We start from the raw sequence: 72,089 nt of genomic DNA, 5'->3' as shown, positions 1-72,089 counted from the left end.
CGCCTACTAATGTTCAACTCCGTAGCCTTGTAATTTGGAACCCAATCCAGAAGGCAAGGGAACTTCTGGATCAAGTATTAGGAGAAATTTGCCTTCGTGGAGGACATTTTGATGGAACAAACTCGCATTTGCATTACATGGAGAGGAAGGCCACGAGAAGCTCCCGCGTTTAGCCTGGCGGCAAAGGGACTCTAACCCATGATCCCTCTACCACTGAGGATATTTCACGTCAGCGCTGTGGTCGGTGCAAGCCGGATGGATGCGGATTCGTATCGACCAGCGATCGCTAGGGTGCGAACCCGGTTTACCTCATTGGAAGGAGAACGCTCTATCCCTTGAGCCATCGCGGCTCTCTAATCATCGCGGCATTCCTCTAATTAAACATTTTTAAAATAGTTTTTTTTTATAAGTTACAACATTCACATTTGCCTTAATAAAATTTATTTGCAAAGTTCCACCGAAAGATGGTCGATCATTTAGGGTTCCGTTGCCGGAAAAAATTGGGAACCGCTGTATTAGGTCACAAAACAAAAAAGAATTATCGACATGCATTGTTTTTTAAATGAAAGGTATTTTTTAGTATTGCATCTAATAATTTTGAATCACATCTAGTAAACTAATATACATCTAATATAATTTATGTATATGAGTTCATAACAAATAGTTCCTGCGGCCCCATGTCGTGGTCCGAGTTGGAATGCAGGGTATTATTTAGTCAACCTAGTAATGGGGGCAGTTGCGGAAGAATATAAAGAAATGACAATCAGAGAATATTTTGATGATTTTTTAAAGACCAATTGTTTTCCAACAGTACAATGATACTAAGTGTCAATATGCGAGTGGATGCTTAAATTGAGGTGTCGAACTGAATGAGATATTCATTTTATTGTCATTAGATAAACGTGACCCCATCTTTAATTTTTTCTATATGGCATCCTAATGACTGTTGTTAGTACCAGCAAATACGAAACGGCCTTGTAATAAAATCAACACATTTAATATTCAGTAAAATATCGCGCTATTCCTGATTTACATTAATTTATATTTTTAATAAGGTTTGTTTAATACTGATTGGATTTTGTGATAAAATTGTTCATGAAAATATCACAATGAAAATAAATAAGGGAATGAACGATTTCTTTTATCCAAAAATATTTCCTTCTTTGTTTTATTCTATTGCCAAAACTAAAATGCTTCGCTCCAACTATTAACCCTTTGACGCAGAATTTTTATTAAACATATTTTTCATACTTTTTTTCATTATTTTGTATTATTTCAGGTCGAAATAAGCGAAAAATATCATATTTAGCATTTTAACAATTTATAGTTATGAAATAACAGCCTGAAAAACCGGTGTCTTTTTCTGTGTTAAGGGTAATATCTTCCAAATAATAATTTTTCAAATTTGCACTTAATTGTAGTTATTCAGATCTAAGAGAAATATTTATTCATCATTGAAATTTAATTTTCAAAATCAGTTATTGATGAACTTTTGTACATGAATAAAAAGAAAAATTTTCAGACTACCTCCTTCGGATTTTATATTTTTGTACAAATATAATTCAGATAATCTAAAAGTTTTTTAGTAACCATTAGACTGTTCTTGTAACTAAATAATACCAAAATTCCTTTTTACCTGTAAATAGAGTATTAGAAAAAATATGCATAAAAGGGGCATGTATATTATCCGGAATGGCATGCATATTATCCGGTTTTATGAATATTATTCGGTGTTCCATCTGCGTTAATATACCACTTTTATTTCTTACTTCTATTACATACCGCTTTTCACTTGAAATTGATTACAAATAAATAAAGAAATTTTTGCCACCAATTTAATTTTTCATAATACATTAAATTTTTTAAATTTTTATCCACCTAATCGAGCGGTCTCACTGCTTCAACGGGGTGAAAGCAACGGGCTGGATTCCCGCTGTAACCACAGATATGTCTTTCTCCTAGATATGCTCTTCCTCTAAATCTATATATTCATTAATTTGATTAGGGCTTTATAAGCTGTTCTTTGTATTGCGCACAAAAGTCTGCATATGAATAATTACCGATTCATCAGGGGGGGGGGGGGGGGGGTTGGCTGTGCAAACCACGGCACGCGTGACACAATGTGGCACAGCGGAATTTTTAGAGTGACACGCTAAGGCTTATTTAAAAATTATGCAAATTGAAAAAAATAATATCGTTATCTGAAAGAACATTTATTATTCTGTATAAAGTAATTGTTACCCATCTGAAATTCAACTCAAAATTATTGACCTACAACACCATACTAAGCTGAAAAGCAAGTCTAAGGAATTTATTTCAACTGCAAGTGATCCAAATTTTAGAAAATTTAAGAAATTTACACCAATAAGCAGTTTTCTAGTTTTAAACGATTTGGTCATTTAGATATTGTAGGTTTGGATCAAGATATGTTTGGGAACTAATGTTTTCCACTGTGATTCGAATTAAACCACAATATAATTTAAGATAAACTGGTATGTACCCTAAACAGCTATGTTTTGCGTTGTTTTTGTTTGAACTTACGGTAATAAAAATACAAATTTAAAAGGATCATTAATTAAGTATTCCCCATTTAAGAAAATTTTAAAATTAAAAATTTTATACATAATCTAATATTTTATATCCGTCGTTGAACAGCCGACCCAATTTTTGGGTTTACTACTTTTAATGTTCAACTCCGTAGCCTTGTAAATTTGAACCAATCCAGAAGACAAGGAAACTCCTGGATCAGTACCCCCAGAGGTATTGATTTGTTATGGAAACATGGAGGGCTTTGCGACTCGACAGATTTAACGTGCATCAGTCACCATTTACTACACGTGAAGTCTTCAGCAGACGGGTATCGAGCCCACGAACTCTTGAACATGGGCCCATCGCCCTACCGACCAGGTTATCCCGGCCCATACATAACCTAATAAATGTGAACGTTTAAAAACAAAAAAAAGTTTTAAACAATAAGCTTGCAATTTTGTTTATCATTTTATTTTTAATTTTATTGACGCTAACGAGTTAATAATTTATTAGAGTATTGAAATTTATAAAATCATTTTAGACAAGTGATCGGCTTTAGACTATTCACTTTAATTTTTAATTGTAAAAAATAAAACAATGTGAAAGTTTTAAATTAGTAACAAACTTAAAAACAAAATGCAATTATAAAAATAAATTCACACATATGATTTACTACTAAGTGTCAATGGGAAGGAGATATACCTATTTTTAATTACATTTTCAAATCTTGACAAAAAAAGTCGACACTGCAAATCTAAAAAAATATTCTTTAATATTTTTTTAGATTTAATCAACACACTTTGATTTTATGGAGGCTAAAGACAAAAATGTGGTATTATACGATCTTTATCTATTTTAAATGCATTGTGTAAAAATATTTGGTAATTTTAAAATTATTATAATAATTTAACGGAATTACAAAATTGCTAAAATTTATGATACACTTGTTGCAAGTCTTGCTGCAGTCGCGAAGCCACAGTTTAGGAAACTCTGTTCAAGGTCAACAATAATTTATATTTCATTTTATAAGTGATGTTGAACAGCTGACCCAATTTGAGTTTACGATTATCAATGTTCAAATCCTAATGTTCAAATCCTATTTTTAACCTAAACCAAAAGAAGACAGAAATCTTAATCCTAGTAATTGGATCAAGCATTGGAATAAACTTGCCTTCTAGGAGGTTTTTAATGGTAATGACCCACATTTACGTTGCATGGAGATGAAAACTACGAAAATCTCCCACAGTTAATCCGATGACAAGAGGATTCTGGCACATGATCCGTCTACAATTGAGATATTTTACGTCAGCACTGTGTTCTGTGTGAATCGGGAGCAGGAATTTATTCATCAGGTTAGGATTCGAACCTGGGTGACCAAAATGAGGGCTAATGCTCTATCCTCTGATCCACCGTGGCACGACAATAGCTTAGAGTTGCTAACTTTAGAACAGCTTAGATCGCTTTTTTTTTATCTAAATGGGCTAGCACCTTCAAAATTCCAGGACTGATTTTTAAGCCCCACTCAAGTTCGAACCTAATGCGATTAAACTCTTGTCTTAACACTCACTGTTCTGATAAGCCTTTTAGTACCAACGTTATATTTTGATCGGAATATGGAATCTACTCCATGTACCAGAAATCATTTGATCTAAAATAAACATTAAATGTATCTAAACATACAATGAATATACAGTGTACCATTCAAGAATAATACTTGATATTTATGAAAATGAGCGGAAAACAAAATATAAAAAGGTCGAATATATTTTTAAAATTTTTTTCTTTGGTTAGGAACATTGAAAATTGTATTGGGATTTTACGCTGATTGTTTCTCAATTTATCACGAGTTACACACCGGGGTGGAGTGAACTTCGAAGATGAACGGAGAAAAACATTAGAATAAGTTAAAGTAGAACTTAAGACGATTTATTTAAATGAAAAATTAAGTGGCGTGCACGCTTCAAGCTGCTATTTCCTCATAGAAACGCCCTTCCTTCGAAGTGATTTTTAAATTTCCATATCATTAAGTGAAGCGTTCTAAATGCTGAATATTGAACTATGCTACACCCTAGTAATGTTAAATAATTTAACTTCCTTTTTTGAATGAAAAATATTTTAAACTTGATTCATAGAAGAAAAAAAACTTTTGTATTCGGGATAAATTTAATTTTGGAATCCTTGTTTATTTTTTATTAAACCAAATATGATTAATTTTTCATAGGAGAAAAGTGGCTTTTTTAAAAAAAAAGTGGTTCATGTTTATGTTAAATGAATATTTAGTACAATATTAGTCTTTGAAATCTCAGGTTCGTGATATACAGCGTGTCGGTTAAGTCATGGTGCACTTTTATCCAATGACCAGCTAAAAATACACCACGACTTTACATAATATGTTAATGTCAATACATGCAATAGGAAGGCCGGGATAGCGTGTTTGGTAGGGCACTGGGCATATGTCCAAGAGTTCGTGGGTTCAATCCCCGTAGGCCGCAGACTCCCCGTGAAGTAAATGGTGACTAATGCACGTTAAATCTGTCGAATCGCAAAGTCCTCCATGTTCCCGTAACAAATCAATACCTTTGGGGTACTGACCCAGGAGTTTCCTTGCCTTCTGGATTGGGTTCAAAATTACAAGGCAACGGAGTTGAACTTTAGTAGTTGTGAACCCAAAATTGGGTAGGCTGTTCAACGACAGTTATAATAATAATAATTATAATACATGCAATAGAGCCGAGGGGGGCTCAGGGTGGTCACCTTCCAATAAGATGAACGGGTTCGAATCCCAGCGATGGCTGGTCGATACGAATTCCGCACTCGGTTCGCACCGACCACAGTGCTGACCTAAAAATATCCTCAGTGGTAAACGGATCATGGGTTAGACTTCCCTCCCACTGTTAGACTTCTTCAGGCTAACAGTGGAGGGTTTTCCTCTCCATGTAAAGCAAATGCGGGTTAATTCCCTCAAAAAGCCCTCCACAATGGCAAATTTCTCCCAATACTTGATCCAGGACCTCCCACTTCCTCTGGATTTTTTTCAAAATTACAAGGTTACGCAGTTGTACATTCTCGTAAACTGAAAATTGGGTCGGCTGTTCATTGACGGTTATAAAATTCATCGTTTATATAGCATATAAGCTTCTTAATACCACAGTTGGGTTCTGTGTACTTCAAGACAAGCATTGCTTTGAAAATAAATAAATAAATGATAATATTTCGTCTTTTTGCACTATCTAGTATTAATGAGTTAGAGTGGGTTAGAGTTCCCTTGCCTCCAGGCCAACCGTGGGAGGTTTTCGTGGTTTTCCTCTCCATGTAACGCGACTGCGATGATATGGATTGCTGAATTAACAGAGGACAGTACCGTCTAAAAATCGGTAAAAGTGCTTGACAATCTTCTTCAAGCCTAGTTGAACACCTCTAGCTGTCATGGAGAAACTTGTAGAAAGTATGCCTCAACGGTTTCAATTGCTCCCCGTGATATGAAGAAGACATGCAAATTTTCACCAATATGTCGAAGGAGTTATTGGTCGATGCAGGGTGTTTGCCGGTCGCGAAAATTTTTGTGATCTCTATTCCAAATTCGATGATTTTCAAAGATTTTTGAACCAACAAATTTTTTAAGATGCACTTTTTTCAAGGAATATGATATTGAGGAATATTAATTAGTTTTTTTAGGAGAAATCGCAATTTACAGATCCACTGAAAGAAATTTTTGTTTGAGACGGTAGGCAGTGTATTTTGATGGGAAAATATGCTTCGTTTGTCCAAAAAAAAAGTGATAAAAAAGAATTTTGCTAGCAGTTTTAACATTAGGAAAAAATAGGTTGTCCATAAAAAGGGAAAAATTAGACAGGTTAGCTTCTCCAATTATTTTAGTTAGATTATTAATTATTCACGATTTGGTGAAAGATATTTCCTTATGGCAGTATTAGAGCAGCATTTTTGTAAACTAACAATATTTTAAAACTTTTTTTTTAAACTTTATTTTTATTAGTTTTACAACATTTTTTGCTGTAAATATTTTTACCAAGAAAGCTTTACCGCTTATTTGGCATATAACAAAATAAATACCTTAAATAAAAGCCGTCAATTTTTAATAAAAATTAGTTATTTTTCAAAATAATGGCAGTTTAAGACAAATTTTGCGAATAATAGGTACTTCAGATAGTTAAATTAATTTTGAAGACACGAAAAAAGAATTATTACATCCATTATTCTGAGATTACTCATTTAAAATGAATGCATAAATTACCCTTCTCCAAAAAATAGTGAAGACTTGAGTTGTATGCACCTTTGTTTGAGTGAAATATTTGTTTTGCGTTAAAGTATTATTTAGTGAATGGCAACATACCAATTCGTAGACTGTTAGAAGTCGAATCCAATTATTTATTTTTTAATTTTGTATGAGCTATAAGCTAGAATTTGTATCGTTTTATTTTAAAGAGAAAACGATATGGATTTCAAGTTTCTGTGACGATATAATGGAACAACTTGTATAAATAGAATATTATGTTTTCTCTTATAAAGAGATAGAATTTTTATTTTAATTAAGTAGAAAACCACAGAATATTAACATTTCTGATACAGCCTCGCAACAGAGATATATATTTACACATCACTTCGACTATAAAGTTTTGTTGGATATTTAATTTTACTTGCGATTACGTCTTAGAATTTTTTGAATAAAGAAGTAAAAAATCATTTTATTAGAAATGGTATTTCTGACGAAGATCATATTATACTTTCTGGTAAGTAAATATATTTTGTTATTCTTATTTTTAAAATATTATTATGTTATATACACTTTTTATTTAAATTGGCTGTGCATTCAGCGTTTTTAAATAAAATAATAGTAATTTAAATTCTTTTTCAAGAGGAATTTATAAAATCTGAAGGTACTAAATCTGGAATATTAAAAAATTTGATCCCTTGTTAGAATTTTTGCTAGAGCATGTGGTAATATATTTAGATCTGTAATGTTTTTTAGAATTATTTTAGAACTAATATTAGGTTTTAACATTTTTATTTTGATATATTGGATTTATCAGTGTTTTAATGTCTTTGGATGTATTAACGTATTTTGGCAAAATGTTTTTGGCCAATTGATTTCATATTATACAATATTATTTTTTTATTATTTTTTAATAAAAACTATTTTTGAAATACAGGGCTTAAAAAAAAGTATAAAGCCACTGAAGAAGGTGATAAAACGCAAGAAGATAGGACTTACATGGTTTTATTTAAGCCGTGGATAATGACATAATAAAATCAAAAGCAAAATTAAATTAATAGCAAAATACATTACACATCACTTTATGCGTCATAATAAGACTTCAACATAAAGTAAGTTGGAAAAAGTATGAAGTCGGTATAATTATTACACCAGTAATCAATGTGAGATCCTTTGTTTTCGATTACATTTATCAATCTCACATTCATGGAAGCAGATAGAGTTCGTAAGTTATTGGTATCAATATTGTTCCAAGACATCTTGATTTCATCAATCAATCCCACCTTGCTCTTGAATTTTCGACCAGATCTGTAAACATCTCCGACTAATATGCCCCAAAGGCTTTCTACCGGATTCAGATCTGGGCTACGAGATGACCACTCAAGGGTTTTAACCTTATTTGCTTTCATCCTGGATTTAATTGAACATGACGTATAGATTAATACATTGTCCGGTTGGAAGGTCCAGTCTCTGCATGTCATAAGAGGAGCAACAGGCAATAAATTTTCTCCCAATATATCCTGATACATAATTTAATTTATTTTAGTTTGTATAAATACAACTGGAGTTGTACCGCCTGCTACAAAAAGTGGCCTAAACCATAACGGACCTACCACCAATTGACGTTTGGAAAATAAGCGTGGTTCAGCCCGTAATTCGTACCAAAAATATCGACATCTGGTCCATCCAAATTAAACCTCTTTTCATCCACATCACATCAATTCGTAACTTTCTTAAATTGTTCTTTGCAAATGCTAAATAAGTATCTTTGTGTAATATTGTAAGCGGAGATTTTCTTTTAATATTTTTAGTTAGTGTTAAGATTGTAATTTAAATAGTTTCTAACCGTGCGGCTGCTGCATGGTAACTGCAATTCATTATTAATTTGTGCAGATGACATCTTATCACGACAAGCAAGTTTCCAGATTCCTCTTTCCTGCCTTGGTGAATTTCTTTTCTTGCCTTTCAATACGCTGCTTACTGCTATAGCTTTCAGGAAATTCTCAATTGGACCTTTATATTTTTCTTGTAATTTGAGAACTGTTCAAGTCCTTTCCTTTAAAAGCTAAAATAAAGCGTTAAATGAGTTCCCTTTGGAATTGTTTTGCGCGTGCAAACTACCAAAATTTGCTTTTATGCAACTAGGATTTGCTTTTTGTACTAGAGTAATCCGCTTTCTCGCACTTTTTATGCCTCACAATGACGTAATTAGTTTCGCCTTTATGCTTTTTTTCAAAGTTGTTTTTCAATGATTATCTCATATTTTTCCGCCATTTAAATAATATGCAGAATAAAAATAAAATTGTCATGCAAAGCAATTAGGCTTTACATTTGCTAGTAAAAAATAAATTTGCATATGCAGCCATAACAGTAATGCTTCATATTTGGCGACTTTTTACTCGGCTTTATACTTTTCTTCAGTACTGTACATTGTTAATACAGTCTATACTATTTATATTACTATCTATTATTAAAGTTGACTGTCTCTAATTTATGAGAAGTTTACATTTGCAAGATTCATCCCTTCAAATCTGTATTGTAAGATGCTTTTATTTGCATTTCATTGCAAATTTATTATTTAAAAAAAAGGAGGGTAATGTAATATTTAAAAAATTAAATCGTATGTTTGTTTGTTTTTAATATTATTACATGTTCTCTTCAATGTATTTCTTATTTTAATTTTCCTTTCAAAGCAAAATTTCAAAAGAACAGCTTTTAAAACAATATTTTTTTTCATAACAGTTAAATTATTAATTTTTTACAATTCATTTTTAAATAAAAGCATATATGCTGAATAAAGATAACTCGACGATTCAATCCATGTTAATTCCGCAACATTGTTTTTTCCTTTCTTTTCTCCGTTTCATTTTGGTAAATTTTAGCTTTCATCTAATCATAAACTTTTACCCTAAACTCTCTACACTACGATTAAATATAGATACTCCATTAAACAGTATAAAACAAAATTAGTTAGAAAAAAAAAGTTCAAATATAGAAGAAGAGGAACAAAAAAAAAAAACATGCTGTCATTTAAACGTTATGCTTCAGTCTAAATTCATTCCACAAGCTAACGCCTATGAAAATGAAAAGACGTGAATTGTGTTAATCCTTCAAAAACGTTCCACAGATTTCAGCCATTCGAATCGCCATTACTTATGCAACTATGTAACGAATGCGTCAGTCGCTGACATCCGCTCTTCAATTGATTCCTATCATCGGATCTGGTGCACGCGCTCCCAGATGACTTTTTCCTCCTGTGCAGAGTAATTGTTCCACCCATCTCATTCATTCTATTTTGCTGGTCATTATTATTCCATCAGTTCTTAATCAGAGACTTTTTTTAGGTTTCGTTTCGGAGGGAAAACAGGAAACACGTTCCGTTTTAATTTAAGGCCTTTTCGAGGAGTCCTTCAACTTTATTACCTGTGCTTCGAAATATTCCAGATAAGATTAATATGTTGGGGTTTTTGTTTGTTTCGTTGGTTTTAATTAAGTAACCTTTTTTTCGGTGTCAATTCGGGAAAAAAGAGTTTCACATAAGGGAAGAATAAAGAAAGATAATTCGTTTTGCTGGGTTCTCAAGATTGAAAGTACTTTCTCTGAGTTCAATTACTTTTGAAATAATGATGCTTTCGGTTTAGAAAAGTTCTTCATCTTATTTTTAATTTCGTTTTAAAATATTTTGAGAAGATTAATGAGTTAGCTATAGTTTGTTTGGTTGGATTTAAATTAAAAAATATCAATTTGGTGTCAGTTGGATTTTTCTAAATAGGAAAAATAAGGATAGTTTGTTATTTAAAGTTCTCAAACAGTTTTATCATTAATACAAAACAGTTCCCCATCTAGAAAAAGTGAAATGGGTGGAATAGTTTATAAAAAGTGTTTTAATTTTTTCTTTCGTTTTACTATATGAAAAAAAAGTTTCAAAAAATATCCCAAGAAGTTATATATGTTTAAAAAAAAATTAAAAGCTCTATTGCGTGATTATTAAGTCTTTTACGTTTGTCTAAACTGCGTATATACAGCTCCTGTTAAAACATTATAAATCAAATTTATTAGTTCAAAAATTAAATAGTTGAGTATAACTAGTACTTTATTCACGAAAAATTTCCCTTAAATAGGGAGAAGATAGATAGCATATTTAGATTTATAATCTGCGTTGAACAGCCGACCCAATTTTGAGTTAACTTCTATTAAAATTCAACTTCGTTGCCTCGTAATTTTGAACTCAATTCAGAAGCCAAGGAAACTCCTGGAACAAGCATTGGAGCAAACTAGCCTTCGTAGAGAATTTTTTAATGGAACTAACTCGTATATGCATTACACGGTGAGGAAAATCACGAAAATCTCCCACGGTTAGCCTGACGAGAAGAGGATTCTAAACTATGATCCGTCTACCACTGAGGATTTTTTAAGTCAGCGCTGTGATCCGTGTGAGCAGGGAGCAGAATTCAAAGCTACCAACCAATGCTGGGATTCGGAACTGGATTACATCATTGGGAGACGAGTACTCTATCGCTGAGCCACAGCAGCTTTAGATAGCATATATTAAACACGAAAAAATAAAAATTAATAACTTTTTCTTCCAAGAAACACTTGGTGTCATTTATTCAAAGTTTTTGCTAGAAACTTCTGTACTAAATTTTATTTAACAGCTAATGATTGATAAATTATTCATTATTTTGTGATAATATTAATTGAACTAACAAAGCACTTTATCTTGTCTTTTTACTCGTTTGCTAATTAAAACTTCCTTAACAAGTTCATCAGTTTAAGATCTTGTTCGAGATTCAATCTTTTTCTAAATAGTACAACAATCAATTTCGAAAACAATCGATATCGAATATTTCTTGAAACAATGAGATTCTCACGATATTTTCGGCATTCTCCTATCGAGGTTCGGAAGCAAAAAAAAGTGACTTAATTAGCTTCGGATTCACAATACGAAAAAGTGGTAAAGAGCGCGACACCGAATGAAAGGGTACAAGACCCCGGAAACTTCACAGAACATAATTCTTTGTTCGCTCCATCATCCAAGATGTTCGATTAATTGAATAATTATAAGCTGCTCGAATCACGCGTGAAGTATTTCGGGACCTGGAGTTAGAGAATAAAATGCTACTTAATTGCCTCATATTCAAACCTTAACAAGCATGTTTGTTGCCATTTGGGCCAGCTGTAAAGATAAAAGATTGGTGAAAAAAAACTAAATAAATAATTGGTACTATCAGTAAGGTATTTGTATCTTTCTTTCATTTAGCGATTTTTATTGAACTCTATCTTAAAGAGACCTTTTTTATCTTAGTTTCCCGCTTTGTAATGGATCATAAACGCAGACCATTAACTGTTAATTTTTATTGATAGGTAGTTCTAACAATTTCAAAGAATTAATGTCGTGTTCGAAAGAAGAGATATTTTTAGCGGATCGTTAAAAAAGATTAAGTCATGGATTATCTGATGTAAGACAAAAAAGAACACCAGTGGCTGTTTTTATGAACCATGACCTAAATAATTATGTAGATAATTTGAACGAATTATATTCACGTAAGAATATAAACAGTGAGATTCTTTGAGAATGTTCTTACTTAAATTCATTTGTTTGTTCAATGCCAAGTGTCAGGAACTTTACGAAGCATTCATAAAATGTCCACAATGAGGTCAGACTGAGACTAAAACTGGAGCAGATGTTTACCTTCATTGAAATTAATAAAATGCCAAAGGTTTAGGTGAAGTTTATCTGCATCCGCGCAGATGTTTTTTGAAATTTAAGAAAAAAGTCAGATAGGTTAACCAGGCAAAACTTTCTTAAGCATAACAACGAAATAACTCATCAAAGAAGTAAATTCGACCTGAAACTGAATGACATTAAATTTTTTCTAATGTTTTTCTCTAAGTATTTTTATTGATGTTCTATTTAAGATGGTTGGATTAATGTTTTTATTTCCCTAACATAAATACTAATTCTGGCACGTACTAAAAATAAACAACTCTTGAAAATAATGAAATAAAGTAAAATTTTTAAAAATAATGTTTTTCAAATGGATTTAACAAGTAGAATTAATTTCTAATAATAAGTCCACTTGGAAAACTTGGTTTTTAAAATTTTATTACTTATTTTTGCGTACATTGCTGTTAGTTTATTTATATCGGAAAGTGATTGGAATTTCGATCGGCAAAAAAGAAGTTTGATTTTGTATGTAACATTTAGGAAACAATTGTAATTTGTATTGCAATCAGGCACAGAATTTTTTAAAAAGCAAAGTTGGAGCACTCTAGCCAGTCGTAAAATCATGAAATTTCGAATGACGATAAACTGCGTTTAAAGATGAATTCTCTGCTCGTAGCTGTCAGGAAACGATTTAAACTGATATTATCATCCAGCGCATAGCATTTGAAATTTGAGAAAAAGGCAATGAAATTTTAATTGGCAATAACATCGCAATTCTGTTTGCAGTGGTCAAAAATGAATTGCAATTTGTACTGCCATCAAACACAGTGGTTTAGTTCAAAATTTGATTGCTGTAACTATGTTAAGGAATTAAGAGTTTAGTTAAAGAGTTAGCAATCACTATTGGAGTCTTCATTTACTTTCAATTATTATATTTTATTATATTTATGTTGGACTATTATGGCGGCAGTGGATAGCTTTTCATTCCACGTTATTGTTATATTTCGTTAACACTTCAGACAGTCGCAGACGATTTCTCCTCACTTCGCTTCACTTCCTTTCGGCTTCTTTTGAGTAGTTATCTTTTGGTTTTTGTTTTGACCGGCAACTTCTTTTTCGAATGACTGGGAATAGAGGGTAATCCGTCAACTTTTCTCGACACGCTTTATGACGCCCTCCCCCTTCTTTAGTTTTCTTTCGTTCTTGCTGTGAATGATCTCGACATTTCATCTTTTTCACCTTGAAAAAAGAAAAAAACACTTTTATACACAACTTATAAAAAAGTCAGAGATTTGCATTTTTTTTTAACACATAAGAAATATTAGAGAATGCCGGCCAATGACACTTTATGTATGACATTTGAATAAAAGTTTTCATATAAGTATAAGGCTTAGTCAGAATGTATAATTCTAATTAAATAAAATTTCTTTAATGGACACGTCATGCGTTCAAGAATATCTCGATGCTTCTTTTTTTTGTCTGAATTGCATTGTCGTATCAATTCATTTAAATATCTAATTGTTCAAATTTGTGGTAGGGATAGGTCATTGAAGGCATAATTCGTCTGGGGTACTTCCTCCATTAAATATTTCGCCTACGGATATTAGTCGACTATAGAGCAGGCTATATAACTATATATGGCAGGAGGTGCCAAAGCGGTACAAAATCAGTGGGCAATTACAAAACTCAATTCAGTTTCGACAATGTGGGAAGTCAATGTTATTGGCTTATGTTACATAAAAAGCATAGCAGCTCATATAAATTATCTATATTAAGAACTCGCCTCACCCGCCTGGTATGGCAAGAAGAAATAGCACAATTCAAAGAGGGGAGCTTCTCTCGCCGACGATCGCAGTCACAGCCTGTCTTAAACATTCGCCTAACACCCCAACTTGAAATAGTTAAACCTCGTAACTATTTCAATTTGTCCACAGTAAAGTCACGTTTCAAGTGTCAACCTCGTCCACAGTCGCAGACACTAGATGAATGGTAAGGAAAGTTCTTTCCATAGACAGACTATACTTAACCATGTTTAGGAAAAGTCGCCCCACAGACAAGTTCATTGTTGTGCACGCGTGAGGAAAAGTATGGTGTCAACGGAAAAAAATCAAAGCATTTTGTGAAATTCGTTGAATAGTCGATTTCTGGACAAAAATTTTCATGAACTTAGAGAAATAAATCCATTGTAAAAAAATTTTCCAGCTTGATGCAAAATTCTAACTTAATTTTTATAATTCTAATAGAATCGTCGTAAAAACAAAGTCTGGTCAATTTGTCAAATTATCATTAGTTAAAACAAGACCTTGTTAGCCGGAGATGAGCGGGAAGTATCCAAATTATATCCGACTTGAATTTTTGACTTGTTGAAAACATGTTTTCTGAATTAAATATATTTTGCGTGTTTCAAAAATATTCTATAGAGCAATAATTATTTTAAGACTCATATAAAAATAGTTAGCTAATGCTTTTCGGAATTGACTTCATGTCGTATAAAGTACAACTGTGTTTGAAGAGCAAGAAAAAAAAAAGGCAAGAAAGTATCAATAATAATAATAAACCATAATACAGAAACTACTTGATTCTCCCCCCCCCCCCCAAAAAAAAAACACTCGTCAAAACGAAGAAAAAATAGCTAATTTAGAATCAAAACAGATTCTAAACGGTCCAGACAACGAAAACTGCTATTTTCAGATTTCTCTCGCAATACCTAAGCAACCAATTCCAGCGAGTCATAAAACGTTTATTTGTGCTTTTATAAACTTATCAATGCCATAAAAATTGTCTTTACAGCTTATTGTTGAAATTAAGGAGAGAAAAAATTAAGAAAGCGAGTTAAAAAAAAGTAATAGTTAACAGTTTAGAATCAACTTTGTTTAATCCTTGGACGGAGATGAGTGTCTCTTTTATATACAGGGTGTCTCAGTTAAACGTTTCAGAACTCCTAAGAGGGGTAGGGTGGCATCCAGGAAGGCATTATCGACCCCGCATTGCTATATGATTTCGAGTCGTCAGGATGCACCCTACCCCTCTTAGGAGTTCTGAAACTTTTAACTGAGACGCCCTGTATATATATTTTTCTGATGCTTTAATTACAGGCAAACATATGTTTACATATTTTTTAGTTATAAAAGACACTCTAATAGTTACTAAAAAATATTTTCCATATTATCGGAATTATATTTGTACTAAAATATAAAATTCATAAAAAGTAGCTTGAAGAAAATATTTTTTTTATACATATTCAAAAATTTATAAAAAAAATTGATTTCGTAAATTAAAGAAATTTTAATGATGAATAACTGTTTATCTCAATAACTGCAAATTAGTGTAAATTTGAAAAATTGTTTGGAAGTGAGCCGTGTTTGGAAGATTTTACCATTAAGGCATAAAAATACACCAGTGTTCCATGATGTTTTTCATACGAATAAATTTTTAAAATGCTTACTATAACATTTTTCATTTGTTTTGACCTAAATTTAAACAAAATAAAGAAACAAAAGTATGAAAAATAGGTTTAATAAAAATTCTGCGTCAAAGGGTTAATAGAAGTATTCGGATGAAAGAATTAAATTTCAGATTATTTTTAATTGATTTAGTCTTCCTAAGGAGTTCAATAGATTTTTCTTTATCAAAAAAGAAAAATATATATTAATTAAATTCGTCAGAATTATCTGTTTAAAAATGACACTTGGAGAAAAATATTAGGCTTAACAAACGATATTAGTGTTATTGATTAAACAGAAAACATTGAAATAAACATTAATCATTTAAATTTTCATAATATTAAATTTATTAAATGTATTTATAAATTTAAAACTTTAGTAGTCTATTTTGTTCAGAAATCAATATTTAAGACTTTTGTCTGAAATTAAGCTTCATATCTCAAAATCTCATTTATATAATGAGACATAATGAGAAATGATACAAATACACTATAACATAAATCCAAACAAAATTTCAAATATGCAAATCCTATTTAAGGCGATTTTAGTTATTTCTGATTTTAACTGAGATTTTGTGGGAGATTATCTTTCTCAAATCATTAATATTTTACTATTTTTAGAATTGTAGGTTGAGGTTAATAATCTAGTTAGAATAATAAACTGAAATGCAATTTAAATATGATAGGTTCCTAACAACAATCGATAGTGCGTAATGGGGAATTCGGTTAAAACTACAACCGAAGATAGACTTCGTTTACATAAATACAACCAGTTTTACAATCATTGTCATTTGCTTAGTTTTTACTTGGTGAATAATACGTGAAACATTTATTTCTCATCTTCCACTTTATACGTTTCAACAAAAAAAAAAATGATTGAAATAAAAAAAAAAAGTTATTGCTAAATTTAATTTTAAATAATTTTAGGGCAAATTATGTAAATCATTACTGCCTACAGTGACATATGATGTGACATAGAAGTTGACATGGGAATTTTTTTCTTTGACTTCTTTAAGCAGCAATGAATTAATGTTCACATCAACAGCTTAAACAAGATCTGGTGCAGTTCAGTAGTTAGAGCATCGGTCTTTGGTTTAGAGGGGCTGGGGTTCGATCCTCATGACCCTCTAAGACCCGCTTAGTATACATAAAATCTTTGGATTGAAAATCCTGTTTTTGCGGTTGAGAAGTACCATGTGTGCATAAGGATCTGAAGAAAATTTTCTTCTCCATTAAATCTATGTTTAAATTGTGCAAGTGGCCTAGAGTATGAGAGGTGCTGCTTTCTATTGGGGGGTTCTGACAAGTCTCGCTTTTACCCTAGTGGTGCTTTTTTGTCAAACGTGTGTCCTTGACTTGATTTGCATGGCCAGTGGTTAGCGATCTTGGCTTGTCCAAGTGTCGTTCGAAACAACAAAAACACAGTTTAAATACTACTGAAAGTTTAAATATGTGTATTAAGAGAGGTACAAAGTTATCTTAAATAAAAGTCAAAATGCCACAAATTATGTAAAGAGTATTAACTCATACATAAATATTTTCGACTGAAGTTTTGTACATTTTATCTTCTTTAATGAAACTAAAGTAGATTTTAAATTTCATCTGTGGAAAATCTCATTTTATAATTTTTTAACCTTATAATAATTACTACAACCTTATCATTTTTTAATGAACACTTATACAATTGTTTTGAGCATATTTTGGTTCTAAAGCATCTCCTTCAACATATTCTTTTTTTTTTTAAACGAAAAATAAAATGTTAAAAAAAATTTAATCTTTAGACAACTTCAATTAGTACCTATATATTTTGGAATTTTTATGAGAACTAAAGGTGCTACTTTAAATTTTGTTTAAAAACTTAAAAAGTAATTAGAATAAAACTTAAAAGTTCTTATTTTAGTTGCGTAGTTTTTATCCCATTAGGTTTTGGATTTAGAGCAAAAGTCTTCTCATTGTCCAATCAGGGGTCGCAAGTTGTGTACCCGTAATATAGCGTATGAAGACCACAGAATTTATTAAAATTACGTAAGTAGGAATATAGCTAGAAGGGAAGTAGGCAGAAGAAACCTTGGAAGCATGTAGAACTTACAAATAAATCCTTTGCATTCTTTGTAAACGATACTTTTCATAAAAAGCGGTATTAAAATACCAATTTCAAGATGAACGAATTGGTCTTTACTTTTTAAGCAATTTTGCAGAAATGGAAATGTAATCCATTACTGTTTGGCTTATTAAAAATGGAGCTCAACACGAAAAAAAGTTGGGTGATTCTCTGATCATGCAATTTGCAGTATTGCAAGACCACGTGATTGAACGCTGTGAGACCCTTTCCTTTGATTTTTATTATTTATTTCTATTTTAAGCCTTTCAGTACTGCATAAACGAAATTCAACCACATTTTTTTTTTGCAAAATAAAATGATAATTGAAAATTTAAACAAAAGAATGCATATGTGTCAGCAAAATTACAGAGACCATTTACTCGATATGCTGTTCTACCTATAATATTATCGAATCGTCTATTAAAAATAACAACTAACAATTAAAAATTCAAATTTTTAAAATAAAAAACCCGTGCTTTTTAAAAAAAATGACTTCCAGCTCAAGTTTAGAGACAGGCATTCTATTACACACCTTTTATCACCTTTCTTAAAAAAGATATTAATTTAGGGACACCTTTCTATCTTTGATAATGTTTAGGAAGTAAACATTAAGAAATGTTTGCTTTGCAAAGTTAGCTAGCGATAATCAAAGAAAGTTTTGGAAAAACTATGAAATAAACATTAAAACCTTTTTCCTATTCAAATCATTGAAGTTTAATAGCATTTTTGCAGTCTGCAATCTAACAAATAAAAGAAATAATAATAATAATAACTAACAGCCGTTAACATTCATTTAACCTTTAATTCGCATTCCACAGCGACCAACAATCCAACCATTTATTTTATTATCATAGACATCAAACATTACTAGTCTTTCATAAAAGTAATTACCGAATCAACACTTTCATATTATACCTCTGTTAACCGATGATTTTTAACTAATCAAAAACCAGTTTGCAGCATCGTTAAGTATGAATCCAAGATGCTTGTTTACGCCTATCAGTTTCGAACCATTCGTCATTCATCCGTTATTTCACACATCATTATTCGCTTTTATCATTTCACTTGCCTATTATTAACATCTCCTAACGATGTCCAAATCCCGAAATTGCCTCCACACGCTTCAGAAAAACAACACACGAAAACCCTTTTTCTGAAATGAAAAACAATGATTCAATTCTGAACAAGAGAGAGAGCTTCTTGTGTCTAATCCAAGTGACCTTGTTTCTTACGCGATTCAACCGCATGGCGTGCTTCATATGCAACTTCTTTGCAAGGATCCCAAATTATAGATATTAAGAAAAGGAAGTTGTATTGAAAATCTCCTCCCATGTTCGGAACCCAGAGTACCGTACGACGGAAACCGTATCGAATCTCCGTAAGCCATCAACGTCCTATGACCTTGAAAGATCTGCCAGGTTGTTCCTCGCAGAATCAAACGACAGTGTAGGTGTCAATTATATATTACGTAAGAGGTATATCAAAGAAGACACCCCACATGGTCGATGCTCATTGTGTTAAAGACAAATCCTCCAGTTAAACCAAGGTTGAGACGAGAAATTTTTACTACGGAAAAAAGTTCGAAGTTTAGGCTTCGATGAGCAAGTTTTTGCTGACATAACACACTGTTCCTTAGAAATTGAGAAGCAGTTTTAAGTGCAAGAACTATCGTTTCACGAGGAGAACTGAGGATTAAAATTCTGATAGTTACTTAGTGTATAATTTTTTTAATTAGCTATTGTTTTAATTTTTACAAATTCATAGTCATTTGAATGCAATTATGGAATTTTTTAATTAATATTTTATGGTTTATGGTGAGATGATGATGGATTCCTAGATAATTTTGTAGCCTCTTAATAATTGTTGAGAGAATTAAAATTTCTTTTAAATAAATTCAGGATGTAAAAGATTAAAAATTATTTCCAGCTAACAGTTATAAATTTTCGTTAGAATAGAATAGTTCGTTTGACAAAAGCATACTAACTTGCAACCATATTTATAACAATGACCTAATTTCACGAGAATTGAAAAATATCTATTAAACATTGTTTTGAAGTATCAAAATTAAGAATAATAATAGATAAATAACTTTTAAATTTAATTATAAATTATCGATCGGCTTTTTCAAATCATTTCATGATTTTCTTATACTTCTCATTTTTTTAGGAACTGGAATGTAAAAAAATGCTTAATTCTGAGAAAAGGATAATTTGAAATTATTCAGTGAGTTTAGTTTTTCTACTTTTTAAACATTTAATTAAGTCTTCTTTGTGATTAGCATTTCGTTTCTGTTTTATAGTGTCGTTACGAAATTGAATTGAAAACTAATGTAACGTTTTTCGTCCGTTTTTCATCCATCTCTTTGGGATAATTCCTTATTTAAAGCCAACCTTTTATATCTACCTGTAAATTTAAAGTTAGGTTAAGTCTAGGTAAGATGCCCATAGAGGTGAGATTTAAATATCGCTGATATTTTTCAATTAATTGCAGATGCTGTTTCGCAGGAAGCAGTTTAATTTTTTAATCAATTTGAACAAAGCATTTTTATTATTTTTCATGACCACAAAAAGTATGTAAATTTTAATGTTTGCTTTATTAAGGGGTCAAATATTTTTGTGAATTAAGTAATTTCGTGTTGTTTTTCAATGCGTAATTTTTTTAAAACTAGCTGGACCTTTAAAACACATATAAAGTCCAATCTTTGTTCTTAAGTAAAAGTCCCGCAGTGGACTGATCGAAAAAACACCGAAGTCACTGGTTGCGGTCAGTAAACGGATGGGTGACCACTTGCTCGACTTAACGCGCAGGTCGTCGGACTATCAAAATAGGGGAGCCATCCCCTCTGCTGAGGATCACATTTGCGATGGCATCATGTTTTCAGATCATTCGCTTGTGCAGCTGTAGTGCGACGTAAATAAAGTACTTACCTACCTACCTACCTTAGGGGGGAAAAAAAGCAGGGGAATATTATAATGAAGTGACGCTATAAATTCAGCGTCCATCTCATCAATTTTAGAATACATGGCCACATAAAATCGCGGGGAGATGACCACTTTTCATTAATATCAAGGATCCGTCGTAAAAAAAAAAATCCGAAAAAAAAAAAAACTAAGATGTATTTTAGTAAATTAATCTTCACCAGCGCTTTCTTAGTGGTCCTTTTGTGCTTTTCATTTGGTTTTTATTTGTTTCGTAATTTTAAGATGAAATCTAATAAAAAGAAATTCTTGGCTTTTTTAGTACAATATTAAAATCACTTTTTAAATTTTTGAGGACCATACGAACTTTGTATATTACATTCTGATTAACATACTATTCGATAAAACCATATAACCTTCTCGATAGAGCCATATACGTTATTCTACACACTCAGAATTTCATGAATATCAGTGTATTAGCTCTGGAGAAGAATACAATACCACAATTAAAAATAACGACTGAAAAAGATGTGTAAGATGCAAACAATGTATCAATGAAAATTGTACAAATTTTGAAAACCTTTGCCAAGAATGGGGCAAAGTTTTTTCGAAAGTGACTAATAATATCTGCACTTAAAATGTTGCTCTTTTTACTCATTTTCTCCAAAATATTAATTACTTACAGCTTATTGGCTAACTGTATTATGTTTTTCATGGTTAACTGTATGAAATGTGTCACTTTCCAAATTTAAACTTAATTTTTCCTTTACTGTATTAGATGGTTATCTCATCTCGACATTAAGGAAAGATGGAAATTTGTTGGTTTAATTTCAAACAAGTTTTTTCATATTTTGTTCTCAATATTCTATTATTATTTGCTCAAAATATGTTGAGTATATGTATAAAAATTTGAAATATTCATAAACATTTCTTGTATTTCTATTCTGAGTACTTCTATTTCGATTGAAAAAAAAAATATGGTAATCTATTCTAGACTACTATAATTTTAACACTATAGTTTCCTAGACACTATAATTTTCTTTATCTGGAAATTATAACGGGTAAAACTATTAATGAGAAATCCATTCTAAATTGTTGAGTTGTTGCCATAAGCGATTCAAATGTAGGCATTTATTCTTTATAATTGAAATATGTTGGATAATAGTAATCGTATTCTTTCTGTAATCATTAAAAATAAAGCATTTCTTCAAGGTGGCCATTACATCAAAACTTTATAATGACTTAACAATTGAAGATCATAAGTTCTCAGAATCAAGTTTTCCCTAGCGAGAAGTAATCTTTATCTTCTCAATAGACCAAATAAATAAATGAAAACTAACTGAACTCACCCAAATAAAGAGATACATTCTCAATTCGAATCACGATATTGGTTCTTTTTTCGGTTCTAATTACAAACTGGAGTTTAAACAGACATCTTTTCATGGAAAAAAACAACGAGCAAATGTTGCCCACCCAATTCTTTTCATGACTCTTTCCATTATATTACTCAGAACAAAGATTCTGAAAGCGCCATTTTCTTTGAAGTTCTTTTGTGTTCTAAAGGGGATGGTAGCCATTTCAACGATTGTCGACGATCACAGGGCGTATGTCTTTGTCTAAATAGAACACCATGGAATGGTCGATCGTGCTTAGGAGTATCCCTAAAGAAGCTGATGAGGTTCTGGTTTAACTAAATTATGACTGGAATTCCGAACAAGGGATGGACGTGAATTATCTTTCTCCAGGAAGAAGCAACAAAAGCATTGAGTATGTGCGTAATTGCGTATGAAATGCCATTATATACATCCCTTTGATTGGAGTTGGTGGAAAAATTAGATCTTGAAGTTGTTGTCTGCCGCAAGCTAGTAGCGCTCCGAACAATTTTTTTTTTTAAAATTTGTTTACTATTTTATTGTTTATTTTTTAAACAAACTTTCATTTGCTTTATTTTTTTCTGTCACCATTATCATATTGGAATCTGTATAATTTAAAACGAGAACATCCAAAAGAAATCTTCATATATTCTCCTCTTGAAGAAAACTTAATCTTCTTGCCTAAAAAAAGGAAGAAAAAAAACTTGAACATTTCCTCCGAAAAGATAATATGAAATACTATTATAAATTTCTTTGGTTGGGGTTGATGAAAAATTTAGGTCTTGAGGTTAATTTTTATTTGATCTTGAGGTTAATTTAGATCTCTGTCTCAAGCTTACAGCTGCTAGAAAAAAAATCTTTTTTCTTTTTTTTATATTTTAAAATTTGTTTACTATTTTTATAAGTTATTTTTTTAAACAAACTTGTATTTCTCTATTTTACCTAATATCTTTTTTTTTCTGTTACGATGCATCGTATTGAAATCTGCATAATTTAAAAGGATAACAACCAAAAGAAATTTTCATATATTATTCCGTTTTAGAAAACTTAATCCTTCTGTCAGAAAAACAAATTGAAAGTTTCTTTAGAGTAGAAGAAAGAAAATAAAAACACTTCCATTAATAAAATTATTCAAAATAATTAGTGCGTTTTAGTTTATTCACCTAAATTGGGATACTTGATCCAAACCAGAAGATTAATGGTTGAGTGATATAAATAACATCCTTAGAATGTGATTCCCCTCGAGCTTTCTTTTAAGAAAGCGATAGCCCCGAACTATATTTATGTATACATTGAAGCCTTTGTTAAGTTGTCCACTTGCGGTCTTACGGTGCGTTGTTTTACTCGTCAGTTTAGACACTATTCAATATATATATATATGTTCATTCAGAAAAATTACAATGTAAGTTTATAGTAAACCAATTATTGAACAGTATAATAATATTTACAGGGGTCAGAACGATATTAACATTTACTTAGGTGTAATAAAATAGAAAGTAATAGAGAAAATATATACAACCATTGTCAAAAATCTGCCAACGACAAAGGAAAGGTTATATAAATCAACTTTGAAATATCGAGAGTATATTTTATTTTATTATTAATGTGGTAGCAAAATATTTGCATTCATACTTGATTCTTGTTTTTCAAATTTGATTTAATATACTTTTAACTAACACTATATTTAAATAATTTAAACATACGTTAAGAGAACCAGCTAGTTACGTTGTTATACTTCAAGTGATGGCAAACGATGAATTAAGTAGTTGCCTACAATATCACTTGAATAGTTATTTTACTACCACTAGGAAAAATATTTTCTGAAGCGTGTAAAAGTTGGCTGGTATGGGTATGTTTCCTTTTATTCCTTATAGAATTATTAATCTAAAATAACAATTAAATATTATTATATAATGCAATATCTGCAATATCGTTTTTAGAAACCGCGATGGCTCAGGGGATAAAGCGTTCGCCTTCCAATGAGGCGAACCGGGGTTCGATCTCGGCAATGGCTGGTCGATACGAATTCCGCATCCGGCTTGCACCGACCACAGTGCTGGCGTGAAACATCCTCAGTGGTAGATGGATTATGGGTTAGAGTCCCCTTGCCACCAGGCTAACTGTGGGAGGTTCTCGTGGTCTTCTTCTCTATGTGAAGCAAATGCGGGTCAGTTTCATCAAAAAGTCCACCACGAAGGAAAATTTTTCCCAATACTTGATCCAGGAGTTCCCTTGTCTTTTGGATTGGGTATAAAATTACAAGGCTATGGAACATTAGTAGTTGTAACCCCCCCCCCAAAAAAAAAAATATTGTGTCGGCTGTTCAACGACGGTTATAAAATAAAATATCTTTTATAGGGTGCTTTTTTTTAATAAAAATGGTTTAAATAAAATAAATATATAATGAATAAATATTGAATAATATTAAATAAATGATAAATATATAAATATTAGGTAAATAAATATTAAATATATAAATAATAGATAAATAAATATTCAATATATAAATGATGGATAAATAAATACATAAAGAATAAATATTAAATAAAAATAGTTTGTGAAGAAATAATTGCAAAAAACTATAAAAAGTTGTAAATGTTTTACCCTTTCCACTCCAGTGACTCTCGAATCTTCACTTTTAAATTTTCTCGTCACTTTTAAATTATTTACCTAAATGTTGATATTTTTGCACATTAATGTCGATTGACTTTTTTATTAATGGTTTTCAGGTATTATATGGTAAGAGTGCGAAAAGAGATTCATCTTGCAAACTTTTAGTGATTACGTCCGTTTTTAACGTTGTTGAAAGAGCGCAGAGAGCAAAGGGTTAATTGTCAAAAAATAAATGAAACCAGTACCAAAAAAGAGTAGTTATACTTCATTTAAGAAGCAAATTCTTTGCCTACATTTAAAAAATTCCTCTGTTTTAACATAAAATAATAACTTTATTAATAGAATTAAATCATCTTTTGAAAATGACAAGCCTGGTAAGATCATCAGGCAATAATAATAGGCAACAACCTTTAAATCTAATATCTATTTGACAACAACAACAACCTTCAATTGAATGTCAACAAGAATTGTATGAAATAGAAGGGGGTGGGCAAATGTTGAAATCAGCCTATAATAGAAGCCCATCAACCACTTCTATTTTTCATGGACGGAAACAAGCAAAAGCGATTTGTAAAAGGTGGTTGAACCCGAGCTGGATCGATGGTCTGTTTTAAGCACGGTACCGTAACATCCGTCTTTAAAAGCAAAACTGATGGGGGAGGTGGAAGGAAACAGTCTGGAGAACTTGGTGATGAAAGTTATTGGGGATCTTCGCATGGTCGAACTTCCTCAGATGCTGCTCTTTTGAGGAAGCTTTCTATTTTGTTGGAAAACGAGATTTCTTTTGTTTTGTCAAATGCTTTTCTTTAGAAGTTATAAATGAAAACATTGTGAATTTTAGGAAATGTGGGATTTATCTGTTATTATTAAAGAGCTTCAATTGTGTTAGCAGACTGTCAGAAGTTTGACTGAAGTTGACGAGAAATTAAAGCCTATAATATTTACGATAACCTCGTAAAATAGTTTTCACCATGTTTTTAGTCTTGATATGTTACTCCAATTACTGCCGAATTTCCCTAGTTTCAGAAAATATTTCTATTAGTGGTAACAAAATAATGTAACATTTTGATAAAATCGAATTCAAACAAATTTGCCCACCACTACACATACTGTCGGACTTCTATTTAACGAACTTCTACTTAGCGAATTTCTCTATTTTGCAATTTTTTTTCGAGGAACCAAGAACATTTTGGAAATTTTTTCCTAAAATAACTTCCAAATAGCAAAGTAAATTTTCTATTTAACGAACTTTTCTTTGAGATCCACTTTCCTTATTTCCCAAAATATCCCAAACTTGTAAACGCATTATATGGCGAAAATGACTTTGAATTGATTTTCGAAGCTAGTTAACTTCTAGAGAAAGCAGTAAAACCCCTTTCCCTTTTTGTTTGCATTTCAAACGAAAATCTCAGACAAAATTGACAGATTTTACCACTAGCAATTAAACCTAAGAACGCATGTGGTAACGTACGTTTAAAATTACTTTTACAATAAATGCAGCCATAATTTTACACACAAATTCAACTTTTTTTTAGTTGAAAAGGTATGTAGCATGATAGTGTAACACTGGATAATGTTTTGCTCTATTCTTGCTTTCCATGCAGATTTCTTTTATGGTTAAGATTTATGAAATAAATAGTAGATACTAGTTTGCAAGATAAAGGTATTAAATACTAATATTTAAATTATGCCTAGTGTTTATGCATTTAAAACCTGTTTTGTGTTGTTTAAGTATTTCAAAAGGTGATTTTCTACTTAACGAATTTTGCATATGACGAACTTATTATAGGGATTTAGCGACTTCGTTAAATAGAGGTCCGAATAATTTAGGAGGTCAGATAAACAAATGACCAAGTTTTTTAACTCTGCTGAATTTTTCACAAATTCTGTCTGTTTTAAAAATTTCTGCTTTAGTTCACGACCACTGGAAAATATGCACCTAACTGACACTAGCAGCAAAAACCAAAAATATCGGAGAGCATGTGGTTCCAGTAAAGCAGAAAATCTGAACCTGTCTACAATGCTCAAAATAGATCACTAAAGTATGACATGATGTATGGCAATGCCAAATGATAAAGCGTTAAAGTATGAATAATAATTATTTTAAACTTTTAATTGGAATGAGTATGATTTATTAATATTAGTTGAAAGTAATTTTTGGTGCAATAAGTAGGTTCATATTTTATTTTTCTTTAATAAAAAAGAAGTAAATTTTTACTAACTGCCACGTATTTATAGTATTTACCTACGACTTTCCTGTGGACAGACAAGACTTAAATAGAATCAAAGCATTTTTCAGAGATAGCACTGGAATCGACGTAAAGTCAAAACATTGCCCCTACAGAAACTCCACGAAAAGCTGAATGAGATAGGAACCTGGTGTCTAGACTGGAAGTTAAAAGCTAACGGACAAAAATCGAAACTACTAATTATTCAACATAAAAGAAAAACCATTCTCCCAAAAAATTAAGTTGTTCTCCGTAACGAAACTATCCCCATTGTCAAAAGCGCCAAAATATCTTGATCTGATCTTAAACAATAAATTCAATTGTCAAGATCATGTCAAATCAGTTACCAACAAAGCACAAACAGCCTGCCACAATTAATAAATCCTTCTTCAGAACTCTAATATGGAACTCAGACTCAAACGCTTACTCTACATCGGAATAATCCGTCCCATCGTAACTTACGCATCTCGAGCTTGGTGTAACATCTCCCCATCACTCGAAGAGAAACTCATAAGATGCCAGAAAAAAATACTACGAAAAATAGCACAAGCAAGATGGTTTATCTGAAATAAGAGCATACATCGCAATCTCAGAACAGATTTTTTAGATTATCAAGTTGCAAAGATTATCATGTTGCAATTGTGTCACCACAGGATTTAATGAAATTTTTACTTTTGAAAACTTGAGAGGAGACATAAACCTCAGGCCGATGGCAGCTTATTTTTGTAGCGAAGCAACCTATTCTTAAATACAAAATATTTTAATTTTCATTTCACTCCAATTACCATGATGTCTCCACTCCAATTAAAGATCCACCTTAAAGATAAAATTTCAAGATGGATGGGAAAAGGGCCGCTAACGGCCTCAGGCCCTCAGATTAATTTCAATGATTTTAAAGAATCGATACTAAATTTCGATTTTTATATACCTGTCAACTTTCATTCTTTCCGAGAATGGATTTTTCAAGTGATAGTTAAACAATTGTATTCAAAAATGTATTTATATTTTGACCAGGTTGAAATTCGCTATCGTAAAGACTATTATGCTTTTATGTATTTGTTGTGATTATTTATATGTAGTGGTTTTCAAACTCATTCATAATTATTATTATAATTAGAAAAAGTTTAATGGAATAACATGAGTTTCGCTATCACTTTAAATATTAAAAAAAATCTTCCGGGAAAACTGGAAGAGTTGGCAGCTATATATAGCACTTAAATAGCATAGATATAGCACTATAAAGACGAACTAATATTTTTTATTTACTGCACATAAGCTGCAAGTATATAGAACTCATAAAATTAGTTATAAATATAGAGAAAATAAGGAAATAATAAAGATTAATGAAAAGAGAAGAAAAAAAAGTATTTTTAAAAAATATTTTTAAAAAAATACTAAAAAGACGGAAAACAAAATAATGAAAAGATATAATCTCTTCATCAGTTCACACAATTATTTCCGCAAAAAGGAGTGATTTCTAATATTGTATCAATATATAGCACCAAAGCAAAATATATCAATACAATAGTGTGAGGAGCCCTAAAAAAAAAAAAAAAAAAAAAAAAAAAAAAATCGGAAAGAAAATGGAACTCAGTAAGTAAAAAATATATACGAAATAAAACATATCAAGCAAAAAACAGAAAATACACAACAATATCGGAATCTTTCAAGAATGTTTTAAAATAATTTTATAATAAGACTGCCAGATTACTAAATATGAAAACAGAAGGGTAAATAGAGTTGGAAGCGTAAATGGAGAGATGTCTTACGTCACGTTCTTACAGCAGTACTGAAGCAAGTTTGATTTGTTAGTTACCTTGGATTGACCCGAAAATGGATGTGCGCAAGGTAATAATATTATACTTGATAATTAAAAGTTTATAATTAGGTTGATATTTAATTATAAAATTTTAATGATTTTAGAAAATTAAAATTTATTTGAAAAAAAGTCAGAAACACGATTTGCTCGTTTTGCACAAATTTTTAGCCCCGGTTTTGCCCGAATTGGGTTTGCACATGGTAAAAATATAGATTAACAAAGAAATTCTTAGTACATTTATTAATAATAGCATACAAATAAACTCAATGATTTTATATAGAACTTAATTACATTAGTTAGGTATGCATTGTTTTTTATCAAATTTTGAAAGACATAGTCTATTTTGATGAATAAATATTTTGATAAATAAACATTACTACATATTCTTTTAATTCGATTCATTTGATTGAAAATGGTACTTAAATAAATGTTTTTAGTAACTATTACTAGAAATTAGTTTGTTTACATAAAAATTAAACTCACGCTATTGTATTGATATATTTTGCTTTGGTGCTATATATTGATACAATAATCTAAAGCACTCCTTTTTGCGGATATAATCGTGAGAGCTTATGAAGATATTATATCTTTTAATTATTTTGTTTTCCGGCTTTTTAATTTTTTTTTAAAAATATTTTTTTTAAATATGTCTCAAAAGTATTTTATTTTTCTTCTTCTCTTTTCATTAATCTTTATTATTTTCCGTGTTTTCTCTATATTTTTTAACTTTTTTCTTGAGTTCTATATACTTGCAGCTTTTACGCAGTAAATAGAATTTGTTAATTTGTCTAACTCATTAATATTTAACTAATTAAACTAATTAATATTCAATTAATAAAATGAAATTAATGAAAAATATAAACTTAAATGAAATAAATAATAAAATTATACGTAAAAAAAGTAAAATAAGTGCCAGTTACAGCCAAACACTATTAGTAAAAATTGTAAATAGTTAAAATCAAGTACACATCTGTTGAGTTCTTTTTCTAAGTAAATCGGAAATTAGTGCAACTAAAAATGAAAAAAGTCTAATTTTCTCCCAAAATTTTGTCTGCCAAAAATTATCCAAAGTAGTAGTTAAATCGTAAGTAACAGTTCTGGTTGCAGTTGGAAAATGATTGGTTATTTTCATGACTTGCCACTTTTTGTTACGAGGAGTTGTTGCAAACTTCCAAAATGATGTCTCCAACAAGTTACCATATATGAGTTTGTCCTGCTACATGCCTTAATAATTGGATCCAAGATTGGAATTGACGAATGAAATACACGAAATAAAATTCGGAATTAAAAATATAATGTAAAACTTTTCTTAACAAAATATTCCTTTCTTAATAAATTTGTTTCATAAACAAAATTTTCACAAAAAAAATTTTTTTAATGAAAAATATCGATTTTTTAAGGTAAAACAACGATGAATACAAAGCAATATTGAGGGTTGGTGAGCGCAGCCTTCTAAATGTTCGAAAACGATTGTAATTTTAATTTTTTCGGTACTATCGGAACAAAATATTGACACCAAATAAGGTACAAAAGAAATATCGATATTACAATGTCGATACCGTATCACTAAATGTCCCCGCCACACTACTAGAGTCCAGGCGCTCAAAATTTAAGTCTGGAAACCATCTTCACATTTAACCTAAAATGTAACATCATTTCCCCCCCCAAGGACAAAAAAAAAATTTATAATATATAACTGAGGAATAACAAATATAATATGACGAAGACGTAACAGAAGATTGCATTCTGAAAGTTGATTGTCCGGTCAAAAGCTCTATTTTTCTTCGAATTATTTTTTCTTTTACCATCCATCTCTATCAAAAGAAATAAAACTGTGATGACCGAATGAAAAGAATCAATTGTCCCTTTAACAAGCACAGTTCCATGTGTGTGATAAATGAACACCAGTTCTAGTGAGAAATGTGCTTTAAATCAATTGGATGTCTTCACTTCAGTTACCCTTTTCCTCTCTTCTTATGAATTTTTTTTCTTTGATCGTCTGAAGACGTTAATTATGCAGAAGATAATTTTTATAAAAGTCTTTCCTACTCATTAAGTAACGAGTTTATGAGTTAATTAAAATTCTATTAAACCGATAAATTATTTAAAAACCTTTTTTTTTATTGATGCTATAAAATTTGATTTCAAATCTTACGTTCCTTTTCATTTACTTCGGAAGTGATTTAATCTCATAAGTTCAAGTAGTTTGTTCTATGAAAATGCATAAAAATTCATATTCCTAATATTTATGTTATTTTGAATCTTGTTACACTGTTGTACCATATTAAATTTTACTAACAATGCTCACAAACCTCATACGAATCTTTTTTGAAAAAAATTAAGATTGTTAAGAAAATGATGTTTCTAATATTTTATGTAACTGTTTCAATATTTATTAAGCTTTAATATTAAATTTTTTTAGTGCCTTTAGATTAAAAATGTTTATGCGTTAATTCGTATTCAGCCTTTTTCGCCATTAGTGTCTTAAAAAAACTTAAATATTTCTCAAATTCTTAGTTGTTAAAGGAAATTATAAAATAAAATCTATTGTTTTTCGAAATACCTGAAAAAAAAAAAAAAACAAGTAAAATATATATGTTCCAAACATCCTGTAACTATATTTATTCGATTTTTAAGATCTTGTGCTAATGCTGGAAAAAATATTTTTGAGGTCACCCTTATGGACAGCCTTGAAAATTTCACCATCTTTCATTATAACTAACAACATGGGGGCAAAAGTTCAATATGGGGGAAAAAACGAAACCAAATCTTATTGCGTGCTGAAAATAAAAATATATTTGCTTCACCCCTCCAAAGATAATTAATTGCATTATTTTTAAAATACTTAAAAGTTCATTTCTTTTTAGATTTTAAGGGACACCTTTAACCCTTTGCACTCCGATGTCCCCTCAGGTGGGACTGGGTTGTAAAAAAGCTGCAATACTTACTGGAAAAACTCTAGAAAACTAAAATTCCATAAACGTTTCATGTGCCGATTAAGTTTTTTTAGCAATATATTTTACGTCATTTAAAATAAAAGATGTATCGGTACTAGGAAAGTTTAGAGAGCACCAATTTCTTAGAGATTTTCAAGTAAGTACTGTAATTTTTTTTATTGAATTCTGAAAATTAAAATTTTAATATCTTAATATTTGGTAACTATATTATTTTTGTTAGTTTTCATGTACGAAATATTGTATTATCCATTTTAAATGATTTCGGGCTTTCATTAGATTAAATAAATAGCATTTCAGATTTAATATATAGCATCAATTCTTTTCCGGAATGCAAAGAATTGATTTGCTTCTTATCTTACTTCATGCATTAATCGCAACGAGATCGAAATAATCTACAATTGTCTACAATTTATTAAACTTTAATAAGGACGTAAGTAACGCTGGGCAGGCCTGCCAACTACTATACTTTTTGCAAAATATTTTTTATAGAATGGTAGACATTTAAAAACCAAAACTTACAGATATTTTGGCAATTTTGCCAACATGCCTCACAAACGAAATAGCTTGAACGAAGTGGCGTTGCATATGAACTTTTAAGTCATTTATATGTAGTGGTGTAGAAAATAAGTTTAAATACTAAATAAATAAAAGATGCATAAAACATAAACATAATTTTTTACGAAAAGGGTAGAAAGTAGGCAGACCTGCCCTAGGTAACAATTATTTGTAGCATTTATTCAAATACTTTATCTTACCTAATCCAGATGTGCAGGTTTCAAATCTGTAATAAGTTATGATTAGAAATCTACAGTTTTTTTTATTTTTTCATAATGATATTTTAAGTTTAGTTTATTTTTTAATTGGGGAATGTTTCCAAATCGTGATCTGTCGCGCCAATTACAGTCACCAAGGTGCCAAATAGATTTTAAACTAGCAATTTTTTTAAAAAAAAACAAACAAATTCGTGTTTGCCCTGGGGTGGCTACGAGTTATACCTTTCGAATTGGTTCCTTTCTGTGATTTTTTACTTTTTGTTTTTCGCGGGACGGTAACCGGAATTTACCGAGAATTGGCGATTACTCTGCCACAGATCACGATACGGAAATCTCTCCTTTGCCCGAATGAGCAAATTTATAAAAAATGTACAGGTTTATATACTTACATATACAGTTGTCTTCTTCTTTGGAAATAACATCATAAACTGAAATATATTATTAGAGCTTTACTACCACTCTCTACCCAGCAGGGAAGTGGGGGCACTTAATATTCACTCGAGTGAATTTAAAAAAAAAAAAAACTGGTTAGAAATATATTATTAAATAGCGTAAAAACGGTAGAGAGTAATGGAATGCAGATTTGAAATCAGCGACTCGAAAATATCAAAAATCCGTTTAAAAATCTCATGCAACAGAAAAATAAATTGTTCCCTAGTGTAATCGAAAGAAGAAACCAAATAAAATCATTCGACAATGGAACATTTTAACTCGAAGTTGCTTCTTTTCGAATTTGAGCAAACGACAGTTAGCCTTGAATCGTCCTCTTTTTTATGATTATTTCTTTTCGTGTCACTTGATTTTCAGCATTCATATTACAATCCGAGAATATTTAGTATCTTACGAGTGGCACTAATTATCGAATGCGTGGGGAAAGGATGTGTCGTGTCATTAGACGCGAAGGGAGACAAAAAGTTGCATACTGGGTCACCTTAATACCATACCTTTAATGGCGGCTGATGGTAGTTGAAAGCAGTGTCAAGTTTAAGATCAAATCGTCTGCTTTCATTAACTTTTTTATTTATATTTCTTCCAAATTTCACTCGGGCACGAAACATCAACACATGTGTACGAGCACGAAGTTTACAAAAAGTTCGAAAAAAAAATTTTTTTTGTGCCGATCCAAATGGTTTCGGTTACAGCTTGTCACACTGCTGAACAATGGCTGTTTTTTCTGTGGCTGTTGTTTTTCTTTCACATTATTAGCAGAGCACTTTTTTGTGTGAATGTAATCGACTTTTAATTGCTTGTTGTAGTAATTTATATTTTTAGATTCCTTTGCCAGTTGATGATTCTCGGAGTCGAGACTGTTCGGAGTCGGCTCACTGGCTTTTGAAAACTCTATCAGTTTTCTATTTCCCCCCCATTTTTTTCAGCAAACAATTAGTTTGAAAGAAAACTTTAAGGTAGTATGCCTACAATTCACTTTTGAAGCCGTAACTGCTGCTTGTCGACGATTCTACTCCCAAAAAAAGTGTGATCGAAGATAAACTCTTTCCAATACAGACGCTTCCCTTTATCATCATCGCTAGTTTGATGAAATCATATTAATATACCTGACGCATGCGCAAGAAAGGTTTTCAGAAATAAAATTAAACTGTAGTTATCGAATAAATTTATGCTTTATATAAATTAAGTTAAAACAACGAGGGGAAAAAAAGCACAACTTATGTCACACAAACAGGTATATGATCGTTTCGGTACTAAAATGGAGCATATTAATGAAGTCAAAACATAGTGTGTGTAACATCAATCTCGAATCATTAAATGTTTCGACACTGAAGAAAATGCTTCATTATAGTACTGAAATGATATTAATTGTTTATGTGACTTTAGTCACGTTTTTTACCCTATTGTTTCATTCTTTTAAACTTCAGAAATTTATTTAGAACAAAGTAGAAACTGATTCCATAAAATTTAGAAGTAGTTCTGATTTATCAGGTCAAATGTAATATAAAGAATTTAAAGATGCCCATGGAGATTGCAATGGTCAGAGTCAAGGAACTTGGCACCGCCGAAGCAGCCCTGTAACTTTTAAAGTTCCATTTTCCAACTCTTTGTTTGTTACAAGCAGTTTGTTTGTGTTATTATTCTGGAGGAATATTTTAAGATAATAAGCTTGTACAAAATCTAATAGCTAATTTAATAAAATAAATATTTTTTAATTAATTGCAGTGTTGTTTAGTCTGGTTACAAGTTTAAAGATACTCGAGTTTCTTTAAATTCGGATCACTAGTTTCTAAATTTAGTTTGTTTTATTTTTTTCTTCTCTCAAGCCGTTAGTTATTTATTACTTTGGAATTATAATCATTTGCTGAATCAGTAATTTCTTCAAAAAATCCAGAAACTTACTCAATAAAATTTCTTATAATTAGTATTGCTTTTTCAAACTCTAACGCTGTAACGAGCGGCAATGTACTCTTTATAATCGACAAAATTGCTTTAAGCTCAAAATATTTTTACATTATTTTATCATGCAAATTCTTTTAATCTTTCAGTATATCTATTATTTGAAGTTCTTCAAATCAAAACAAGTATTTCTGAAAAGAATGCAGAAATTAGTGTTGAAAATGAATAACAGCCAAACCAAAAACAATGAAAATAAATGAAAAAATTGAACATGAAGTTAAACTGGAAGGTAGCAAATAAAAGATGTTAACGTACTTATCTACCTCGGAACAATAATTGACAAAGTTTAACGAATAAATGTACTTAGTAAATGTGTATTAAACTGAAAAGTAGCCAACTAGAGGTTGTTGACCGATTTATCTACGCCAGAACAATAATTGACAAAAAAGTAGAAATCGATACTGAAATAGCTGTAAAAATTTCAAAAGTACTAAAATGTTTAAAAAAGCTAACTTTATCAATCAAATAATTTATTGCTAAAAACAAAAACAAAAAATATTCTTCACAATGGTAAAAAGCATACCTTCATAGATAATCGAAACATGGAGACTAATCAAACAACAAAGTAAAAACTTAATCAGTTAGCAAAACAGATGATTGAGAAAAAAATGTAAAAATTTTCTAGCCATAAATTATTTCAAGCATAAACCTATATATAAAAACACAGCAAGAACCGCATACAAATAATATCAAGAGAAATAGGTGAAACACACACGGCCATATTTTGGGAATGCTTTCAGCTACAGTTCCATCAATAGACTTAACAAGGGCACCGAACGGTAGAAGAAAAAGAGGAACATCAATGTTAACACGGAAAAAAATGGCAGGAATTTAGAGAAGCATGCGGGATGGACAAGCTGGTCAGCAAAGTCACAAATCTACTACAGCTGACGTGTAGAGATGGCTAGCTAAGCTGAGAGCTTTATAGACAAGTAAATATAAGTAAAAATATATATTATTGTAATATAAGTAGTGTTATTTATAGCCTTTTAGTACTAGTTCTTTTAGAGATGACAAATGAAAAATCACACATCCATATTCACTTTTTAATGGTTTTGCAATCTAATAAACAAATTGGACATATAAATTAAATAATACTAGCAACGATTGTGAATTAAAAGTCTGATCATCGTATTGTTTTCTTTATTTTAGTGTAAGTGTCAAATATAATTGCTTTTATAAATAATGTAAGAAAATGGTCAAAAATGGACAAAAATTTTTATCAATTGCGAACGTGTTTTAACAATATCTTGCTACTAGTTTTAGCCAGTTGTGGAAGATCCTATCCTGATATGTATGGTCCAAATTTTTCTCATATTTTTCCGACTTGTTTGCGCATTCGTTCTATGTGGAAGGAATAATTCTTAACAAGAAGCGTACGTGACCGAATGGGATCGATTTCTGATGACTATGTGTTTAGAGAAATAAAATCTAGCTACTGTAATCCTTATTAAAACGAAAGAAAGCAAGCATGAAAGAAAACGGAAGCCCCACGAAAACGATCGAGCAGCACGCTCCATATATCTTTAAAGGTATGGGGTCATCTTTTTAGTTCTTTTTCTTTCATTTTGATCACAATATACGCGTGAGGTAACTTTGGTTATACGGATAGAGATCTTAGCTATTCCTTTTTATTTGTTAGTAAAGGTTTTCAACAGTTTTTCTTCGTATTTTAGAATTAAACATATACAAATTATTTTATTTTCCTTGCGATCCATTTTAGATCTAGGACTAGGAGTTCATATTATGTCTTTAGAACACTTATCACTCGCCATCTTGGATTTCAGGTTAAGTAAACTTTTTTGCTTATAAATATCTTTGAAGAGACGATATCATTCGACGGGGAAATATCCTTAAAAAAACGTGTAACTCTTGATTAAATAGAGTGAAACAGTAGACAAATTGTAGAATTTCAATAAATTTCTTTTTCTCAAACAATTATGTGACTAGTTAATTCATGATTTTAATTAAAAGGTTTCATTCAAAGGGATCAAAGTTCAATGAATAATAAAAATAGAAAATATCTTTGTTACATAGACAAGGACTCCAACTGCTTTCTGGAAAAATTTTAATAAATTGGTCGGGAATTAAATACTAAAACTTGTACAATAAGGATAATTAAGCCTACTCCTGAATAGAGTGGCCACAAGGTAACTGCTAGTCCTAGTGTTTTGATTTTATTGGGCACCTGGGCCGCGAAGCGACCCCTATCCCATTCATCTGGAATTTTAGCACTGTTTTGGTTGAGCATTGAGGTAATCAGGCAGTGGAGTTGCTTTTATGAATGTTTCGAGCACTTTGCTTGAATAACTAAAAAGGAATAAAAAAATAAAATGAGCAGCTTGCTCGAAACTGTGCTTGTTTGAATTTGGAGTTGTTCAGAGTTGTATCAGCATGAGGAAACGTTATTTTCAGAAAGGTTGATGAAATTACTTGTTTCGATAGTTATGATATGAGGTGTGCAGCTATTGGACTGTAATTTTTATCTTTGCTATACGAGGTAACTACAATAGAGCTGTATTGCATCTGGTGCTTTGAATTTTTGTTATCTAGTTGTGGGAAAAATTACTAAAGCTATAAAATACTAAACTAAAAATAACTTAAATTACGTTACCGCTGGAAAATATTTTTTTACAAAGAGGAGCAAGTTGGCAACTCTGTATACACTACAGAAAAATCGTGAAATCTTGGCCGGGCCCAACATTTGTATCATATGATACAAATGTTGATCTATACAAAAAAAAAATTATTGATATCAGTCAAGAATCCCGCTAATGGTTTCTGACACACGAGTCAATTAGCCCTTTCTAAGGCTGTAGTAAATATGCTTACCACCACTTTTTAAAGTCCATGGTGAACTTTTTTACCACTTTTAATTTAGGTTTCCATTTCTTAATAGCTTCAGCTTTCTTGAAGTGCGCTTGAATAAAATTGGTAACCATTTGTTAGTTTAAGAAAACGTATAAAATACATAATTCCTTTTGGAGTTATTAGCATTTATAAAATTTATTTCATAAATAACGAAAAATAAAAGTCAATAAGTTCCTAGTAGGTCGTGGTAAATATACTTACCACCAAAAAAAATGGCATTAAAATTTAGATTAGTTTTTTATGAACTAAATGAGTTTTTTTTCTTATATCAATTTCAATTCCAAGAACACTTTAATTTACCTTTTACCTAAATGGCCCATTAAAGGGTTACTGAAACTAACTCAATTATTAAACCTTTTTACACATTTCCCAGGGGTAGAAAGAGGAAGCAGAAAATTTTGAAACTATCTAGAATATTGCCTGGGCTTCAAATTATAACGCAATTTGGAAAATGTTTTATCTAGTGGTAGACAATTAAAAGATAAAGCTTTCAGAATGTTCTGTAATTTTTTGCCAACATTCTTAAATCCTCACCGCGAGAGAGCTGGAACAAAATGGCATTTCATATGGAAGTTTTAAATCATTTTTATGTAGTAATGCGGAAAATAATAAACAGCTTTCACAAAACAGAGAATTGCACATTAAACTAAGCTACCACTGAAAACAATTTTTCCTAAAAAGTGTAGAAAGTTATCAGCCCTGCATTGCCAAATCTTAAAAGTACAGTCAATTTAGTTCTTTTAATACATATATGTTTCAATTTTCTATATGTAATGATGGAAAAATCTTTTAAATTAATTTTATAAAATGTTAAATATTACTACATAACTTTCGCTACCAGTAGTAAAGGCTTAATTTTTGCTTTTTAGAATAAAATCAATCCCATCATTCTCAACATCTATCTCACCTAATTTTGGTGTGGGGATTTCAAATCTGAAATTAGTTGGGTTCCGAGAGATTTTTTTTAAAATGATATCTTTAGTTTAGTTCAATTTTTGTCTTAATGTACAAGTTTATAAGGAACATAGGCTATAGGTTTACATACGCTTGTCATTTCCTTCGAAAATAACACTTAAGCCAAAAAAATATAGAATTTATTTGAAAAATCTCCTGCTGACAGCCGATGAAGTTGGCAAGCGTGCTCTAGTGATTAAATTAGCAGAATAAAATTAACTTGCTGTGCAATTATCAATAAAAATCTAAAAAATAAAAGATGCAATTTTAACCTCAAACGAACTTATGACTTCTTTTAAAAAATAAAAGTTATTTTATGAATTCATTTTTATAAAATATGTATTTATAATTTGTGTATTTTTTAATATTTTTTAGGATACAGGTTTTGCGATATTCTTTCCTCTTTATCTTAACTTTTAAAAAATCATCTTTATGTAGAAAAATAAAATTGTTTTGAAATAACACTTTAAACTAAATGATTTTTGATTACCGTAAACGATTGTTTATCAGATATTAATCTTAAATTATATGTGGCAATTCCTCTTTTTTAATCATTATTTTAAAATATACTTCTAACCATCAATTAACCTTGAAATTCCAAACAATAAATTCCTAAGTATCTCAAGTTTTTTAAGATGGAATTCTATTGAGCACTTCTCATAAACAAAGGCAGCTGTCTTTTTTTTTTTTCCGCCATTGCATAAGACATGTGAGAAATTCAATGCTCATGCGAAACTTCCAGCAAGCCATGCATCCAACCAACAACAGCAGATGGAAGAATAATTAAAAACGCTTCATTTAGGTTTTGTGGCAAGAAATATCAAGTGAAGCGTGAAAATCCACCTCATGAGTGTAACAACCATTTTTATTTCTTATCATTAAAAGTCTTCCTTTAAGTAGCAGGCAGCGGCTTCATTTTTCTTTTTACCTTCCTCTTTTGTCTCCAAGGCTCATCAATCAGCGTGTCAGAGCTAATCAAAATGGCTTCCATCTTTTCACCATCTCGGAACAAAATGGAGACCAAGCCCAGAATACCGATATGAAGATTAGAATCACAGAAGAATGACAAGCTCTCGATACATATTTTGTCAATTGAAGAAACCATTCGGATGGATTAATAATGACAAGCATGAGTGATCGATTGGAATGATATTTATGACACTGTAATCGATTTTGTTGGATATTAAAAATTAGAACAATGGGTACGTTTTATTCATTTACTTGAATTTGAATATTATTTTTCTTGAACGGATTAATGCTTGCTTTATTACTACGTTTTGATTAACTTGCTTTCATAGCGTCGTTGAAAGTGGATTTCATTCGAAATTTCGACCGCTTTCCGGCGAACTAAATCACTCAAATTTCTTCTGGAGTTTCGCGATTTTAGTTGACAATGAAAGTTTGAATCGTTTTTTGATCACTTCAATAATAAATTGCCCATTTTCCTTCAAAAGAATTTATTGGAAAATTTAAAAAAATTGACGATTGAACCAAGGTGCTCCTTTTTTAACTAGAGCTTTAAGATGCTTGAAAATGCAAGCTACAATGACCGTTACATCACATATTTTATCGTCATTACATTTCCATTATCCTCCAGGTAGAATTTATTGTTTAACACAATTCTGACTGCTTTCCATCTGGCTAGGAAGCTCAAATTCGAATTGTACCTGTATGCTTTATTACATATCAAGTTTCAATTGTTTTCTGGCCGCTACAAGTAGAATTTTTAATTTTATTGTCAATTAGATATTTCAATCAAATTTTGATAAAATATAAAGTAACATATATACACATAACTAAATAACATAAAATAAAATTTATTTTAAAATATGTTTTTTAAATTGACTAAAGAGTACAACATAATTTTATTTTGATCAGACTTAACCCTTTGACGTAGATGGAAACAACGGTGTCCTTTTTATATACTTTTTTTTCAGACTCTCTAATGAAAAGCAAAAATATATTTTGGAATTTTTTCCTTGTAAATAATAATCTAAGAGTTACCAAAAAAATCTGTTAGGTTATCGGAATTAAATTTGTACTAGAATATAAAATCCAAAAATAAGTAGTTTGACATTTTTTTTTTCATTTATATTCAAAAATATATCGATAATTGATTTTGTAAATAAAAGAATTTTCTACGAGGAATAACTGTTTCTCTTAGATCTAAATAACTGGAAATAGTGCAAATTTTGAAAAACTAATGTTTGGAACATTTTACCTTTAACGCAGAAAAAGAAACTTGTGTTTCATACTGTATTTCATTACCATAAAGTATTAAAATGTTAAATGTAATATTTTTCATTAATTTCGACTTAATTAATACAAAATAATGAAAAAAGTATGAAAAATATGCAAATGCAAATTCTACATCAAAGAGTTAATAGTTGGAACAAGACCTTTTGGCTAATACCTAAGTTTTAGCAATAGAATAATATATTTTAGAATAAAAGATACATTTAGATAAGATTTAGATTTTGTTGAAATAATAATAAAGCAAGCCTCTCCTGCAAGAATAATATATCCACGCGGTCCGAATCGGACAACTCTGTATAAAAGTAATTGTAATGTAAAATTATTTTTCAACTTTTCCCAACAATTTTAGAATGTTTCTGTTTTTTCAATTCCCAAAATGTTATAAAACTCGATATGGATTTTAAAAAAAAAGCTATTTGTCACGGAACACACATTTTTTCCCCAAAAAAACTAAGAGTTAGTCATTATGAAACGGAAATTTGGAAAAACGAAATTAATAATGAAGAATGGAAAATTTTTCCAATTCAACTGCTGCGATGTATCTTTCAAATTTTTTTTTTCACAAATAGAATTTTGCAAATTTTACCAAAAAAAAAAAAAAAAAAAAAAAAAATTTAAATTCTTAAAAAAGTGGTTCGTAGAAAAAGAAAAAGCTCCGAGTTTTTAAAAGTAGATTCAAAGTTTAAATTAGGAAGGAAAAAGAAAAATATTTCCGAAAATGGAGCAACTAGATTATTTTTTTTTAATAAAAAAAAAAGGCATTTTAAAATTTTCAAGCCGCTGATTTAAAATCACCAATCGGTTAAATCACAACTCACTTCAAGCTACAGTTTTTATGCAAGTTAATAATCGCTTCCTAACCAGAAATTTTTGAAATTCAAGCCAGTGAATACTACTACCTCTCTGCTACGTAGGGAGGGGTAGGAAGAAAGTGGATGATGTGATACGTTTAAGTCATATGTTTTTTTCATTATTTTTATTTTAAATGTTCTTTTCAAAGGAGAAGATAAGGGTATATCTATGCATACTGTTTGTAAACATTTACATTCTTTAAAAACTCATACATTCAAACAAAAAATAAATTAAGTAAATAACATCATTTTTAAAAAAAAAAACATGATCAAAATTAATTTTAGGTCTGAAATCTTCTCACCCTGAATAAGGTAAGATCAAGTACTTGTATAAACTTAACAAAAAATTTGTCCCCCGTATTATCCAAAAGTGTAATAATCAAATTTTTTCCTTAACATTTTAGGATTAACTAAAATTTGAAAAATAAACATATCATGAATTAGCTAGGAAGTATTTATGCGTTCAATAATATGTAATATATATAATTCTCTTACGTGGCTCCCAAATTTTGGCTGTATTTCTTTTCCGCCGGTGGCAACGTTTGCTTTGTCTTATTTACGTTACTATTTCTCTTACACGGCGAATCGACCAATGATTGCCGCTAAAAATGTCACATGCCAAATCTAGATGAGGTGACTCAACATATAGCACTTTCAAGAACGGAAACTGAAATAACCAGAGAGCATCAGCTGCGGCAATCTCATATTATTAAGCTAGGCAGAAGTGAGCAGTCTTTGTCGATAGATCTCTATTTCAGTATTTTGTCAAGAGCGCTTTTTTTCACGAATTTATATATTGCGAATTTATTTGACGATTTTTGATTTATATCACGAATTATACTATAGCACATTACTAATAGGTTTAACGAATTACATGTCATTTATTTGAATTCAAATTTATTTTAATGACTTAGTATTTACTAAAAAGATGTACTTTTTTTTAAAAAAATAAGTTTTTATATGGATTTGAATGATTGTTTTGAATTCTTAGAATTTTGTGCATTTGCAATGTACCTAAGTTAGTAGCGAGCGAAGCAAACCATATAAGATTGAGCAGCAATTTTCGGGGGTTGGCGAGCGTTAGCGAGCAGTGGGCGGAGCCCACTAGTTTTATAAAATTTCTTTAATGCTTATAAAGAAAATATTAATTTAAATTCAATCAAAGAAATATTTCAAAAAATTTAAAAGAACTATACAGTAAATAACAAAGGTTTGATAAACTATAAAAAAAACTGAGCTTAGTCAAAAATATTTAAATACTTTTGCATAGCATGCTGATGTTTTCACTTCTAGCAATATTTGAAATGGAAGTAAAATAACGGGTAAAAACAGAAAAAATTTCGACAGATAATTTTTTAAGAAAAAAAAAATAACGCCACAATAAACACTGCATTCGTACCCATCATAATAAAATTAATTATAAAAAGAATGTATAATGCTTTATGATTTTTAAAACTTATTCTTCTTAAAATTTGAAATGGTAGCTAATCCTAGAAAATATTCACTTATTAAAGTAAACTTTTAATGAAACTTATTTCCATTGTTTTAAATCGGGGTCTCAAGGTTAATTTTCATGTCAATAAATATTAGAGAGATGTTTAAAATTCTCATAAAATATATTAACTTCCTATTATTGTGAAGGGACTATCTGGGTTTGGCAAAATGCTAATTTCTTCTCATGACAGCTAATTCTTCTCATGATAAATTTTTTCCCGGTCTATTGTTAAGTCATTCCCCAGTAAATCGAATATGCTAAAAAAGGCTTAATTATTAACCTTCCGAGTAAGTGCAAGCAGTTACCCAGGGTAGGTCAGTATGAACGTCTTAAAACAGTTATGGTCATTTTGCATGCCACGCGTCTAAGATCTGGTGTAAGTAGCTTATTTTATTTATTTATTTAAAATAATTTTTTTTTTAGCCTTCATTATTTTTCTACTGCTATGTAAAACCTAGGGTTGCTATAACTTTTTACGCTTTCCGGTAAAATTTCCTCTAATGGTAGCTAAGTTTGTGTTTGAAGGTATTGTACTTTGTTATTTTGAAATTTATTTGAACTTATTTTACACGCCACTACATTTAAATGAATCAAAAGTTTATATAAAACGTTACTTCGTAGTAGCATTTGAAAAACTTTTTTTTTGTCATGTATGTTTCTTAGTCTAATTTCAGGATGAATGGGAAAAGGGCCGTAAGACCTCAGACTCCCAGTTCCATTAAAATGAATGAACGAAGCAGCATTTGAAATGTTTTTTCAACTACCAAAATTTCTTGAAGCTTTAGTTTTTAATTGTCTATGAGTGACAATTTAATTCTAGGAATTATTTTTTTTTTCTCCAAAAAGAGCATTTTTCTCTCCAAAAGAACAGTCCTGAATATCTTTCATTAATATATATGTAACACATTATCACACGACTACCGTTTTTCATACTTTCTCATTAATTCTTTATAGTGGTAGTAGCATAACAATTGATTTTACAATTGTAAAAAAATTATTTCAACCATGCAGATACATAATGATTTTAAAATACTAGTCATAGTGTTTTGATTTTTTTGAGTACCTGGGCTGCGAAGCGGCCACTATCCCATCCATCGAGGAATTTTATCACTATTTTGGTTGAACATTAAAGTAATCAAGCAGTGGGGTTGCTTTTATGAACGTTTCAAGCACTTTGCTTGAATAACTAAGGAGGAATCAAAAATAAAATGAGCAGCTTGCTCTAAACTATGTTTGTTTGAAGTTGTACAGAGTAGTGTCACCATGAGGAACGTTGTTTTCAGAAAGGTTGATGTAGTTATTTGTTTTGGTAGTTATGCTATGAGGCGTCGCAGGTAAAATGTGCGGCTATTGGTCTGTAGTTTTTATCTTTGCTATAATTCTCAAATTTAAAGATTTCATTAAAATTTGCTGCTTTACACTCTATTTCTTTATAGAAAAAAAAATGGCGTTCAGTTTGTAGAGTTATGCTGCTGTGGAGTTAGTATTTTGAGGTCTACATTTATATTGGTATTCCGGATGAACCATCTGGCACACGATATTTCTCTAAAGATCTTGCTTTGGCATTGGTTTAATTTCTTCAGTTGAGGTATTGCTGACCAGGCAGGTGAGTATTGGGCGAATCATTGCTGTGTATAGTAGTTTCTTTAGATTTTGAAATACTTTCCTTTCCTTTATTAACAGTAAACCCATACATCATGAAAATAGATTTTGAAATACGCTGTTAGGACTTTCATATATTCATTTAAACTATCTATTGGTAGTGGTGGTCAGACTCATTGTGAATCAACTTTGTTAAACGAAAACAGAAGTAATAACGTATACATTTTGTTACAATTTAAAAACTATGAATGAAATCTCTCTCGTAAATTAGAAAATTGGGCAACAATACGTATCACCAAGGTTGATGTACCACCCCACCCGGATTTACTCTAAATTAAAGATGAATTTTATTTCATTTAAGGACTTTTCAACAGAAAACAAATTTTTTGCGCCATAAAAAATTTTCATGGTTGAAAAGGTATGCCCTGAAAGAGGATTTTAAATGCTAAAACGTATTAAAATACTGAAAAAATAATAATTTTCGAAATAACAACTATCTTTTTGTTTCTATACAATCAAGCAAATAAGAAAATAGCGAGATTAGTTTTTAAAAAAGCGTTCGGTTCTCACAGCTGTTCTTAAGTCTGAATAAATACTTTTAAACTTTGTTTCAGAGTTTTATCTGGAAGGGTGTAATTAACAGATTTTCAAAATCCTTGAAATTCATACCTGTCGAAGAAAACACCCGCCGGCTTCAATTGTAAGGAGCGTTGTTCAAGAAACAGTAATAAAATGCATTCTCTGTGCCTGTTTTAAAAGGATTACGAACAGCAGGATAAAAAATAAAAGATCCGCCTTATATTTAAAAAAATATATAATGCTCAAAAAAGAGAATATCTTAGAAGAGTTGATGCGTTAAACAATTTAGTAAAAAGCAAATAATTAAATAAATTTTCAATTTAAATTTTTCAATAATATTTTTTATAATGTTTCAACATTGTCTTAATATTTAAAACATATTAATCAATAAAACAAAAATAGTCAAAAATGTCAACGAAAAAAAAAAAAATTTAACTAAGTCAAAGATTAAAAGACATTATACCAAAATTATATTAATCTCGCCGTCTTATGCGACCAGTTTGGTCACGCTTCAAAATTAGCTTAACAACGTTGTTAATTAACTTAACAACATATTAACTTTAATGGTAACAGAGTCAAATGCATAGCATAACTGTACTTAAAGGTTCTAACTCTTCAACACTTCCTCCAATCATAATACCATAATAAGTTTTAAGCATTTTTACTAACGAAATTTTTTCACCATCTTGTTATTGTCCTGAGCGGAATAAGACTTCAATTTTAACTATTTTCCAGAGAAGGCCGCGATATTGTAAAAGCTTTCTATGTAATGAAATATGGTAAAATTTCAAATTTGTCCAGTCTTATTAAGTCACAAAAACTATCGTAAGTAAGAGTTCGGGACAGTGGCACTTGACCTTAAAAAAAACATTAGTGTAGGATATACCGGGCAGTGGCACTTAACTAGACCTAGTATACATTTCGGACATTTACCAAAGGTCTAATCATTCTAGGTATACATTTGCCCGGTATATCCTACGTTAATGTTCCTGTTTTAAAGGACAAGTGCCACTGCCCGGTATACGTTTGTCCGGTATATCCTACACTGATGTTTTTTTAAGGTTCAGTGCCACTGCCCGGTATTTATCTTCTAATCTATCGTCAGTAAGTATTTAAATATCGAATAAATGTAATTATATCCACGAATAAATAAATTAATATCAAATCGGATGTAATAAATATTTCGGACATTCACCAAAGCGACTATGCGATTGTTGACATTCTCCAGATTTCGGTCAGTATCTGAGATGTATTTTATACTTTGCCTATTTCTCATTTGGCATTCTATGGAATACCTAGGAAATGAGTGAAATATAAATCATATCATACTTTGCCGGCTAATTTTAGGCATTCTATACAATGCTGGATTTCATACTTTGAGATAACATATATATTATTTGAAAATAAAGCTTTCAAAGGAAGAACATTTCATTTGGAATTCTGCGGATTTATGAAGCAGGTGAGTGTTATGATTTTTATAATAAAAAATTTTCTTGTAAATATTTTTTTTTTCTTATTTGATAATAGTTCCCTACAGAATGGTTTTTTTTTACGTCTGATTAAAAACTATAAGAATAAAAAAAAGAAATAATATGAAACTTTTTATTTCAGTATGAGAAATTTTTGAAATCATTTTTTTTTCTTCCTAAGAATTCTTTATTTTACGTTTTTTAGTCTATAATTTTTTGCTGAAAATTGTTGTCAAAATATTTTTGTTTGAAAAATTAAATGGTATAAAATTGTGTGTTTATGTATTGTATACTGCTTGCATATTCTAATGTTTGAAGTAATATGATTCAGAAAAGTATGGAATAAAAATTCAGTACTTGCGTATCAACGCTGCCGCCGCTACAGATTTGGTGGTTTTTAAGTGCCGCCAATCTACACCTAAAATTTTTGCGACAAATCATAAAATAAAACACTTCATTTAAAATCAAAGTAGTCAATCGGATTTCGGTGGAAAATGGACCGATATAGAGTTTTACGTAGATTCAAAACAATCTCTATTTTCTTTCACCTGATCCTGTCGCCATATGAACTCTAATAAATAAGATTCCAAATGAAAGAATATTTCCAAAACGTACGTTTACCAAGATAAAGTTTCATGTCATGGGAATTGGTACATTTTCGTTTTTTTTTCTTTTTTTGTAAAATATTTCGTTCCTGAAAAAATAAAATTGCATCTTGTTCTTTTTTTGGCAAATCCCAAAAACAAATTTTCGTACCACTAAAAATGGCGTCAAAAATCAGCAAACAACAAGGCAACAAGGAATCCAAAAGATGATATTCAGGATTATTTGATGATAATTTTCTATAGAATGGTTTTCTACGTCCAATTATGAATAAGAAGGAAGAGGAATTTTATATTTGAGGAAGGAATTTTTACAAGTGTTTTATTTTATTTTTTTTCGTCAGCATTCTTTATTTTACGTTTTTTAGTTTCTAAATAATGATTTTCATTGAAACTTAAAATTTTTTATAAAAATTGTTGTCAAAAAACTTTTTTTACAGAATTAAATTATCTAAAATTAAGAGGCTTATGTATAATTTTTGCTTATTTTAATGTTTGAAGTAATATGATTCTTAAAACTATGGAATGTAAAGTTTAAATAGGCCTTTCATGTTGTATCATTAAATTTAGTAAAGCTATTTCTCAGGCATTAGGTTTTAACTCTAATAAGAAGATACATATTTTTTTTTTGTTTATTTACAAAAATTTTTTCGATGTGTTTTGGGTGTTCCTTCTCCAAAAAAAGAGACAGTGTTTTGTTTTCGTTTGCATAAGAAAGAATATCAAACATTTTTCTTTTTTAAATTTAATAAGCCACAATAAAGAAGGAACGTTACAATGCTACAAGCTACATTAAAAACTTCTCCAGAACAACTGAATGACTGTTCATATAAAATCACAAGTATTCGTCTCATACAACAACGCCCCCTATAGTTCGTTGCGATCGCGAATACAAGCTGCAAAACCTCGCGTTTTAAGATTTTAAGTTGAAAGAAGGCTAATAATAATAAATTTTTCATTCTGGCTATTCTGGCAACATAAAATTGACATCAGTTTTTTAAACTCGTTAAGTGACAATGCTCCCAAATTCTGTTTTAAAAAGTTTGGTAACTCAATTATATCATTCTCAGAATTTATCTTACTGGAGAAGGACAATAGTGTTAATATAAATAAATGGATAATGATGTCTAGGCAACTTTTTTTTTAAACTGATGTGATGAAAGTGGTGAACTTATTGAAAACAGAAATGAAACTTACATTTTTTTAATGAGGACGCTTTTCCAATTTATACAATACTTTCATCTATAAAATCAGGCTTTAATAGGTTAAAAAGTCTTAAAATATTCTAATTATTAACAAAGCAAAATATTATTTGTTACTTTTCTTAACTAAATTCTTTAGAGAAATTAGTTTCAAGAAATTTAAGCGCACATAATCAACACATAATTATTTATTTCAATGGATCGATTAATACTAAATTAACAAAGCTTATTCATAATTAATTACAAATTAATTATTTTTCTTTCAGTACCAAAAGTTAAAAACGATTACGCAAGAGCATTTGTAATCTTTTGCTGAAAAACCGTCTTCATATTGAATTTGAAAGAATTAATATAAAATTGAATATGTCACAGTTGTTCGAACCAAATATCAACTCTATTTTCTCCATTATGAAATGATTTTCAGGCGTTTTAAAAATAAATAGCTAGTAAGAGAACAATTCCTTTCTTCTTTTTTTGAGAGAGAAATAAATAAATTTGATTAGTACTACCACAACTTATTAATCTTTATAAAAAAAGAAATTTCTCAAAAGAATTTCGTTTTTGTAAACGAGAAAAAAAAGTGATAGTCATAGATAGTTATAACGTTTTCAGAAAAAATATAAATATGTAATATTCCTTTAAGTTTTGTATGTTTTTAAGTTCTTTTTTTATCTTTCAAGTTTTATCAACTTTTCATGATAATGTCTGATATAAGCTGAGTTGTAAGTTTATCATGATAAGTTAAGTATATAGATATTATTTCTTTTATCCAACTACTCAACAAACTTCTGTGAAACGATTTTAGTTAAATAATACACAAGCGGCTTACATTAACTCTTTGGGTTTTCTTTCAAAAGTGCTTGTACTGCGCCATCTTGGGTAGAGTAGTTTAATGCTTACGTCTGAAATGCTTCGCATTCACAAAACCGAAAATTGTCTATAAAAATGCCTCCTGGTGATGTTAATACTTCGCGCAATAAATTTTTTAGTCTCTTAAAAAAAGAAAAATCAAAATACTTATTGTTTATTATAATTTTTTTTGTTGCATTTATAGCATGAACTTCCGCGTATTAGAGGCGTTCTTTTCTTTTTGAGCCAGACAGGATTTCTCGAACATCAACATTTCTTAACATCCTAGAAAAAATAATAAACTGGCATTTTTTTAACATATTTTTTTCGCGGAACTCAGCCACGCAACAATACAAGTAATAAAAAAAACAAGCAAAGAGAGGAAATAGCGTAGTCAAAATACAATATGGTGAGTAAGAGGTTGTTGACAGAAAACTAAGAAATTGCTAAAAAAAAATATCGTTTGAACAAATATTTTGTTCGTTTTTTTTTTCTTTATTCTTTCCTTCTCTTTAATCTCTAAATATTTGTAAAAATATGTTTTAATTTTTTTCTATGCAAATGAAGTATAGCATCCGAATTTCTTTCACAAAAGCCGAAAAACAGAATTCGAAGTCGAGTCAGAAAATTCTTTTTGTTGTCTTTTCTCAGTTGTTCTAAATGTTAGAATAATGTTTTCACTCAAATATAAATTTTACAGTTTTATGGAAAGATAAATTATTAAAACAAAAAAACATTTCTAGAAAAGTTAAAAAACAATTAGTAGGCACAAAGTAAATTATGGTTATTGAAATAACGATCAAAATAACTTAATAATATTTGAAAGTGAAACTTCGAAAAGAATATTTTTTATTTTATTTTATAACCGGCGTTGAACAGCCGACGTAATTCCATGTTTACGACTATCAATGTTATTAGTATTGAGCCGAATTTACGTTACACGGAGAGAAGAACCACGAAAACCTCTCACGATTAGCCTAGCGGCAACAGGACTCTAACCCATGATCAGTCTACCTTTGAGGTTATTTTACTGCCGCACTGTGATCGGTGCGAGCCGGGTGCGGAATTCGTATTAACCAGCCATTGCTGGGAATCGAACCCGTGCTACCTCTATTGACTGGTGAGCATTCTATCTCCTGAACCATCACGGTTCTGAGAAGAATATTTGGACGAATTCAAATAATCAATTCACAAATGAGGTTTAAAGTAATAGTTAACTTGAATGCTTAATAAAACAATTAGATGTTAAGTGGCCTTTTTTATATTCAAAATAAAACGTTTATAGTGTTATTTAAAAATAATAGCTACATTCTACCATATTATATTATATACTTTCTCATTCTAACGCAAAGTGTTAGTTGAAAATTATTCAAATTCAAATTATACAAAATTCAACTGTAAGCACTGATTAAAAAAAAACGAAAAAAAACTGTTGTACCGAGGAATGATATTAAAAAAAATATTTAACAAAAACAAACCTACCTTATAATTCAAATTTTTTTTTTTTTAATGATGACCTAATACTCGTATATAAATAAAATAAATTTTATTATAAATTTAAAATTCCTAAAGACGATATTTACGTGCATATTCATTTGAATAATCTCTAAATGAAATCAGTTAAAATATTTCACTGAAAGTGTTAGCTGGCTCAATTCTGAATCAGTAAAAGCCATTAATTAAAAGGAAGCTTTAAGCATAATGCGTGAGGAAATGAAACAAAGAAAGGCAGAGAAAAAAGTTTATATTTTAAACATCTTTTTGATTATTTTGGAAGAAACCCAGGTGTTCCTAAAGTGTTACGGTAAGAAAGCATCATCAGTTCTCCAGCTTTTCTTTCTCTTGACAAAAAATTTTGTAACAGTACTGCCAATTTCTCCCAATTAATTATCAAAATTAAAATTTTTGGATCACCATAAAATAAAAATAATTTATTATTATTATTATTAAGCGATTTAAGAAATCGCAGCTGTGAATTTTCATATCTATATGGAATTGTATTACAGCTGTTACGAATTTCTGCCTGATCAAGAGAGGGCGCTGTAATCATTCCCAATAATTATGAATATCTATGACTTTAGTGGAAGGTAATGGATGATTGGATGATATGTGTGGCAGGAAGGCTTCCAAAATTAGTGAAAGGATTCTGGTCACCAAGAATGCATGATTTATAAGATCACACTTTTTAATGTCCTGCTTGACTAAAATTTTCATTCGAAATTTGATGTTCCGTAAAGGGTAAAAAGTACATTAAATTTGTTAAAATAGGAATTAAGCATGAATGCAAAAATTTTGCTACCACGATAAATATAAAAATAAAAACTTCCGCAAAACCAGAAAGAGTTGGCGGTCATGAAATTTTCATATTACTATTCCCAAGTGTTGAGGAATATTTTATGGAAATTGTGCCTGCGTAAAAAATTCCGACTTCAATTCGCTACTACTGGAAATTATCTTTCGCACAGAGCTTACATGTTGCATGATATGCAATGTCTTACACTATTAAACTTTATCCCGCTATTTGATATACGCATACATAATCACACTCGTCAAAAATTGGATCAATGGTTAATCGTGCTATCTGTTCCTTCAACCATATTTGTGTGCAAATTTACTGTAATAATATGTTAAAATGAACCATGTTCCCGTCCAAATTGAACTATAGTATCGTATCACCAAGTTTAATGTATACGATAATATGGTTAACTTAATTCCTAACTTTCCTTAACTTTCTTAAATTGCTAAGAATGTAGTTAAAAATTTAAAGTGCATTTAAACTTACTACTCTTGTTATCTTAAATTGACATGTTTAAATTAATTTTAAATAAATTTCTAGCTTTAATATTTTTACAAATATGATGTTGGCATGTTTATATCAAATATGATAACACATAGGTTTGTATAACATATGTTTGTAACACACATGTTATACAGATGTTAAATGTTCGTGTTTATATAAAAAGTATAATAACAGACATGCTTTCTTACATATTTGTATTATGTATGTCTTACAGATATAAAAGGTTCATGTCTTAAAGGTATAATAACAGACACTATTATGAATAATAAATTTAATTGCTTGTATTAAATGAAATAACAGATAATAATAATATTCTTAGCATATAGTTGCATTATATATGTTCTACATGTACAAAATGTTAATGTTTACATTAAATGTGCAATAACAGACATATTTAAATCACTATATTCATATTATATAAGTTCTGCGAACATGAAATATACATGCTTATATTAAACGTAAGAATGTATATATTTATATTACATTTATTTGTTACATATTTACATGTCACATACATTTATAACAGCTCTACAAATATGATCTATACAAATGTATATTATATATAATAGCATATATGTTTATATTACATTATTTGTTTCATAAGGTTCTACAAATTTTAAATATACATGTCTTCTTTTAGTGTTACGACTTAGAATAGTTCGGAAATTCCGAAACCTGTTCATTGGCAAGGAGAAGAATCTATTCTAAATTCACATTTACACATTAAAATACATGGATTGGACAAAATTATGGAAACATTTCTATACTAACTCTATGTAAACCATCTTTCTCTTAGTAAATGTTTTAGAAGATTTTACCTGGCAAAACTAATTCACTCTACTTGAAGAAGCTTGTAGAAATATTGTCCTTTTCACCTAGGCATCAACCGAAATCAAGGTAGGAAGCTTACAGTTTCTTTCCTTTTTCAATATTAATGTAATTGAAAAAAGCTTTCTAATATTAATATTGTAATCCAACGGAATGATTTAAAAATTGCTGGTATTGAAGCCATAACAGCAAAATTACTTGGAACTTCATTGGACCAATAGTCAAGAATCTTGGCTCTATAAGGGTACAAAGAGCGGTTATTTTCCGATATAAGCGCTAGATAGAATTGTCCGATATACCCAATATTTTACTGCCACTTTACAATCAATATCGGCCGTATACAGAATTATCAAATTCACCCAATATTTTGTATTCATTAATCAGTCAATATAGACCCTATATTGGCCCCATGAAGACCGATATCGCCCCTATATGGGACCAATATTAAAAAATCTAGACATCCCAATATTCGTTCTTCGGTGCATGATTATATAGGACCCATATTGAGCCAATTTCGAGCCCAACTGGGGCTAAGGGAAAATCATTGCTAGGGACGTAGAAAAAGGAACTTCCTATCCTCAATTTCATTTATCCGAATTTCTAAGGCTCATAATTGACACCATTTCTAAAAGCATCAAACACGATCTTTCAAACTGTGACAACAATTTTACCATGCAAAATATTCCAAAACATTAGCTCCTAAAAGAAATTTTTTTTACATACAGTTACTATAGAAGCGTTGCCATATTTTTGTCTAGCCCTTGCATATCCTACTAGTCAGGGTTAAGCATATCATTTGTAATTAGAGTTATAAAAGTTAAACAGCAGTACTTGCACTAAAAAATCTACTTCTTGCTACATCAATACTTTACCTTTGCCACAGTTTTTGTTCCTATTTTTTTTTATTCTGGTAATTTTTTTCCTTCTCCCAGTCTAAAGAAGAAAAATAGTCCTATTGAAAGTATTGCTTGCCACCTGCAGCAGGGTAGATACCCCTAACTTAAACTGCGAATTTTACCCTTTCCCCCCTTTAAATCTGGGAGGGGTATTACCCTAGTAACTAACTCAGCCAATTGCTTTTTGTTGTAAAAAAAAAATTGTGTAACTAAACGAACAACAAAAAAAGCACATAAAAACTTTTAATCCATTTTTTCCTCGTTCTCGTCGCAGGAGTTCTTGAAATTTATAGTTCCCATAGAATCTATAAGGTCATAGCGGTCGTCGGTTTTTATTTTTATTCTATTCTCGTGGGTGGGTAGTTTGAAGAGGACATTTTCAAGCTCACTACACAGCTATTTAGATAACAGGCGGGGAATCTGTTATGAAAGAAATGTTTAATATCACCGACAGCTTGGGGGAAAAGGTGATTGAAGAAATTATATTTTTTTTAAAAAATCATTATCTGGAAATAATTTGTGGAAACGGTTTTGGTTTCACGTATTGTGAGTGAGTTCTGCGAAAGCTAGTTCTTCAATTTATTTTTATAAAAAAAGCTTCGAGATTTTCATTATTTTCCCAACAATTGATTGAAACTTAGCACTTTTTGCGTCTCTTTGTTTTCTTTTGCTTCGTTTCATAGTTTCAGCAGAATAAAAGAAAAGAAAAAACCTATAAATTTATGACAAAAATGAGTCAGGAATCAAAAAAAGTTGTTTCAAGTAAATGAATATATTTTTAAAATTTTCAACATGTCTTGTACAATATCTCTTGTACAGTAAGTACAAAATACGGACGAACCTGCCTGAATAACTTTTGATCTAATGATCGGATTTTTACGTACTAGGAACTAACTTAATGGTTAACGGGTGTGAACTCAAATATGCTACCTAATTTGCGTAGCTAAAATGAGAAATTAACCATAATTTTTAGCCATTAGTATGTTTCGCATTTTATTTATTTATGTATTTTTAAAATGTTTTTTATTACCGCGATGAACTATTTTGTCATTCACAAACATGTTTTATGAAAATAACAAGCTAATTGGTATTATTTATTTAGGGAAACAAAAGAAATGTTAAATAATCAGCTTAAAGAAGAAACTATTTGAAAAAAATAAATTCAAAAACAATAGTTATTTCCCTGAATTAGGTCAGTCGCATGTTTTTTTAACGGTTTTTACTACTGCCATATAGGGTTTAATAGTGAGCCACTTAAAACTGATGAAAGAAATCGTTTCCTTATTAATCTAAGATTTGAACTCGTTTTTCAAACCAACCCTTCAAATCTTGCCTTGAACGTGGAAAACCGATAGAACATGATTTCCGTCAAGGTAAAAGTTTTTTTTTTAATACTTAAAGGCATATTCAACTTTTTTTCTACTTTAAAAAATAAATTTTAAGAAAAATTGAAAATTATTTTTTATGGTATAAAAACAAAAGATTTCAGACTATATTTATACAACCCGTATTATAAAAGGATGAAAAGTTGTCAAACTGAAAAGAATAGTATAATAAGGAAGTTGGAAATTTAAAAATAAAATAAATTTATAACTAATAATCTTTCACAAAATTAAGTAAAATTCTCTTCCATATAAAACTATATGGCAAATAATAATTTTTCAACGTAGTTTTTAATTTTCATTATGAATAATAAATATATGATTACAGTAAATAATTAATGATAATAACACCGAGAATCATTATTATAAAAATAAATGTAGCAGTTTTTTAAAAAGTTTTCTACAAAAAATTATATAATGATAAACAAGATTTTTTGAAATCTTTTAAAAATGTTGTGTTTATACTTCAATAGTAAGAATGTTTACGATATGCAAGTAAAAATTTTTAATTGATTTTTTGGTGTAAAATCATGGGGGGAATCAGAATATTATGAATAAAGAATCTGAAATATTATGAATAAAGAGTTTAATGAAGTGGGAAAAGGAACCCCGTTTTCGGTGTAAAAAATTAAGACGATTTGTGCGTCTTGTATACATTACGTCTTGTATATACATTCCGTTTTTATCTTAAGAAATATATATCAAAAGGGTTTTCTTATATAAAAAAAACAGGTTCTCATGACCCCAATTCCTACTTTTTTCTGGCTCTTTTTTATTATTTATTTTTTAACACTGCTTGATGTCCACTTTTTGAGCACATAATATCGCGTTCATTTGGTGCAGTATAGCCGATTACGATTTGTGTACCATTAATGCTGTGATATTTAGTTCAATAGTAGTTCAAAGTAATAGATATTTTCCCAATAGGTTCGTCATACTTGATATAAAAATTAATTTATCAATTTCTTATTTCATAATTGAATCAGCAGACTAAAGAGGTGTACAAATTCCAAAATATTGAAATTTTAATTATTCCCTAAAATTTGATAGTTCATTCAGTGTAATGTTTCTACCTTAATTAATAATAACTAATATATAAAAAAATATTGAATAATATTTATTTTATGTAACAACTGAACCAAATTTAAAGGCGAGAAACCATCTTTCTCTCGGCACTAACTAAAAAATATTTTTACATCAAAATATTTGACAAAATTACATTTGTATATGAAAGCCAAAATAAAAAAAAATCGACAATGAGCGGAAAAGCAAGGAAATAAACTACAATTATATATATTACGACTTTTCCATTCATATAAAAAAGTAGTTTTAATTTTTTCTTTGAATTGACTATAAATTAGTTGTTGACGTACTTGAGATACTTTTTAGTGAATATATGGAATATTATACCTATCTAAATCTTTCTACCTATTTGAATATTTGATATTTGCTTCGCTCAGAATGTAAAATAAACCATTAAAACTCAGGTACGTAAAACTTCATTAAAGACAAAACAAATATATGTTTTCATTGTCTGACATTATTTATTATTTCATAGAATTCATACTACAGCAACGAATACGAATGATATGTTAATGTTTCATAAATCTCTGTAAATCTTTTTATTCACGTAATAAAACATTCACCATTGCATGGATTATTTTTATAAGACTTCATATAACGCGAAGTAAATATCCCGTCAATGCAATCAGCTGCTTATAGGAATAAAAAATTTTCGGTATCGATGTGATTTCACTAAACAGGTGTTAATATGACTATAAATTTAACTCTTTAACGCAGACTGTCACAAAGCAGCAGCATCATCAAAATTTACCTGAGCCGCTGAGTTCGTTCACGGCCCTTTTTCTATCCATTCTGAAGTTCTAACTTTCTGGTGAATGGAATGCAAATTGAGTGAAAAGAAAATTAAATATTTTGTATTCAATATAAAGATGCGCCCCTGCAAAAATAAGCAGCCATTGGCCTTAGGTTTCCGTCTTCTTTCAGGTTTTCAAAAGTAAAAACTTCATTAAATCCTGTGGCATCTCAATTTATGACTTTTTCAAAAAATTTGAGATTAATCTTTGCTATGTAATGATTTAAATCAATGTTGAGTTAGCAATGTATGTTCTTATTTAAGATAAACCCGAGAAATGTTTTCCGAATTTTTTTTTCTCCTTCTTTCTATTTTATAAACGACGTTGAACAGCTGACCCATTTTTGAGTATACGGCTATCAGTGTTAAACTTTGTAGCTTTGTAATTTTGAACTCCTAGATCAAGCATTGGGACAAACTAGCAATTGTGGAGAACTTTTTGAAGGGACTAATCCGCATCAGCGTTACGTGGAGAGACAAATCACGAAAACCTCCCACGGTTATTCCAATGGTAATTCTAACCCATAATCTGTCTGCAACTGAGAATATTTTTACGTCAAACACTGTCGTCGGTGCAAACCGAATCAAATCTAGCAGCCATCTTTGGGCTTCGAATATGGGCACCTTTTTGAGAGACGAACGCTTGATTCCTCGAGCCACCGTGACTCCAGCTTTGCTTCCAGTCGATTTTATCACATTTTACATTTTCAAAAAACGATGGAGCATGACAATCATTATTGAAATATTGTAACATTTAATAAAACGTTAAATATTTATAAAACTTTGGATGATGTGCATAAAAGATAGGCTTATCTTTTACGATTCAAAACTTACGACACAAAATATATTCACTCATTCAGATTTTAATAAAACTAATAGAGTTGAATATTTTGAAGAAACTAATGTATTAATAGTTAATTCAGATAAGACTTATAGATAATAGATAAATAATTTATTAGTTCTTGACCATGACAATCATTATTGAAATATAATAATATTTAAAAAAGTTTTAAATATTTTAAAAAAATATTTTTAAAAATTAGTTTAAAAAAATATTTTTAAAAATTATTTAAAAAAATATTTTTACAAATCTGGATGAATTGCATAAAAGAAATTTTTTATTAAGTGGCGCTGCATTTTACTAATCACAAAATCATAAGCCTCAAAATACTTCTTTTACCCATGATAATTTTACTATGATATTATTTTTCTATATGTTGTGTCCCTTACAAACAGAACTTTCCAATCGAAGTTAAATAAAAAAAATCTAAATTAAAATTTAAACTAATGAATGAATTGCGCAAGATGACATCTAGATCAGGGATTCCCATAAGGATTCCTCAGTGGTTCCCCAAAGTTCAGTGAAGAGTTAAAAGGGTTCCGTGAGTTAGTATTTTTTGTAACCAGTGATGAATTTTGAAACCTCCTTTAGATCCAACCTATAATTTATAATCTATTTAATCTTCCGGTTGCCTTTGTGAAATTATTTCAAGTGAAATAGAAAAAGCATTTTTTTAAAGAAAATATAATATTTCTATTCATCAATAAAATATTGCATTAGTATTTTCTATCACGCTTTTCAAATCAAAATAAATTAACTAAATTCTTTAACAAAGAGCTATACTTCCCTAATAAACATTTCCAACGTTCATAGCAGTTTTTCTTAGCTTTAATTTCGAAATAAGCCATAATGATTTAGTATAATGTTATAATAGGACTTCTGGACCAAATATAGCACAACTTCTAGACTAGCACAACTTCTAAACTAGATATAGCACAAGGGCAGCAAATTTAGCTGTTACTATAGGTCATAAAACCTAATTTAAGAGTAATAATGATAAAAAAAGGAAAAATCATCACTCTTCTAATTAAATATTTTAGAAATAGTCTTCTGTGGGTTATAACGTTTATAATTATCGTAATAAACTTTATTTATAAATTCGGGATTCCACCGAAAGAAGGTTGATTATGTAGAGTTCCGTAGCCGAAAAAAAAAATCAGGAACCGCTGATCTAGGGTGTTCTAATCAATCCTTCGCATCTATGTTGTTGTTGTTGTTGTTAATTTACGTCGCACTAGAGCTGCACAATGGGCTATTGGCGATGGTCTGGGAAACATCCCGAAGGATGATCCGAAGACATGCCATCACAATTTTGATCCTCTGCGGAGGGGATGGCACCCCCACTTCGGTAGCCCGACGACCTGCGCGCGAAGTCGAGCACTTTACGGTAGCACAGTTTAACGAGGGCCAATACCGCACACCCTCGGTCCCTACGCATACTGATCCAAGTGGTCACCCACCCGCACACTGACCGTAGCCAGTGATGCTTGACTTCGGTGATCTGCTGGGAGCCGTGTCTTAACGATCAGTCCACTGCGGGACCCTTCACATCTATGATATTCTAAACTGTTTCCTGAAATTTAAAAACAAAAATGAATAAAGTTAATAGTCAATATAAAAACGCTTAATGTTCATAAATAATTGTATTTATTGATATCGAAATTCAAAAAAAAATTAATGACCACATTTTTACCTTTAAATCTCACACCAAAAATCTCTTTGTCTTTCATAAAGATAACCAACTCAAAGAAATAGTTCGCCTTAAAAAAAAGAATTTTTATGGGTTTGTTAGCATTCATTGTAGTCTAAGAATTACTAAGAAATACCGATATTATTAGGTTAGCAAAATACACGGACGAGCTTCATAAAAGGGACAGGAAACATAATTGCAAATACTTAGGAGTCATACTTTCTTACAATTTTTGCAACTCTTTTCGTGTTTCAATCTGATTCTCTATAGGAAGAAGAAGAAAAAAACGAAAGAACATCTTCCGAGGGGGGTATATCACGACTTTCTCGAAACTTAACGGCTTCCATCAATTCGGAAGATAATACTTTCTATTGTTTCTGCGGTCGCATGCAAGAATTCCATTTTTATAGCTAGGAACAAAAGAAATTAAATTTCAGGATTTAACCTGAGGAATTCCAGTAAGCATTTGACATAATAGGGTTTGTTAGAGGTGAAGAAGTTAAAGAGATGCCGTTATTTATTTCGTAAAAGCATTCTGGGAAAATTGCTGGAATGGCAATTTATACAATGTGGTATGTCATGAAAAATAGATAATACATTGATATACGTTTTATAAAACAGTAACTGAAAACGAAAGAATGATATCACTGGGGAAGAAATTTTTGTTGCATTTATACAAATACTTGATATTGTCTAATTCGGGATTTCTGAAATTACTTTTGCTCCTAAAGCTATAGAAATTTTTCAAAATGGCATTTTTAGTGAATTTTTGATTTTTGTAAATATAAACAGTGCGCAAAAAAAACTACCCTGATTAACTTTTTATTGAATGATCGGATCTTCACGTTCTAGGACTCAATCTTAATGGCTTGAGGTCAACCCGACTTCAAATATACTAATTAATTTATGCCTACGATATTTTAAGTTACGAAATCAGACACAAAAACGTACTTTCTCTGACCAAACAACGAATTCGGATTGCTGACTCTCAAAATATAGGGAATATGGGAAATATGGTTCACATAAGTCTGGGAAAGTCAGGAGAGCACTCCAAAGTTTTGACAACTTAATGTGAATTTTACTTTTTGTGTATTTCACCATATCTCGAGAACTATTTAACCAAATTGAAAAATTTTTGGACATAATTATAAAATTCGTTTATCTGAAGATAATTCCATGCAAAATATAAATTTTAATTAATATTTATTATTTTTTTTATTTAATAATGGTCAAAAAAAATTTGAGCTGCAAGGCACACAATTTTTAACATCATTTTAAAGAATATAATTTTACCAGGCGAAATACAAAATTTGAAGAAAAATCGGTTGTTCACGATAAATTAAATAGTTCATAAGAAATTAAATTTAATTTCTCAGTTTGTCGCAAGATTTACGATACAGCTTGTCATGTATAACGTTTTTTAAACTTGTACATTTTGGCAAAAAATAGACTAAAAATTTAAAAACAGTGTAACTTGGGGAGAAAAACCGATTGCAGATTTGAAATACACGTAATAAAAATATTCAAGATCCGTTAAAAAAAATCTCATGCTACGAAAACAATAATTGTTTTACAATGTAACTCTTTGTAGATTTTCTATACGATATTGCCTTTTCCTTTTTGCTGAAAAATTCTGATCAATACAATGTAAAAAGCATGCCACTCGAAGTAAATTTTAACCTCAACAATAAGTCTTAGATTTTCAAACAGTAGTAAAGCTATCCCAAAATTATTAGGGTATAATATTTTTTCAGAAATAAAACAAAAATCAGTTTGTATTCTAAAATATGCGCGTTGTTGTACAGGTTAAGCGCTAGCCGATCTTCGTTCGAAATCAGCAGATTGTTCTGAGGCAATTGTTGTAAGCCCGCGTCATACCAGTTCTCCATTATCTATCACCACGTCAGAGAGTTGAATTACTTTCCTGACAAATATCCATTCAATTTAGGAAACAGCACTAGTCACTGAGTGCCAAATCCGGACACTAAAATGCGATTGTCATGATGTTCCAAAGAAATCGTCTCTGGCTACAGTTCTTCCTCATCATCTTTTCGACTGAGTTCTATCACACTCTCGATATTTCATAGTATCTATTAGCGTTAATTTAGTTACAGCAAGATTTAAGTCAATCTACTCCAACTTCCAACAGAATAGATGAGGTTCAACTCTTTTTCAAGAACACAGCGAGAAGCTGGTATGGCATATGAATATAAAAACTATCAGCCTGGTATACATTTGCCCGGTATTCCTTACACTGATGTTTTTTTAAGGTGTATGGGCCATTGCCTTGTATTTTTAACACTGAAATTTTTTCTATTCTAAATTGGGTGAAATGGTAATATTCACCGCCATCTCTCCAGCACAAAATAATAAAAAAATTTCAATTGCTGAATAAAAACGAATGAACATAATAACATAAAATGAATATTAATTACAAAGTGTATCAAAATCTCAACGTCAAACTGTTTTTAAATGCATATTTTTTTGTCATTTTATTATCGAACGGTGCATAAAATCGGAATTCTGTCTACTGTATACAGTGGCGCTCACGTACTTAAGGACTATGTTTTCAAAATAAATGCGTCATTATATTGGATGAATATTATGTTTTGATCAAGATATCTATAATGACGAATTCTACCTTAGTTGAACTTCAATCCTCAAATAATTCATTCGTGTTCACAAGTGTTTCATAATAGTTTATTTAAAAAATATAGTATTTTTTGTTAAGTTTCTTATACTTAAGGACAGTTTGCCTAATCATGAGTTATTGAATGATTACAATCAATTTATCGATCAATGTAAGTGTAATTTACTACATTACCTTTGTTTGATGCATTAAAACATTATATTAATTTTTTTTCATTTTTTAGCACAAATTTCAACATTATTATGAGTAAAGGAAAAAATGTTAGCAATGAACAGAGATGTCGAATAGATACTCTGAGAAAAGAAGGTTTAAGCATTAGAGAAATTGGTAGGCGGTTAAAATGATCAAAAACAGCAGTTTTCCAAGCATTGAAATCTATTCAAGTGAGCAAAAGTATTGAAAAAGCACCCCGAAAACCAAGTTCTCGCAAAACTACCGAACGAGAAGATCGAATTATTCATCGAATTTCTGAAGCTGATCGTCACAAAACATCAGAAAAGAATTCGCTGAATTAACAGGCAAGCACGTAAGCAATAATATCATCAAACGGCGTTTAAATGAGTTTCGGCTTATGGGTCGCGTATGTAGGAAAAAACCGTTGATGTCAAAGAAGAATATAGCAGCTCGATTAGCTTTTGCAAAAAGACACCGAAACTGGACATCGGCTGACTGGAATCGAGTTATATTTACAGACGAATCGAAGTTCAACAGAATGGGTTCAGATGGCAAAAGTTATGTGAGGCGTCGAGTTGGTGAAGAATTTAATGTACGGTGTACAAAATCAACTGTAAAAGGTGGAGGCGGCTCGGTGATGGTGTGGGGTGCCATGACACGTTCAGGATGTGGTCCAATTCATAAAATCGAAGGCATCATGGATCAGCATGTGTATGTAGGCATTATCAAGACTGTTTTTCTGCATTATTACAGGAAACTTCGCTCAAGAAAACCAATCATGCAAGCCGATAATAATCCAAAGCACACGAGCAAAACTGCGAGCGCCTTCTTGTCAAGCAAGAAAAGTGAGGTTTTGCTGTGGCCTTCCCAATCACTAGATCTCAACCCGATCGAGTTGCTGTGGATAGATGTGGATAAATATGTGAAACAGCAAAAACCAAAAAACTTAGGTGATTTATGGAAATGTGTCCAAGAAGGCTGGGCAGCTATACCTCCTGAGCGATGTCAAAGATTAGTAGATTCGATGCCTCGTAGATATGAAGCGGTAATTGCCAATAAAGGCTTACCGACTAAATACTAGCTCCAAATTTTTATTTTTATTACATTTTTCACGTTGTTATTAATTTTATTAACGATTAAGAAATATTTATTTTGTTGTCCTTAAGTATGCGGAAGGCATATTTTTTCTAAAATGTTACATAATTTAAGTATAACAGTTAGATAAATGATTTTCATTGTGAAAATATATTAAAAATAAGTTATTTGTTCCAATACATAATTATCAATTCAATAAACTTATGCGTGAACATTAAATTTCGGATTTTACTTTTCATTAAGACATGTCCTTAAGTAGGTGAGCGGCACTGTATGTTAAAGAAAAAATGCCGACATGCATCCCCTATCTTTACCCACCTACAAAAGAAAGGCTAAAATCCACTCCCTATAGGGAGTCTGTTTTGAATTGAGGGACTAACGCTGCACGTTTGTTGTTTAGCTCCATTTTATTTTATTTTATAACCGTCGTTGAACAGCTGACCCAATTTCATGGGTTTACGACTACTAATGTTCAACTCCGTAACCTTGTAATTTTGAACCCAATCCAGAAGACAAGGAAACTCCTGGATCAAGTATAGGTACAAATAAGCCTTCGTGGAGGACTTTTTGATGGAACTAACCAGCATTTGCGTTACATGGAGAGGAAGACTACGAGAACCTCCCACGGTTAGCCTGATGGCAAAGGGATTCTAACCCGTGATCCGTCTACCACTGGGGATATTTCACGTCAGCACTGTGGTTGGTGCAAGCCGGATGCGGATTCGTATCGACAAACCTTCGCTGGGATTCGAACGTGGTTCACCTCATTGGAACGCGAACGCTCTATCCCCTGAGCCATCGCGGCTCTGTTTAGCTCCATTGGACTACGCTATGCGTTTGACAAGATGAAGAGTTGAGTCAGGAACCAATTTCTCCTATCTGCTGCGGAATTACAAACAATTGTTCGCAGACAATTTAGCAAATCTCTTGACGATGGTTTACAAAAGCTCTTTGAGATCGCCCAGCAAAATGACAGAAAAATGTGGCTAATCTAGTTACATTCAGCTGATGTATGATCCTTTTCATTTTAGCAATAAATTGTATCTTTCACTGTGGCAGCATTTGTGTCATTAATTTCTGTACTACTTGAGTAATAACGCAAATTTACTACAACTTTTATAGATTTAACATATAAATTACTTTGCTTTATGAATTTAATCCAAAATTACAAGAATACGGGCATGTATGGGTTTTACTGTTCATTGGAGATGGTAAAACAGAGCATTTACAACACTTTATAAATTCGACAAAACAGTTCTGTTGGGCTACTCATGTTGTTGTTCTAGCAAGTGAAACCAAGCGCAATTTTAAAAAAGATGGTTCAAGTTAGAAGCACATGATGCGTTTCGAATTACAACTGATAAAACTGAAAATATCATGCATTTAACCAATCAACCATCTTTTATTTTATCTCTTCTAGAATGTTCTTCGCTTCACGCTTCACATAAAAGCAAACTTTTTATTTCCCGGCTTGCCTACCCCTCTATATCGCCAAACAGAGATCTCATTTTCGTTTAGATAAAATGCACCACAATGAACCTCATTACGAACTCCCCTCCTCCCCCCTGGCGAAAATATTTAATGACCTATTTAGTTATGTTCTCACGTTAGGGATTTCGTGAGAAAAATATATTAAAAATATTCCAGTTGAAAAAGAAAGTGGCGATGGTTCTTGTTCTATTATTATGATGCGAAGGAAATTTGGTCCATTGTCTTTTAGTGCCAAGGACATTGCTATTTTGTTCAGTTGTCGCCAGTTCTTCATAAAAGGGGAGAAGTCTTTAATATTTGTCTTTTAAATATGTTTTGCTTGAGGGGATTTATAAAGAATTCCTTCATGGGTGATGTGCTTGTTTATAGTTAGGTATTTCTTCATTTTTATTTGTATCAAAATAAGACTTTTTCTTGCTAATTTTTGTTTGCGAACTATGGTGTGTTTAGGTTTCAATGAGTATTTAAAAGGCAGAAGAGTAAAATGTATTTCGATTAAATCAGGTTTGTTAAATCAAAAATGAAATGGCCAAGTTTTAAGTTTAGTAGTATATTCAGGAAAATAGTTTCATTACAACGAGAAAAATCAGATCAGGAATTTCGATGGACAAAGTGAAACAAATAACAAAATATTAAATTTACAAATGTAAAATACTCATTTTACTTTTGCAATTTATTTAGTATTTGTAACATCAACATACATATATTGCAACTATAATAATATAATAATCAAGTTTGTTAAATCAAAAATAAAATGACAAAGCATAAAATTTCGTTCCATTAAAGAAAATTGTTTCGTTAAAATGAAAAAAAAAAAAGAAAATCGGAATTAATCGTAGGAATTTTGATAAACTAAGTGAAACAAAACATAAATATCAAAAATACAAATACAAAAGGCACATTTTACATTGATAAATAGTACATTTTTTATGTGGCATGGATACTAATATTTTGTACAAAAACGTTTATTCGTGCTGCATTTATAATTCTAAAACTTCAGAATAATTTGTTTTGCATCCTACATCAAATAAGCATAGCTGAAAACAAATTTCTTCCTGTATTTGAAAAATAAATAAATAAACAGAATTTGCATTTATGGCAATTGCATTTTCTCCATTTTTAGAAGGAAAAAAAAATATAGCATTTTAAAATAGTTTTAGTGATTTTTATTTTACATTTTTTTTTAATTTTTAAAAAATCAACAGAGCATCCCACAGAGTATTATTTGTCACTCATGATGAACGAATTTAAATAGAATTCTTTCACTTAAGAAAAGAAAACATATTTGGAAAAATATTCAATCTGTTTTGGTGAATATCATTTATATATTTCTTTAACATAATTTTGGAAGTTCAGACTATCTTATTGGAGAAAAAAGTCACTTGAGGTCAAAATGCAATTCCCTAAGTTTGCTGAACAATGAAATTCAATGAAGCATGATTTAGATTTTTAAACTTTTCCGAAGCCCGTCGAAATCTTCTTATTGATCATCTTCTAAGGATTCAATTTGCTTCTTCTTCAAAAAACGAAGTTTTTTTTTTCTCGTTCTTCTTATGCTTCGTTTTAAACTGCTGGGCAGCATAAATCCGTTACTATCAGGCTATGGTTCGTATCAAGTTGGGTCTCCATTTTTTTTATTATTACGTTTTTATTTACTCGCTTTCGTGTTCAACCCCTATCCAACAAGCAAAAATGCTAAAATATGAGCAATAGTTCCACGTTCGATAACTAGCCCGGCAAATTACAACCGTTTCTTGGTTGATGCAAACATAATTTATCGTCAAATTTCGAAAGATTTAAGACTAGCTAGAAATTTAACTCCAGCTCCACTAAAAACAGAATTTAAAGCTATATCATCACCAAATGGAATTTCTGTCTATTTTAAGTCAGACCATCAATAAGAGCTCAAACTGCAACATCATCCCTGTCTTCAACTACAATTCAATTTTTATTGTCTAACCGTTGCCAGCAGAATTGATCATCATATCGCCAAGTAGGAATTATCGTCAATCGAATTTTTGACAGTGATAAAACTTCAACTAGAATTTTATGTCTGAGAAAAATAAAACTCTCAATGGTCTTCTGACCGCAACAAGCAAAACATGTGATCATGTTATGGCCAATAAATCGTCAATCGAAATTCCGATCACTTTCCGACTAGTTAGAGTTAAATTTTCGTCTCGTGCTAGCACAACACCTCCTAGAAAAGAGCAGGCCTCAGCACGGGTTACCATAAATATCCTTTAGTAGTCCAAACGTAATGACATATTTCGTATTTTCAACCACGGCGCAGCTTAGTACCCCGAACGTAATGACATATCTTTCTTATTTTTCATCTACTGCGCAGTTAACTTCGTCACATCGGACTACTAAATTGTCTGTGCTGAGGCCTTCCTACGTCTAGGAGGTGTTGGCTAACACCTGGTGACAATATAAATTGCAGCTATTTCCTAACTTCTGAAAGAAAATTTTTTCACCAAATAGAATGAATCATCTATCGAAATTTTGACAATTTTCCGATTACCTAGGATACACAAAGAAACAATTCTGTATTTTATTTTTTTCTTCCTTCAATATATAGATGTGTGCTAATAATGCATGAGATTTTATGAACACACATTTGAATAAATAAAAGTATTTTAAGGGTGATCTTGTTTGCTACCTTTCAAAGAAATGAACTGTAATTAATTTTTTAAAAATTAATTTAAGATTTATGACAAATTATTATAATAATTTAATAATTTTACTTTGTTAAATTAATTAGTTTTATTATTATTTTTTTAAATTCACGGTGGTTTAAAAAGTTTTTACTTGTATCTATTTATACTTATTAGAAGGCTCTGTCCCCTTCTCGATCCGCTCACCAAACCCCGTAATTGCTTCATTTTCATTATTGCTTATTTCTTCTTAAACGCAAATATTATCAACAAAAACACTGAACATTTTGGTTTCAAAATATACAATTATTGCAGCTTAAAATTATGTAATGTTTTATGTGTGTTGTTATTGTATTATATTACAAAATATTTAAATGATAAATGATTTAATAAATGATTTACAAAATATTTAAATGATTTCATAAAATGGAAAAATAATCGTCTATACTTGAAAAAAATTTAACTTAAAAAATACAGCTCGTGAGACTCAATAAGAAAAAATAAATGCTAAATATTAGGAAGATTTCGCACTTTTAATTTTAGCTTAGTTGAAGCAATTGCGCATGCTTGCGTTTATTTTAGAAGCTACGTATTTTTACGTTATGTTGGCGTGATTTACGCTACAAAGACAAAGCTAAATGCACGCTGTTTATTGCTGTTAACTGATGTTTTCTGTTATAGCCTTAAGTTCGAACTATACACATGGAGATGGTATGCGAATGTGAAGAAATGTATTAAGGAAATTAAGAAATGAATCGTGTGATCTTACAACTATTGATTGGTCCCGCAGTGGACTGATCGTTAAGACACGGTTCCCAGCAGATCACCGAAGTCAAGCATCACTGGCTACGGTCAGTGTGCGGGTGGGTGACCACTTGGATTAGTCTGCGTAGGGACCGAGGGTGTGCGGTATTGGTCCTCGGTAAACTGTTCTACCGGAAAGTGCTCGACTTCGTGTGCAGGTCGTCGAGCTACCGAAGCGGGGGTGCCATCCCCTCTGCAGAGAGATCAGAATTGTGATGGCATGTCTTCGGATCATCCTCAGGAATGTTTCCCAGAGCGTCGCCTATAGCCCATTGTGCAGCTCTAGTGCGACGTAAATTAACTACAACTATAACCATTGTTTCATTCAATAAAAGAATAATTTTATTGGTTTTAGTTTAACATTATGGTTGTCTAATGGGACAACTGCAAGTGACGTAGTGTGGGTATCTCGATCCTGATTGGTTGTTGAAAAGTGGCATTTGTTTACGTTAGCAACTGTTCTTTCCATTCTATTTCGAGTAAGCCAAGCCCTGTCAAGTACCAATTCTCTTAAGTAACGCAGCTTATATTCTTTCGCAAAGATTTCTATTCTACCACTATATTTAGACAAAGACTTAACACAGAGACAGGCACGAACATAAACAAGCTTATTATGCATCGAAGTTGCCAGGTACACAAAACAAAAATACATCAAGGTTACAATAAAATACATAAACAAATAATGAATCCAAATTAAGTAAATAAAGTAAGCTAGAAAGAATTATATTTCAACAAATTCGAGCTATATGGCTCTGCATTTAACGTTAATCAACATTTTATGTTACTTAAAGAAACTTAGCTCGACTTTAATACTCTATATTGCTGATAAAGATTAGCTGGTGTTGATGTCATAGGTCACATGCATGGGTACACGTGGTTGGTTGTCTTCTTCTTTTTGGAGAGCAAGTACCCAATTGCACAAGTTCTATAAGAAACTAGGTATATTTTCGCTATTTCAAAATTATAAATTATATATATTTTAGCTATACAATTTCGTTAAAAGAAATTAAATAATCAATAAAAGATCAATAATATTTTTTTAAATAATAGTAATAATAAGCTACATTCAGTTGAATTCATCAAAATTTATAGTCTACCAAGTTTTTCTGTTCACAGATCTTCAGTTTTACGTGGAGCAAAGCATCTTGAATCGTATGCTACTAGTCTACATCCATTGTAAATGTTTGTTTTGATTTTGTGGTCAGAGTTAAAATGGTATTCCACAACGTTAGCTTTTTTAACTTACGGTCTTTTGCAAAATCTCTTATTAGGGAGATTTCGCTAATTTACGTTATCTTTTGTACTCTCCGGTTCGTAAGATTTTAAGTAATTTGCTCATGCGCCAGTGAAAAAATATCGAACTTACGTAAGTGAATATAAGAGATTTCGCAAAAATCCGTTAAGTTTAAAACTCTAATGAAGGGGAATATCGTTTGAACTTAGACTACAAAATCAAAAACAAACATTTAGGCGATTTCTTCGTTTAATCAACACTATTCAGTTCTAAATTTCATTACTACATTTCCTCAAATTCCATGTCCATATAAGTTCGAAGGTGGGCTTAAACAGAAAATAGCATTTAACAGCTATAAGCAACGTGCTTATAGCTTTGTCTTTGAAGCATTAATCACGCCAGTAAAACGTAAAGGTACGTAGCGTAAAAAATAAACGCGACAATGCGTAGTTGATTTAAATCTTATGTACGAGAGCGTACGGAAGCTAACGTAAAAGTGCGAAATCTCCCTATTTTCACTTACGTAGGTATGATATTTTTTCACAAGCGCATGCGTATTTCATCAGAACCTGGTGTATACGCATTAGAAGTGCGCGGGAGCAATTATTTGAAACCTTAAGTTCGGAAGCTTACGAAAATTTACGAAATCTCCCTATTTTTAATCGTTGACGATACTTATAACAATTCAAATAGTTTTTGTTGCTATTTAATTTTTTTTTTAAATTTTTTAAATTTTACTATGAATGTTGGGATTTTAAAGCGACAACATGCATCCTCTCTTTCTCTTTTGCTACTTTTGATTGACATTTACAGGAGAGCGAAAAATGAAATAAAGATCTCATGAGGAAAATTAAATATTTCTACCCAAGACAAAATTTTTGATGGTTTTCCATAGATGGACCAACATAATCTTGATGGTAACCATCAATAATTTAATCATGAACCATTAAATTTTTTGTTGGCAACCAGCATAAGTAACCATCACCTCAGTGTGGGAATTCGGATTTATGATAGTCCAACTTAAGAATAGCAACTTGTTTTGATGGTTTGTTCATCTTGAGCCATCAGGAATTTCCATCATAGTATCTTAGAAATCAAATGGTGGCACTATCATGAACAACCATCTTCTTAATGCAGGAATTCGGACTGATTTATGATTATCCAACTACAAAAAGAACTCAAATTGTTTTTTTGGTATACTTATGAGAACCAACAAGAATTCACATTAAACCATCATGGAAATGTATAGTTGGAACCATCATTAACTATCACCGATCATCATGGATTGTTGGTCCATGAGAGTCAAACTTCTCTTTGTGGTTAACCATTATAGTATTAAAGTAGCATTTTCCATCATGGAATCATGGAAGTTTGTTGGCATATCAAAGACCATAAGCACGTAATGGAAAGTATTGGATGATGGTGACCATCAAATGATGTTGGACCATCATGAATCGCACTGAAACCAACATAAGCCATCAAAATTTTTCAATGCGAGCGAGCATCAAGAATTTCACTTGGGTTGTATTTCAGCAAACCGAAAAATAGACCAACATGTTCTTTTTTTTTTTGGTTACTACAAGCTTAAACAGAAAATAATGTTCGAACTAAATGCCGAATGCGAAATTTTTTTTACTCCGTCGAACTTTTTGTACTTTTTTCTACACACCTTCGTAATTTCAAATGTTTAAGTAATATAGAATTTGAGCAGCAAAGCAAACTATAACGTAAATCAAAAAAAAAAAAAAAAAAGTGGGAAAAAATTCCACAAAAAAAAAAGTGAGAAAAAATTGCAAAAAAAAAAGCACGTAAAATTGCTGGAAAAAATTAGAAATTCGGAACAAAGAAAAAAGAAAAAGACTCTGACTAAAGTTTAAAGC

General features: G+C 30.7%; 1 long non-coding RNA gene across 2 annotated transcripts; it reads right to left on the bottom strand.

The window, feature by feature from the left end:
* Positions 1-12,855: 12,855 nt before the first annotated feature.
* LOC147816455 (uncharacterized) lies at positions 12,856-33,327 on the bottom strand. 2 transcript variants are annotated; one of them, XR_015434769.1, is made up of 2 exons: positions 33,042-33,327; positions 12,856-13,667 (listed from the first exon to the last, which is right to left on the bottom strand). It is a non-coding gene; the product is annotated as an uncharacterized LOC147816455 (long non-coding RNA). The 2 variants fall into 2 exon arrangements; XR_015434782.1 differs by lacking the exon at positions 33,042-33,327 and adding an exon at positions 22,239-22,934.
* Between the last annotated feature and the right edge of the window lie 38,762 nt (positions 33,328-72,089).

Source organism: Parasteatoda tepidariorum, chromosome 1, assembly GCF_982258835.1.
Source record: "Parasteatoda tepidariorum strain Cologne lab strain chromosome 1, Ptep-v5.0, whole genome shotgun sequence".
Classification (NCBI taxonomy): Eukaryota; Metazoa; Arthropoda; class Arachnida; order Araneae; family Theridiidae; genus Parasteatoda; species Parasteatoda tepidariorum.
Note: the sequence above shows the minus strand (reverse complement) of the source record. Positions and strands in the feature narration are given on the sequence as shown.